General features: G+C 39.6%; 1 protein-coding gene across 1 annotated transcript; it reads right to left on the reverse strand.

The window, feature by feature from the left end:
- Positions 1–11,120: 11,120 nt before the first annotated feature.
- LOC145780976 (sarcosine dehydrogenase, mitochondrial-like) lies at positions 11,121–35,956 on the reverse strand. Its single transcript, XM_082592665.1, has 17 exons — positions 35,777–35,956; positions 35,128–35,402; positions 34,292–34,470; positions 25,867–26,046; positions 24,020–24,169; positions 23,131–23,310; positions 18,500–18,629; positions 18,127–18,304; positions 16,855–16,996; positions 16,215–16,427; positions 15,853–16,084; positions 15,628–15,775; positions 15,010–15,114; positions 14,498–14,646; positions 13,978–14,140; positions 13,339–13,446; positions 11,121–12,775 (listed from the first exon to the last, which is right to left on the reverse strand). The coding sequence occupies exons 1-17, from the start codon at positions 35,875–35,877 to the stop codon at positions 12,574–12,576; spliced, it is 2,835 nt and encodes a 944-aa protein (XP_082448791.1). The 5' UTR covers positions 35,878–35,956; the 3' UTR covers positions 11,121–12,573.
- Between the last annotated feature and the right edge of the window lie 34,369 nt (positions 35,957–70,325).

The raw sequence follows: 70,325 nt of genomic DNA on the forward strand, positions 1-70,325 counted from the left end.
AAAATGATATGATAAGAATTGAAAGAACACTGTCGTCACTCGTTCTGACGTCAAAAACTTGTGAAATTATTGTTATTCTGCAGCTTTCAATTATTGCAAGACCAAACTTCGACGCTCTAAGCGTTGTCAACGAGTGTTTATTCCATTACTTTGTATTACATTATGCGTTGTATAAGACAAAGAAAGCTTAATCGTTTTTCTTTGAGCCACAAGCTACCTTTTGTCATCGTTTTATTGTTTCCAAGCAATAGCAAAAACAAACGAATAGCGAAATATCTGTAGTAGGCTACAATAGGCTGTGTCCAGTGACATACATAATTTTTTGAAAGGGTGGCGTACCATAAGCTTGGCATTATTTTTAGAGCTTCTCGCCCTCTTAGACTACTTATGATAAAATAAATAATTAGTAAGCACATCATACTACATTAACGATATTTTTTTTGATGTCAAAGGGATGGGCGACTTCGAATAGAGTTTGTATTGCCAAGTAAAACCTGGTAACACTTTACATGTACAGAACACGGTCACATCTTGGATCATGGGTAACTACTTAATTTTTGTCTAATTTCGAACTTCCATCGCAGTACAATAAAGACTCCAATTACCATTCCTGTATGATTGAACCAGTCCTCTTCCGTCAACAGTTGAATGGGTTCAACCAGCGTTTCTCAGCTTTTTTGCAACCTAAAATCGCCTGATACAACGATTTACAAACACCTCTGCAACCCAAATAAGTTTTAGTAAACGCAAATTGAAACAACACAAAATAACATTTGATTTATTAACCTTTATTGATCAAATATGGTCCAAAGTGCAAACAGATAAAACTCAGTGTGGAATTGAAATTAATGCAATCTCTGATCACTTCTCAGTCATGCATTGTGCGAACATTGGAAACCATTTGCTTATGTGCGATTGTAGCAATAGTCGTTTATAGTGCATGTTGGCGTTGCATGCAAGTGAATTTGTTGAATTGTTTTCTTCGCTTCATATGGATCGCAAGGTCTGAAATAAACGTTTTAATAAAATCATTATTAACACAGTTAGCGCTTTGGTTTTCAAAGTGCTCTGCTTGCCGCCATAATATAATGTCGTTGTTTCTCAAACTATTTGATTGATTGTTCACGTATTCACACAAATGGTTCAAGAGCGATAAGTGAAACTACATGCTACTCACGAAGAGGCTTGTTTGTAAACGTTGTTGACTTCCCGAACAACCATCACGTTGGTTTAATACGAATAGAAATATTTCAGTTTAAGAAACGTCGTCATATTGCAACTTCTACTCAAGTTATTTAACCACTTTATATGTTTTAAAAAATCCCGGTTAGAAATTCAATGATGATGACTGTCTTCCATCTCACCATCCAAATCTTCCATCCCATCTTTGACATTTTCTATCGCTAAATATGCCTTTTATCCCATTGTCATAACACCTTGTAGCCTGCAGCATTGACTGATGGCCCTAACTTTACATGCTGCGACAAAGAGCCGGACCCATGAGCCAAACTTTTGGCGTCTAAAATTTATCTCAACGTTTATGCAATATGCATGTTTATCTACGTTGTCGTACTGTCTCCACACGAATTTTAACCAGTATCGACCGAAAGTTATTGGAGCGACAAATGTAGTGCCCTCATAATTAGTGGTTCACACGACCCGCAAGTGAGGATCCTGTAAGCCGCTTGAAAAAAAATTAGGCCTATGTACTTTTTTATTTCTTAGCCGCTTGATTTTGCGCTGTTGTTAGCCTATTCTACGAGTTTTTATACTACAAGAAATGTCAAGTGAAATCATTGAATACGTACGTTTTTCAGAAAATCTCTCTGTTCACGACAAAGAAGCGTAACTATTAAATAATGATTTATTTTCAGCATAAATGAACTAACCTCAACTCCATGCGTTGAAATGTTGGAACATGATTCCGGTTGGCTAACGAGGCTTTCGTGAAGCCAATAGGGTCTGTCACTATAACTAGTGGAAAACTAGGTTACTATTTATGAAACTTTGGTAGAGTTCGCTTAACAAACTAACAATGGGTTTAACTTGCGTTAAATTTATTGAAGTTGCTTTGTTTTAATTATGAAACAGAAAAATCTCAAGATCAAGCGACGTTATGAAACAGAAAAATCTCAAGATCAAGCGACGCTGGTTCGACTCTCGAGGTGTGCGCTTGAGCAACGCATTTCAGGACTGCTCTCCATTCAACGACACCAGGTGAATGGAATAATTTACAGACAACAACAATCAGAAACTTCATTCCGTTAATCTATAGAACAGGGCCGTGTCAGTGATATAAACTTTAAAGCCTCTACAAGTATGCGAAACTGGCGGGATTGAACTCTCAAAGCTTTCTCAGTCCGAGGATTTAAAAACAAACCAAACGTCATAAAACATATTATTTCATTGGTAGCCTGTTCCTCGTCGTCACGCCACTATTATGAGGCATGCGCATGAAAATCGTAAACGAAGTGCACAGACTGAATCTGGGCGATGAAAATAGTTGCCGGCTTTTATCTCAACCACTCTATCAGAAGCAAGGCCTATGAGAGAGAGGTACGGAGGGTACGGCATACCCTTGAGGGCCCAAGCCTGTGTTTGTTGGGGGGGGGGGGCGAAATTTTGGTTTTATAGTTTACGCGCAAAAATGTTTGGTTAAAACCATCCTAAATGACTGATTTCGAGCATAAAAGTTGTTATTCTTTAGTTTTGGGGGTGGCCGTAATCTAGTAAAAGGGCCCAGAAAGGTAATTGAGTGCTTTGCGAGCAAATTAGGGGCCCAAAGTGGTAATTTATTGCTTTACGTGCAAAAATGTACTGTTAAAAGCACCCTAAATTAAATCATAAAAGTTAGTTATTTTCCTGTCCTGGGGGGAGAGGGGCATAGTGTAGTAACACATCATCAAAGTGCATATCAATAGGTAACTATAATGGGGAAAGAATAATTTCTTCTTACGGTTTGTGACGTCAAATATTTGTATTGGGTGTTGCTCTATACTACGTTGTTCGCACAGACTCTCGAATTCAGTTGTAAGTTAGCTTCTTCTCTCGTGTTGTCCCTGTATGTCAGGGCATCCATTGGTTAGCCACTGCCTGGTGTCATCGTCGATAGAAACTAGGCCTTCCATACCATGAGGTGGTCTGTATAGCCGGCAATCCTTGATAATGTGGGCTGCCGTCTGCATTTCACCACACTCACAAGCAGCACTCTTTGCCAAGCCCCAGCGCAATATGTCTGCACCACAGCGTCCAACACCAGTGAGCAAACGGTTACTCCTTGATGAGGCAAGTCTAGATAGGCCATGGCCCAGCTGGTTCTCGGGCGGGGATCTGAATACTTGTCGAAGTGGGGATGTGCCGCTTGACCATTGCTCACACTATGCCGCGTGGAGCCACAATGTTGCGCTGTTGTTAGCTGCTAACTTATCTATGTGACGTCCTCACTATCCTGCACTACGACTAAAATTTTCTTGACTTATTTTTAAATGAAACGGAGAATTCTTTATCTTTCGAAAACACAACTTTTTGACTAGTTAAAATAATTACATCACTGCAATATTTGACAATAGCCTATTATAGGCTATTCACGGCTTTGCAACTGCAAAAACCACTGTTTTGAAATATTTTTGAAGTCACTGTTTTGAAATATTTATCTGCTACAATTTTTATTCAGGGCACCATGCAATTGATTTGTAATTTAGAGTATTAATCTTTGACTCTTGGTACTACAATGATTTAGTTTGCTGCAGCATCTGCAGGGTGAACGAAAAGTCCTTGGACCAACTTATAAACGATTTAATAAAAAAAATTGAATAAAATTTCATCAAAAAAGTATCACAGTAAGAGCTTACAATACTAGGAATAATTTTTTTCTTTATTTTCATTGTGGCCGCCCTTCGCTTAGACAACTCAATCAATTCCTTGTCAGAAGTTTCCGATCGAGGCACGTAGCTCCAGGGGTACTTTGGCCCATTTCTGCAGGAGTGATTGCTTCAGAGCATCAACACTTGGGTGAGTAACAGAACAGGCCTTTGCCTCCAAAAACGACTACACACAAAAGTCTATGAGATTCAAATCAGGCGATGAAGGAGGTCATATTTTCTTACTCCAGAAACTTGGAAATTAACGTGAGCAGCAGTCCTGAGTCTTTGTTGAGGTGTGAGATGGTGCACCATCTTGTTGGAATGTGAAGGGCTAATCTTTGTAGTGGTTCTTTATCTCTTCAAAGGCTGGAATCAAAATATCGTTGATGTAGCAATCTGAATTGATTTTAAAGTCTTGTTCCACGAAAATCATAGGAGACTTCCAAGTTTTGGAGATGGCAGCCCATACCATGACAGAAGACAGTTTTTAACGCGATAAACTGTTGAATCACAGAATCTTTAATATCTGCTGACGACTTTGCATAAATTCTATCATTCTGATTATTGAACTGAGCTTCAATTGTGAAAAACTTTTCGTTTGAAAAAATGATCTCTTACCATGCCATGCCTGCTTTCAGTTCTCTGAGAAGTATCTGTGTCCTTTCAAGTCTCTTTTGCTTTTGGAGAGGTGTAAGAAACTGCAGTTTTCTCATTTTGTAAGGAGACAACTAAAAATCCTTTTCCACATTGGTTCTTATTGAAGTGTTGCTCATATTCATGTCTTCGGTCATTTGACGGATGGATATGTTTGGGTAGCTCCTCATCCTTCCTCGGACAGCGTTAACCACTTTCATTGTTCAAGCGGTGCGAGGTCTTCCACAGTAGGACGATCTTCAAATGTACCAAGTTCCTTAAATCTGTTTACAACATGGTAGACCTAAACGGTGGACTTGGCAGCTTTTAAGAGCTTAATGATCTCAGAGTTGGTTTTCCCAGCGCGATGGAGCTAAACGATGGCTTCTCTTTGGCTCATTTTAAACCTTACAACTAATGCTTACAATTAGATTTAAATTTTAGAGAATTTAGCACGATTTTCAGCACATTAAAAGGCATGTCAACATGTTTAATCATAAAATGAAAAAAAGTTCAAGGACTTTCTGTTCACCCTGTATAGGCTAGGCCTACCTACCAATGCTTTGTGACAATTAACTACTTGCTCAAATTCACTAAACGGAAATAAGTGCCAATGTCATGTAGACGACTGTTTGCTCAAGAGAGCAGTAGACTACCTTTGTCTTGGGTAGGAGTCGAACTGAAATAGGAACAAGGAAATGGAATTTGAACCAAACACCAAACCTGTAGTCATTCGCATAACAGCGGCAGATAGCTCGCTGAAGGTTTAGCCACAATAAGTTTAATATCCACATTTGTTTAAAAAGGCAAAAAAGCTTCATATTTGCAGTAGGCTATAGTAGAAATGCAATTGATAAGGATAAAATTAATATGTTCCTCAATACGTATCTTTAAAACTTCAACGTAACTTCAAATATAAAGGTGTAGAAATTAGAAACTCAATCTCGTTGAAAATGAGAAAAAATTCACCGAACTCATTTAAAAATCATTATAAAAGTTTTCTATTATCATACAGTAGGCCTATTACTAATGAGAATGGCGTTGTATATATTTCTTATTGCTTATCTACGTAATACTATGCACGTATCTTTGTCAACATTCTAGTGGAACTATTCAGCTGAATCGCATTGTTTTCGTTCGTGCAATTATTGTAAACTTATGTTTCATTTTTGTCGTCTTTGTGTTAAATAGAATTTGATTGCGTTTCTCTTGCCTGGTCGCGGAACGAGTGCGGGAATATTTCATTATTATGCCTTTTTTTATCTTTAAATTGCTAACTTTTCTTTCATCAACATATGTGAGGGTGACTGCTTGACTCGAAGACCTCCCAGGTCACTTTTCAGCATCCCATTTTACAGAAAGAGAGAAGCCTTTTATACATAGCTACAACACCGATAATTCGGAACAGATTAGAGCAATATTATTTTGTCTTCATTAAGATCTACACTGCTCCTTCGAGGGAGTATCTTTTCGACTGACACTAAGACAATCAAGTTAATGTCAGCCCCTCAACTTTTTCTCAGTGGAGTTGGCAAACAAACATTTTTTAGCTAATTTGACAAAAAATAATCTAGATAGATTTTCAGAATAGAGAGTGAATAAGTATTTACGTATAATATCAAATAAGCTATAAGTAAATATCAAAACTCCAAACGTATATAAAAAAAAGTAGGCTGTAGCCTATATGTAGGGTCTATATACTGTATATAGTATGCAGGCCCGAATTTAGGGGTCAGAAGGTGCAAGTGCCCCGGGCCCCATTTTGAAGCCCCTCTTCCCCCCCCCCCCGATTGAAAAAAAATGTAATTTTGTGTTATTATATTTTTTCTTTCAGCCTTTGAAGTTTCTGCAAAATGCTGTGCAGTGCAATGCAGTACTGGATTAATGCTACTGTAGACGTAGAGATGGTTTTTCGCGCCGTCGGCGCAAGGACCCAGGGCCACAACAGGTTTTGTGGGCCCTGGGCAAGAAGTAATACGAAGGGGGCCCTATACAGACCGGTGTCGACAAATTAAAGTACGCAAACTCAAATAATCAAAAATCACAACATGATACAACAACAAACAGCGATGGTAAGCAAGAAAGGTGTATTTCATGCTGTGACATCTTCACATCACTCTGATGCTATGTTCTACCACCACACCCAGTGCCCTCCGAGTTCTACACCACCCATCTGCACCGCTTACACAAAATGCACCTTTCTAACTTTAATTGCGGCAAACCCTTTGATAAGAGAAGCATTGTCCAATGTTTTTTCCACGTTGTGCTCAATTGAAACAACAGCTGCTAATCCAACCAAGCGTTCTTGGCTCACTGTAGACTCGAGCGAAGGTAATTTTTTATCAACTTTAGTTTAGAAAATGATCTTTTCCCTTAAGTTGCAGTAACTGGCACAGTAAACCATGGTGGAAAAGTTTAAGTTAGCCTAGTGCTTAATGTAAATTTTATTTGTGCATATTTTGGATAAGCGCGGGCCCTGGGCGGTCGCCCAGTTTGCCCACCCCAAAGGCCACCACTGATCCATCCTGCAGCAGAAGCCTTACCTCACAGATAGGCCTCATCAATCATATTCGCACCCATGCACGCCAGTCACATACTAAAGCTTGACTCAAGCTTGTTTGCCATCTTCGGAAACGAAGGCATCGTAACCTACTGTTCTGATTGATACGAAACAACAGCCTGTTCTTCTCACCAACTGGTTGTCAAGGTGCAGTCGACAACAACAGTCGACAGACAACAGTCGACGACAGGTGCAGTCGTGCAGGGTGCAGTCGTGCAAGGTGCAGTCGACGACAACAGTCGACAAGAAGAAGAAGAACAACTAAAACTATTTAGGTCCTTTACTTCTCAAGCAACTGTTTATGGCAATCTTTGCACAGACAAGTTGATGAGAAAAATAAAATAATATGATAAAAATTCAACAAACCGTTGACATTGTGAAAATATCACTCATCTGTAGGCTAGCTATTAATCGCAATTATTGTTAGTTTAAACAATAAGACCAAACTTCCACACACAAAGCGTGGTCAACGATTGTTTTATTACGTTGTATACATAATGACATAGCAAACTTTTCGGATTTATGACCATTTTTATTTGAGTAACTTTTGTCATCCTTTCCATGCGAAGATAAAAGTTATCAGCAAATGTGGATGCCATAGTCCTTAATTTCCTTGTAAAGGTCGCGACGTGGCATGAAACTAGAAGTTGTTTGCTGCTTGTTGATTTTGAGTATGGCAATTACTAATTTGTTTTGACGTGTTAAACTTTTGCCAAAATTGATAGAATGTTCATTGAATGCACTGTCAATGGAGCGAATGCTGAAGGGTTAGTGAACGTTTCGTTTTATATCTGGCAACTTGAAATTTTTGGATTTGTTTCGGAGTTGACTATTAAAGGCCATTCGATGCAACTGTTCCATCCGTGTCTGAATAACCCAAAAAGTTAGTGATCATAGCCTAATCCACTACTTATGTCACTTGCTGAAGCAGTTTATTAAAACTAATGAGCTCTATACAAGTATCAGCGTTGAATCAAAATGACAGTCTATACCAGTGGTTCCCAACCGGGGTGCCGATTACAATGCTCAAGGGTGCCGCGAGATATTGCAATACTGCGGCCCTTTCTTTATTTTAACTTTAACCCGTTAAGTGCGGAATTTATTTATTTATTTTAACTCTAATTCGCGGTAAGCCTTTGTTTTCTCGCCTAGGAAATACAGCATAAAAATGATTTTGACTCGTTGCGGTTCTTTCCATAAAAACATTAGAAACGCATCAATATTGCCAGGTTGCATAATATTATTTTGCGTTTCACGGCGCAGAAAGTCAAATTGCCGTGATGGATTATTGAATTGTGTGACCCAGCACGACTATAAAATTGCACGATTGTTTGCGAAGTGCAAACCATTATAAAATTGGAAACTTTTGTTGGATAAAAATTTGACGAGTTTCTGGATAAAAATTCAAAATGAATAGAATATCCTTACGTTGGAAAGAAAGCTATTATGCTTTTGCTGCAGTGTTCCACGTCATACCTATGTGAGAGTGGATTTTCCGTATAAACGAACAAAAAACTAAAATACGAGAACGACCGCTTGTAGTCGAGGAAGAAATGCGGGTGGCTTTATCGAATAGTGCCTTCAAATATTAAGGGACTTTCTGCAAGAAGTCAAGCCCAAATTTCACACTGACTTTTGAATAAATACATTTATTTACGCTCGCTATACTGTAGAACTGATTTTGTGTTATTTGATACAAATATTTGAAATACAGAAACCTCATAAAATTGATCCAGTTTTGCCAGGGTGCCGCAAACTATTTATCTCTTTGATAGGGTGGCGCAAGGTTAAAAAGGTTAGGAACCACTGGTCTATACTGAAAAACAAATGAAGCAAATCTCTCGCTGCACTAGACCTACATTATATTTTCAAATGACAATAAAAAAAATATATTTCTGAGTCGTCATAGTACTTCTGGCTTCGGTGTCTTACTTTCCTAATAAGGGCCGGACCCAGTGGCGTAGCAGCCACCTGACGGTTCTGGCTCTGCGCCAGGGGCGGCAGGCTGCAAAGGGGCGGCAAAATGAGGCTGCACAGTGCACACAGCACGAGAAATAAAGTAATGCAAAAATAAATAAAAAGTAAAACAAGAAAATGATTTACAAAGAGACAGCTAGCACACCTTAAAACATTTAAGGATAGAACAACAGCTAAAAAGCTCGAGTTGCTTCTTGCGTGATGTTGGATAGCTGTAGCCTGTACTCCGTCTGTTGTTCAATTCTTAGTAACATTTATTACGTCATAAATCTAGAGGAGTTTCTCAAAGCTCAAAATGATAAAGTCGTTTTTACGTTCTACCATGAATGATGATCGGCCATCAGCTCTATCGATTCTTTCTATAGAAAGAGACTACGTTCAAAAACTTGATTTTGAAGATGTTATCGCTGATTTTGCTTCGGCGAAAGCTCGGAAAGTTCAATTTTGAGGCGGCTATTGATGTTTTATTTGCCTAATATATTTGTTGTCCGTTTTTTGTCTTTTGGCCTTAACGCTGAGATAGTAAGGCTTCCTTCTCAAGCAATATAGAACTTCTGAGACGCGGCACATTATTTGTAATTTTTTTTATTGAAAAGATTGCTTGAACATGAAACTTTCAAAATTTGCTGCAGTCTACTTAGGACGGCATTTTCAACGAAAGCCAGGGGTGGCAACATATGCTCCTACGCCACTGGCCGGACCTACCAGCCAATTTTTTGGTGTGTAGCGGTCGTCGAATTGTCTGGAGAATACGCCCATAGCCTACCTAGCTGTAACTGCTACAGCAACATCCCGAGTACCAGCTCGGGATGTTACTATATGTATGATCATGATCTGTGAGCACGATACCTTAGTTTTCTGCGAGTATGAGTTTATTGCAAAGAAAAAGAAAAACAAACTTCTAGATCGGAAACGTTGCAGCCAAATAATGCCAACTATTTAACTTGATTACAACCAGAATGAGATGAACTGAATCGAAATCATAATTCCAGAACATAAAAATTAAAATACGCCATAAAGTGGTTTAAACTTTACAGCCTTTAGAAGTATGTAAAACTACCGAAGAAGCTTTCCATTTAAACTCTCGAAGAAGCTTTCCCAGTCCGAGGATTTAAAAACAAATCAAACGTCAAAAGAAACATTATCCGTTGGTAGTCTGTTTCTCGTCGTCACCCCACTGTTATGACGCATGCGCATGGAAGTCATAAGACGTAAAAGAAGTGCACAGACCGAATCTGAGCGATGAAAACAGACAACAGTTGTCGGCTTTCATATCCACTCTACCTGGGGAGAAGATTAAACTGTAAACATCTCATAGCCTAAGGCCTACATGCAAAAACATCGATGGCAAACCAAGTTAAAAGTCAATTATTTTAAACCAACAGCAACCAATGGCAGTTTAACTATTTCGCTGTTGAAAAGAAATGGTGGCATTGGAATCATGAACTACAAGAGATTGAGTAATTCCGTTTCATCATACTGCAGCTATAACCAGGGCCTCCAAGAGCCCTGCTGGGCCCCGGTGCAGATGTTGCTGCCAGGCCCCCAGCGCGACATGTCGCGTGATATCTCACCAATCACAAGCAGAATTTCGGTGCGCGTTCTTACAAAGGATAAATTAGGTTAAAGTATTAACACTCCATTATTTCACAAACAATGTACTATTGTAAATATAACTTTAAATTCACAGATACACACTAGTTATACACAAAGATAAAATGCTAAAACACTACATAACTTAGTGTAAAAAGAGCCTCAATAGCGTTGTCAGATATGGAATTCTTCCCTAATTTGAGGAAAAGTTTATAGCTGTTGAAAACAAAAACTTGTATTTTAGATATTTCTTTTAGTCCTGGGAAAAGATTAAAACCCTAACCTTTCCTAACTCTAACCCTTCCTAACTCTGGCAACACCTGATTGTAACCATGGCGACAAGTGGGTAAAATCAGCCATTTCGAAGATAAAAATTGCAATACTATCCGACATGGCTGACATAGCATTGCATATGTGTGCTTACAGCTTTACATGAACATACAATACCATTTCTGACCTTGAAATCTGCAGAGACTAGGGCAGCAAACTTAGGATGAATGCATTGCTTTTGTTCATGACATTAAGAAATACCAACTTCAATATAAGAAATACCAACTTCATATAAGAAATACCAACTTCAAAATATTAAAAAAAATTTATGCAAAATTGACCTTAACACGCAAATTTAAACACTTTATTGGCCCCCTGAACGCAAAAAAATGAAAATATTGTTGTTCTAAAAAAGGGCATACCCATGAGGGAGCCCATTCAAAATACAAAACTAATATTCATATAAAAAACAATATTTTATGCAAAATCGACTTGAGCACGCAAATTTAAACATTTTGTCGGGCCCCCCTAAACTCAAAAAATTGAAAATTCTGTAATTTAAAAAAGGCATAGCCTAGGCTACCCATAAGGGGGGCCCATTCGACATACGGAACTAATATAAAAACAATATTTTACTCAAAATCGTTGAAATCAATCTTTTTATCGGTTAAATTTGGACATTTTGTCGGGCCCCCTTGAACTCACCGGGCCCCGGTGCAATGCACCGGTTGTCCCCCTCTCGTGGGCCCTGGCTATAACAACCAAACCAAGAACTTAATCATTGAATGTGAGTCTTGTGTCAACATCAATGTCATCATTGCATCACAGCGACACCTTCTGACCGCTTTTTTTTTTCAAAGACAAAAACATTGTTGTGGAGCAGGAGTCATGGCTGACAACCCGGATAAGCGGTTTATCAAAGTATATGCACCCGCTCATGTCAATAACGGAGCATAATGAACTTGCATGATATGATTTATTGAATATGAAAGTTTAGTCTGGGATAGTTGTCAGTGATAAACCTTGTGCGAAAATCAGGTCGACAACATATAAAATGTTCCGCACACACTTCCACAACAAAGACGTTCCCCACCAATAACATAAAGAAGATGCATGACGATACGAGCAGTGGCGTAGCTAGGGGGGGGGGGTGGAAAAAACGCATTTCATTTTCACATGCTTTTTCTTGAAGGGGCGGCAAAATCTGAATCCGCCCCGCCCCGGTTGCACATTCCCTAGCTACGCCACTGGATACGAGGCATAGAACGAGAGTGAAATAAATGTTCAACCCTCAGTTCTTATCTTTGGTGAAGCTACAAAAGCAAAATTATTGCCCAACCATTAAGAACTCAATATAAGCCAGGCAATGTGTAATTACTAACTAGTGCAAAGCTTATTGGATTGATTGGGAGGCGATAAAAGACAAACAAAGCATGATATTGGATATTGCACGAAAGTAACTAGTGATTGCAAAGTAACATGATAAGATGCGGATTACACAAAAGCGAAAGGATCTGGAATGATTGCAAAACTACATATAAATATTTGCCATACCAGAAAATGTGAAGCATTGGATAAAAACTGATAAAATTTGATTGAGCAAATCGCACAGAACCATCTAAGCAGCAGTGAACCGCTTTTTAAAGTGGCCAAGGCCCAAACCAGTTAGCGATCTCATTACAATACACTGAGCATTGATGCAAAACGGTCCTGATCGTTTTGTGAGTATCTTCCCATTATTCTGTTGAACTTGGGGTCAAATGGGCTGGCTGGGTAAATGTTAGCCCCATACTTCATTCCTCTGCATTCTATTGCGTAATCTCCTGTCTTTGTGACGTCATCACTCACAGCCGGGAGCGAGCCACGGAGCTTGACGTAACTGTGACGACACAAAACAAAAAGTAAATGTACTATGCCGTGAAAACAAATTTCCTCGTGGGAAAATTGGAAGGGCCAAAAAATACCTCAATCTGATGTCCATCTTACAACAAAAGAGCACATTGTACACTTGTGCACAGTGAACCTCCATAAGATCAGGAGCCATGGCTCTAGTCCCGGTTTATGGCCAAATAAAGAGAAAGCTGGAGTGGAGCTGAAATAGTCTCACTGGGAACGAGACAACTTTGCCTTCTTTTACTACCTTATGCAGAATGCGAACATTAAAAAGAACATTGTTGGAAATCGCTGAGCAGTTACCACCTACCACTAAAATCTGAGCTAAAGTCAATTTCGAATTGTGGCAAGCGGTCAGTGAAAGGGACTACAGCTTCAAAAGTATAATAAAAAGTAACATGGAGCAATGTTATATTTAAACTTGGACTAATATGGAAACAAAAGATTAATTTTGGCAACTTTGCAAATGGGCCATTTGACGTCATGGGACATTACCATACATGACGGAATTCGTCATAGGCAAACGTCTCAAGAAACTGGCCATCTCACCCAAAAGCTATTTCCTTATCCATGGCAAATGCGTGGCTAGCATTCCTTGTGTATCCAACTACCTCACCGTCTCTGTGTATGAGCTCGTGGCCGAATAATTGAACAGGTCTGGAATGACAAAGCAGTGGTTGCTATCAACTTGTAGCGATGACAAGTTTCGACGTCAAGCATTCAATAGTTTAGTGGCATGGTTACCACCAGCGGGTGATGCGTTTACATCAAGTTAACGACGAGAACTTTCCGCTGTCATTGCGCTCACATTGAGCTGGTAATTGACATGAAAGGACATAGCAATCAGTCACGTGACCGGAAACCACGTGTTCTATCAACCTCGATTTATATGAAGCCTGATCGTGCGAGACCTCAAGTGGAGGGACAAATGACTGCAGCAAAGTTGAAGTTTCACCAAGTGGATCACATTCATCTTGAATTGGTTTCTAGTTATCAACCGTTCGTGCCGTCAAAGCGAAGAAGCCAATGTGACGACAGCATTAGTGACGACAGCATTAGTGAAAAACGCCTATAAAATAATCAATTTTCTATTTGTTATCTAACGTTACAACAACGCTATTTCAACAAAAATGAACTAAAATCAACTGAGGTTTTACAATGTGAAAACAATTCAATCCGATAACTTACTCTTCCACAGTGAGACAGACTAAGATCTTCTTTGGATCCTCCATCCTCATCCTCCTAACCGCATCCGATCCCACATAAGAAGCGTCATCGTCACAAAGATGTAACAACCTTGCTTCCGAGGGGGAGTCATCGGGGCGTATGCTGTGCCCCCAGTGATGGAACCCTGAGTAGAGGTAAGGTCGTGTTTTACAACCAACCACCGTAACTTCAATTGTTAAGTTTTTATAATTCCCAGTTTTTCCAATTTACTTTCAAATATTCACTTTGCAAAATAAAAATAATTTTCAAGATGACTAGCAACAATCTTCACAGTTATTTCGTATGAAAATGTGGATTTAAAAAGTGGTGCATCCATGGCCAGTATCTTCGGACTTTATCAGGGGGGATCTTTCAACAAAAATGCTGTAAGAGAAGCACTTTAAATCATAAAGGCGATTTTTAAAATCACCAATAAACATTGTCAAGATTTATTTGGTCAAACGTTCAGGTCGATGTGACAAAGTAGTCGTGGATGTTTCACCTATCTCCGTGCTCAGACTCTCCATGGCTCTGTATCCAGCGTCGCATCCGCCCGCTCTTTCGGTTTCTTCCATTATGACGTCATAGATGCGGGGAGCGTCCTTGGACGAGCAGTGAACATCGTAACCAATTTCTCCAGTCGATGATAGTCTAAAAAAATTAAACTTCGCATCTCTATTATTGAAAAGATGCTAAAGTCATAGAAAGGATCAGGCACTAAGGCTATGGCTTCTATAAGGCTTCCTCTATTGGCGATCACAAATCTAGAACTTCAATGCTGTGTGGGAGATAGCTAGTCGTCGATGGTATAAAGATTGACTTCGAGCAAAAACTTTAGAGTTTTATGTCACTTCGCATCACTGAAACATGATAAATTGCCAGTTGAGACATGCTCATTGCTCAGGCTGGTTCTGTTCAGGCCGCCAGTTCATGATAAAAAATAGAAAATCAAAAAAATTTCAAGTGCTGTTTGAATGCTGAACAGTGAACAATCATTTCACAATAAACCAATACCTCATTATCGTGGCTGGCAACCCTGCTATCTCTCCTGCCATCCAGTGATTGTGGTTGAGCGGATGAATAGTTTGGTGGCTAATGGCTCTTTGCAAGATGTCGCGACTGTTTTCAAACAAAATTGATAATAAATAACAAATTCAATTAGCTCATAATACAAGTAATACATTCTGCAGCAGCTGCTCTTAGTTACAACATGGCAAATCTTCATCATTGCCAATGTTTTTAACGCTTCTTTGACCTCTTACAGTCGGCCTTGCTTAAACATTTATCATAACTCGAAATCTTGTATTTAAAAATCACCGCAAACAATATCACTACTTTCTATACTGGAAGATAAAAAAAAATTTAATGGTGGTGTTCCTAAAACAACCTTTTGATTACAAACTTATCAAACAACCTTAAAGTGCCCCTGACAGGTTGGATCCAAGTATAGTAACTTTTAAGTATAATATATTTTTAAGTATAGTAAATTTATTTACCTGTCAGAGGCACTTTAAGTTCTTTTGTCGTCAAATTATATGACGTGGCTCAGCGTTAGAGGTTTATGCGATTGACATAAGTTGAAAAGTCGCTAGAAAATATACTACAGAAACATGCCGTGGAGGACTGCATCACCTCTTGGGTCCTTGTACGCTAAGCAGACACATGTCCTCTGTCCTGTCCTCCACATTGCACTGGAGTCCTGAACATCTCAGACGGTCGCTTAGGTATCCCTTGCAATATTCAGTGGTGATCCCGCCCACGGTCATGTAAAACTCCGGTGCTGCAAAACATTATGTTTGATTTAACCAAATATCAATACCTCCACGACATACAAGCAGAGGATGATGAGACACCCACCTCCAGATTTATCCTCCATCTTGGCAACTATAAGATCGGATTCAATTCCCCCTCTCTCGTTCAGCATCAGCGTGTATGTGCACGGGTTCTTTTTGGCCTTCCCAGTGACGTCACGTGAGAATATGAGGCGGGCGGCCGCGGGGGCGTCGGGGCCGGTGATGAACAACTTTCCCATGTAGCTCGAATCGAACACACAAGCGGCAGTGCGGCACGTCAGAGCCTCGCGACCAATCTAAGCAGAACTCGATGTCAGTGAGTTGGAGAGGTCGTATAGGTGACGCCATCTCTTCATATCGAGGTCACAGGTCATTATTATAACAAGGTACCTAAGTAACAACTGTGGCAGACACATATCCACTCACTTGCTTATGCGTCACTCCGGGGTACTTGAAAGTATAATCGTGTTCTAAATAATCTCTGTAAGGATAATCCACGTGCTTCTCGTTGCCATAGTAACCATAGAAATCATAATCTTTCACGGGGACGGTTCTATTGAGACCACTAGAGGGCACAAAGTAGCCTGGCCTTTCCCAGCCGTGCTTCTCTTCAAAGTAACAACCCCGTTCTTGCAAGGTCTGAAAGTTACACATTAATATCATGTTGGTTGCCAATGAGAACATGATGCGCTTCTGCTAGGTGAGACATAAAACGTAGCGGATGCTTCCATAATAGCGGGAATCTAGTACCACAAGGGGGATCGCTGCACCACACTTCTCCACCTAATATGAATGTAAATCAATGATAACGGCGTGAAACAACAGCGGTATGACGTCAGCTTAGGACGGACTAGACGGCGAGTCTTTCTATCTCTATTGCGAGGACAAAACTTTTGGTCTCAAACTCAATTAAGGTCCATGCAAAGCTGAACAAATGATTGTTTGATGTTGTACGTTTCTGACAACATTGTATCCATCTATGAGCCTATCTCTTAAGGGGGTGAAACAACTATTGACTTTCATATTTAACATCGTATCGACTCTACCTATCCAAACAGTGGTTTACTTGATGTATTGAGTCCTTGCGGGCGTTCCTTCCAGCGAGGGGTTGGTCGTAGTGGAAGGCGATGCTGTAATGCTTTGCATAAGCCTCGTGGGATTTCTCTTTCAACCAACGATCGTTCGTGACCATGCTGGATGGAAAGCGTCTGGAAAGATGAGGAAGAATTAAAAAGATGAACTGGCTGCAAATGTGCAGATGAAGAAACAGAAAGATGCCTTTCTTTCTCACGGTGGGGGCGTATCAATGAAACGCCAAATGAAAGAACATGGCGTTCTACCTAAGACCAAGGATCTCAAACACGCGGGGCGCATGCGGCCCGCGCTGCATTTTTGAAATCTCAAATAGTTAGCAATTAAAATTCATTCTTATTCACTTAAGACGAAATTCACTCTAAATTTGCTCAAAAAATCTAAAAATGCCCATCAAACTATATCTGACTTTTAAGCGCTAGCCTACTGTCCGGCAATTTATTGCGTGCGAGAAAGCAATATTGTTACATCACAATCACATTGCCTAGTCACTTCTTGTGCCATCATCGCAATAGCAACCGTGGCAGCCTATTTGCGGCAGTCAGTTGTTCCAAAGTCGTTCTGTTCGCTTTTTTTTTTCTTTTCGATTTTACAATGCTTTTCTCTTTGTTCTTACTACTATTTCTTTTTATTGCGACCTTATGCGATCTTACTACAGTACCTCTTTCATTGCGTTCTTACCGTGTTATTTTGTTTATTGAACATTGATGAAGATGAGCTGTATTATTAGCATCGACAACGCACGGGCACAAGTAATTGACACGGCACGGCGAGACAAGCACAATAAACACAGGCAGGTTAGCGACTTCAAAGAATCTGCCTGGCACACTCGCGGTGGAGGGGAGCAGCATGTTTTTGGAGTGGCGTTAGATCTGGGGAGGAGGTCCACCAGCTTAGGTTGGAGGGGCCAGGTTGGTACCTGTCTAAGGAGAATGTGGATCGAAAGCTCTGTAGGACCCGTCGGAAAAATTGGAAAATCGGAACGGGCCATGGAGACAGGATTAACTTTCCGCAATGCAAAAAGGTATTGCGACCTCGGACTAATTATTATAAGTATTCATTTGGCCCTCAGAGCAATTTGAGTTTGAAACCCTTGGCCTGGACGAATCCAATATTTTGTATAAATGTAAAGCAGTAAGCTGAGAGGGGACATAAACTACTTGAAAATTGGTGTTTAGTCTTTTTGTCAGTCTGTCGAGAAATTCAACTAATTTGAAAAACGAAATAACGTGATTTTCCAACTCACCTGATATCCCAAGAGAACATGTCAATGCTTGGGCCCCCATTGATAACCCAGTTCGCAATCTCTCTCCCGGCCCCACCTCCAAGCATCATGCCCCCGCTGTTGAACCCGCTGCCGAAGAAAAAGCCTCGTACTTCCGGGGATTCTCCGATGAGAGGGTTGCCATCAGAGGTAAATGATTCTGAAGAAAACATGGTTCAATACACCAATCCCGGCAAACTTACTATCGGTTTATTTGAGGAAACAACCTATTGAATTCTAAATTTTCATACATCTCCAAAAACCAGTTAAAAAGTGGTTATAGCAGTGATCTGTAATGCAAGCAGCGCAGCCTGTGGTAGCACGGAAGTAGAATTTGTTCGATGATGATCATTACCTGGTCCGCATACGGTGGAGCGAATTCCAACTTCTGCTATTGGAGGGAATAACTCACAGGCGTTTTCCACACAACCACCAAATACATCCCAATCCAAATCGTACAAGCCGAACGCAAAGTCTTCCTCAAGCTGGTGGGGATGCAAAGAATTAGCAGGTAGTGTAAACACACGAACATTTTGACCAATTGTAAATAAACACAATTATAGCATTTGTCAAGATCAAGACATTAAACGAAGAGCTTCCAAGATTGATATTTCCAAACTATCAATATCTGTGGCCAACCTTGTCACCATAAGAATACGGTTATAGGTGAATTGTTCGTAAACAGTTGTTCGTAAAACAATTGTTCGTAAAATTAATTCTTCGTAAAGCAATTCTTCGTATACATCAATTCTTCGTAAGGTGAATTGTTCGTAAACAGGTGATAGGTCAATTGTTCGTGAACAATTTTTCGCAACAGCAAGGTTTGTCTTGCAATTTCCGATGAAGATGCATAATGCAAGTTTTCCTGAATAACCAAGTTACGACAACATAAACAAATAAGCACAATGAAAAAGCGCATTTTTTGTTATTTATTGGAATACAACAATTGTCTGTGTTTAGCAATTCTTTGCTTACACTACCAATACTACTTTAAGTAATTTCGTACAAATTGTCCACGAGCCAAGTTTAGTATGAAGTATTGTGTGCAATTCCACGCAAGTAATCACAAATTTCATCATCTTGAAAGTCTTGATGCCAAGTTCGGACGACTCTAGTTAGTCTTTCTGCACTGTCCTTGTACTTCTTCTTTGGAGGGGGCCCTGCCTGGCCACTGACATACTGTTCAATGCGAACCTCATTTAGGTTTTGCTCTCGCTTGATTGCAGATATGAACTTCCAAATATCTGGATGATTTGCAGATACCTGGAACATGAACCCTCTGTGCCATCCTTCAATGCTATTATTAGTTTTGGGAAGGCCACTGAGGACGCCATCATAGCAGTTCCACATTTGAATTGCAAACATTGGAGGACGGCGCCCTTGACGACGATCTGGGCGCCCAACCCAAGTGTCTTCAAAGTAGTCAATTACTGGCTGAGCAACATCTGGTAATACATTCCCATCAATGAGAATGTCAAAGGCCCGGCTGACTTCATCAATAGGCACAAAGGCCAGAGACGACAACATGCGCAGCCTCAGAGCCAACTCTGCACTTGTCTCGTACTGCTCCTTCAGGCCACTTGATTGCGTCTTTCTCCAAACGCACTGGCACAAATGGAAGAAACAGCCACGGTGAGTTGAAAGTGGGTACTCTCTGCTTACTGCATTGACCATGGCCATCTCAAAGTCAGTCATGATTGTCTCTGGAACAGCAACAGCAGGTAACAACTCCTTGATCTTTTGCAGCAGATGAATGTATGTCCCTCTCCTTTTGTCCCCCAGCAGGGCATACACCAGAGGCACTGAAGTGTTTTCCTTCAGTCCGTGTATTGTGTAAAGCTGTTCAAACAGTGAAGGCACTGTCTTGAAGGTGCCGTCAGCATACCAGTGCTTTGAACGGGCAAGGAGCTGCAGATTTCTTTCAGTGGCAAAGAGGACCATACGGTTATCTGCAGGCCCAGAATCATAGGCCAAGAATGTTACACCAGCAAACGTTTGCTTTTACTCTACTGGAAGCACAATGTCACGGAGAGAACATGGGATTGCTGGGCCTGCATTTTCCTTCAATCGCACTTTGGTGACTGCCCTTTTCGTGCTCTGCACACTTGGAAGTTTTGCTGCCGTGGCTTGACTGAGTCCAATAGTTTCTGCTGAGACGAGGTAACTTGGGGCATCACGACTGTCTTTTGCTGCACAACGAATATTTTCCATAACCTTTGCTGCTTCGACATGACCAGCATCTCCAGCATGATTGTGCTCACCTCTGGATTGTACAATGGCTGCCATAGCAGTTGTTACTCGTGCAGGACATTTCTTATGAAAATGCTCACATTTCCAATAAGTAGTTTCTTGCCCTTGTGCGTTAAGTGCAGGGTTGTCGGTATTTTACCCGACCCAAAAAAAACCTCCTAAAAACACCCAAAAAAAAACATAAAAAAAACCCAGAGCATCATATTTGTCCAGTTTTTATTAGAAAATTAAAAAAAATGAACAAAAACACTACAAGGCACTTAAAACAAACTTTAAATTAGGACTTAAGGATGTGATTGTGAAGTAAATTTCCAAGAATAAACTGAAAACGCAGTGGATATTGTACAGTACACAAAAATCAAGTAATGCCACTTTGTGTATACTACACTAAAACTCATTTATGCAAGAAGGCCTTATAGTTAAACTGGTGAAAGTACTACTCTACTGTAGTCTGTATATATGATGTTAAATGCAATTTAGGAGGCTATTTACCAATTACAGATTCTGGATTCTAACGCATGGCTGTTTCAGAGCATTTGCCTATATGGCCATTGGCCACGCAATCGGTCAATTGCTCATCCATTGCTATACATAATATATATATATAAATGATAAAAAATATTGAAACATGATGGCATAAATGCTCCTTGCCTTTAAATCTAAAGCAAATGATGCAATAATGTGATTTCTACCACGGTAGCATCAACTTGGTATAGAAATCAGTGGATGATGCAACATTCAAGCAACAACAACCCTAGTGCATTATTTTATTGAGTTATGCAAGCATGTACTGTGAGTGAAAGGCACTTCATTCGTAAAAAGTAGTTTTGAGGTGAAATAAGCATGAATCTACCTTTTTTTGCGTCTTTTTTAATAAAACCCAAAAAAACCCGAGTTTTTTTTTAAAAAACCGGGCGGGTTAGGCTTTTTTAAAAAAACCCGGATTTTTCTCAACCCTGGTTAAGTGCACTATAACCTTTGTAATAAAGCTGGCCACTATACAAAAGTTTTGGCTTTCCTTTTTCGCTGCTCACAAACTGTAATGCCATTCTGAATCAGGGACTCTACACTCTGTCTGCTCGTCTACACCAGTGATTCTCAACGTGGTCCAGGTGGACCACTGGTGGTCCACCAGGAATTTCTGGTGGTCCACAGAGAGTTCTATAAATCCTTTATAAAACGTTCTTCAAAATTGTATCATCTACTACAGTAAATTATGTAAGGACTGCATACAGGTGTAAGAAAATTATGTAGCAAGTATGATTGTATGTCAGCGTGATGTAAAAATCAATTAATCATGTTTACTTCGTGATTTTTGTTCGACTTTTCTGGAAGTGCTAGATAAGCATAAGCTCAGCAGTTTTTGAACTTATTTTACTAGTTGACGAGTAGGCTATTGAACTGTTCAAGGCTTAAGTGAAGAGCTGGCAGGCCTAATCAATAAATCATATGCTGCTGTAATTGTTGTGGTGTTGTCGGTGCACGAAGATTGCGCTTCTTCATGGTACAAAGTTTCTTTAAGGAGAGTAGAGCTATTCGCTGTTTCACTGAATGTTAATTAAATTATTTTATGAATGTCACATGCTATATTTTTTCAAACGCTAAATTAAGTAGCTTTCTGCAGTGCTTTCAAATTAACAAAATGTCAGAAGTTCCTGTTGCTGAGAAAGCAAAACTGACAACTGAGACATTACCCATAGCCATTTTATTGAAACAATGTGTGCAATTGTGCATGGTGTTTCGTTAGAATAAAATTTGAAATTAAATTTATGTGTATTCAGGTAGTTAAGTTTGAGTGTGCAAATTAAAAGGGTTTGCTTAATTAGTTAATTACGTATTATTTTATTAAGGACTAAGATTGAACACGCCCTTGAGTTTTCTGACCTATGTGTAAATGTGTAATAGACTACAGTTTCGACTAGTGGCGTTCATGAGGCGTCAACATATCAAAGTGGTACATCGGATTTTTTTTTTTAAATATGGTGAATGGGCCAAAAAAGGTTGAGAATCACTGGTGTACAGTCTACACTCTACAGGTACAGCACGTCTTTAAGCACAATTAGCACATCTCTAGCATATAGGCTACCCTAATTGATTGTTCGTAAACAATTGTAACGGTTTTTTTTTTTAAAGCTGTAGCCTAACTTTTATGAACATTTGTTTACGAACAATTAGTATTACGGTCAATTGCATGCCCGAAGAATTGCTTTACGAAGAATTGCTTTACGAAGAATTGCTTTACGAAGAATTGCTTTACGAAGAATTAATTTTACGAAGAACTGTTTACGAAGAAAACGTCGGGCACCAAGAATACACATCTTGGCTTGTCTCAAATAGAAATAATAATAACAATATTTATATAGCACCACATCCACAGTGCAAACTATGCTCCTGGGCGCTGTACAAGTGTACATGACAGTGGTGATAAATTAATACGGTACTTTCAGTCATAATGTTCAGTGAAATAGAACGTTTTCAAGCGAGTTTTGAATTCATTGAAATCATAAAAAGGTGAAGGGATACTGAGACATTAAACGAAGAGCTTCCAAGATTAATATTTTTCAAACTATCAATTTCTGTGTGGTCAGCCTGGACACTGGACGTCACACCATAAGAATAAACATTTTGGCTTGCGTCAAAACATTAAAAGTTGAAGAGATACTGATTAGTGCCATAACAAACTCACTTCCCCAATGCACAAAAAGTAACCGTTCAAATACCACAACTATCTGTCACCTTTCCACAGGGCACAGGATTAGATTCGTAGCCACCGATCTGTATCGTGTTTCCCTGTCGCCTCAAACAGACGGACGAGTCGTGGTCCCTGACACTGGGCACACCCTCGATGCCAGGTATAGACTCGGTGATGACGTAAGCATGCTTGAATGCGACCTGGGGAGTGTCTACTCCAACCATCTGTAAATTGGAAGCATTCAGAACAGAGTTGACAGCACGGAAATAAATTGAAGTTCTATTTGCTTTATAAGAAAGACCTTCTAGTTTTCTTTATGCATTAATTATTATATTTGATGGTGGCAAGGTTTCCAACTTATACGCACTGGTCCTATTATTGCTTCACAAAATAATGAAGAAACTCACGTGACAGGGTGGATGAGTTCTATGATGACACAGCAGCGTGTACAATGTGTACAAAGAATTCGAAACACAAACACTTTAAAACCTGGAGGGGCTAGCTAGGTTAAAGCGTGTTATTTTCCAATTTTTGAATTTTAGTAGAAAGATAAGTGACGTGGCCTATTATTACAGCAAAGCCACATGACTAAAGCAAACTTTATCTATGAAAAAATCTCAAACATTCAATCTCTGGCGGTATAATGTGACAGCCATTGGTAGATAAATGCACAAAGTCATCATAACCTACGAAAACAAATCATCAGAAGTGTGTAATTGTACGCTTATCAAGTTACGTAAACTGAAGATGAAGAGATGAAAAAACTAGCACAGAATAGATTATGAAATGACTTCATAAAATGACTTATCGGTATGCATTAAAACCACAAAATAACATTTAAACTTGTATTTTCGCACACCCATATACTTTATTTCTTTGCAGGTTTGCATTGACAGAAAAGCAACCCAAAAAAGTTAACCTATAGAAAGTAACCTTTCCAATGTGCGGCGCCCATACACCGGTGCAATTGACAACGTTGTTCGTCTTTATGGAGCCGAGTTCTGTTTCCACTGAATCGATTCGTCGGATTCCCATCGAGTCTTCTTTGGTTTTAATACTTTTCACTGCGCAGTCTTCAACGATCTGTTGAAAACATTCGCATTGGCAACGGGATCAATAACTTCAAAATAGCGCCGTGCAAATGCAAATGTAGGAAGCTGGTTCTCAATGAAGTGCCAATGCTGTACAAACACATTTTGTTACCGGTACAACTGTAGCAAAGCTGACTAGGTCAGAGGCTGCAGTGAATGTATGGGTCTTGTACTCACAATGGCTTCATCTCGCGCACCGAGTCCATCCCGTTAGCGAAACCGGTTATGCGTTCTACTTTGTAACGGAAGAAATGGCATTATCAGAAAACGCTGGTTCGACTCTCGGGGTGTGCACTAGGCCAAAGCATTGTAATAACAATTTACTATCCAAGGGCACCTGGTGGATAGAATAATTTACATATACAAAACTTTATTAAACGGAAACATTACTCTGTCAATCTTGGTGACCTTGTCTGCATCAGTGGTTCATAGCCTACACAAGCACGTGAAACTGTCAAGATTAAGCTTTTTAAGAGGCTTTTCCACTCCGAGGATAAAGATTCCCCCAATCAACACTCACTATCATCTTGGTGTATGAGGTGGTACAGTCACATTATTCCATCCAGGCACTGCAACCATTGGACTGTGTTGCTATGAAGCGCTGTGAGATTAGCATTACCATCTTGATGTCAGTAGATAGGGAAGTGATGGATGATGTGTGTGACGTACTACGGGGCAAGGAATTAAGACGCGAACTTCCAAAACTGCAATCGTGAGTTTATGATCCTGTACATCAAATGGACTGATTGATATCATTCATGCACAGCAGTTGGTCGAACCCGGGATAACAGGATATCTGACTACGTTCTGCTTTAGGGATCCAACCTCATTAAAAGTTAAACAATGTTTGTTTGCAAACAACCTTGTCACTGTAACAGTTTTTTTAAGAAGAATTACCGCATAAATAGAATTGGCTGCATACAAACGTGTTTGTTCAAGAATTGACAAGTTCGGAATAACTTTTTATTGACAAAAGCAACGCAGTGGAACATCATGTTGCCCAGTGTCCATGGTTGTGGCTCAAATAAGTGGTTGCGTTCAAATCATCAAAAGCCATTCATTTAAAATTATTTTCATGAAGTCGTTATTAAGAGAGTTGGTTAGCACATGACTTCGTGAACGAAGAAGCTTCAAGATCAAGCAGCGTAGGTTCGACTCTCGGGGTGTGTGCTTGAGCAACGCATTCTAAGGACTGCTCTCCATTCAACGGCACCTAATGGATGAAATAATTACCCGCCAACAACATTTCAACAATCGGAAACTTCACACTGCCAATCTCGATAACCGGCCCTGAGACAAAACCTTCTACAAGTATGCGAAACTACCAGAATAACGTATCAGGGCTTTGTCAATCCGAGAATAAAGATTCAGAAACCAAACTAAACTTGTCATTTCCAGTGGATTTGTCAGACCCATCATACCAGGGATGTGAGCTTGAGCAAGGCATGTTCCGCACTCCGTTCAGCGTGACCAACTGGTGGAATAATTCCAAAACAACAAGTCTAAACTTTACTCGATACATCTCGGTGACCAGGCCTGCGTCAGTGGTTCAAAGTCTCCACAGGTATGCAAACTACCAAGATTAAGCTCTCAAAGGCTTTGTCAGTCCAAGGATAAAGATTCTCACAACCAATGCAAAATCGGTAATACTATCGTTCTAACCCTAAATATGAGAGTCATAATTCCCACCTTTGCACCATGTCGTTTTGCCGCTCTGGTGTAGGAAATACAGGTGCCAGCAGGATCCATAGCGCCATCTAACGGACTGTGAATTCCACCTATCACTTTGGATAATTCCAGACCAGGGTAGATATCAGCAATGTCATATGGTTTAAGAACATTTGTTTCTATACCAAAGTACTTTCCCATCTGTGACACAATAGACAAGTATATAATTATATGTTGTCTTGCGAGTGACCTTACCAACCCTACATTGGAAAACAGAACATATTAAAAAGATAGTTTCGGGAGAGAGCTTGCTTTCTTGTACCAAAAACAGGCAAGACACAACAATACAACAGGGTTGAGCATTATAACAATATAATTTTACATATTTACAAATAGTTTTAACAGTCAAATGTTTTCGGCTTAACTTAAGCCCTCATCAGTAAGGCGATGTGAAATTTGAATGGACAAAATCGAATTATCACACAGAGTGACTACTGTTGTGTAGAGTATTTTTGTGAAGTTTTATGCAATAAAATCCAGTATCCGTAAACATGTAAGCGTTTTAAGGTTAGTATTTTCTAATTCTTGCAAGGTGATTCCACAAAAAATACTATCACAACGCATCAATCCACGTGATCCAGATAGCGAGCTCTGAATGGCTAGTTAGGGAAAACGCGTTGTGTGCCGCACACACGCGCGCGCGAGCAATTGCTGTCTGCTGCTGAGCAGTGCTCTCATTTTACGGGAATTTGTCCCTAAATCGGGACTTTTGACCACTTTTAGGGACAAGTTTGGGGAATTTGATGATTTAGGGATTTTTTGGGGATTTTAACAGTTTTGTCTTGTTCGCTTACAAAATGTATGGAAGTTTATTTGTAAAGTTTTCTTCCATATTTGAGTTCGTATTTAGCAAAGAGGAAATACGAAATTGAGAGAGTCCCACTTGATCATGTCTATGTGGATGTAGCCTCGACAGCTACTCTTTCTCAATGTTTTGAAAAAGATCCAGCTGGAGTTCGACAGGTGAGATCATCTTGCCTCAGTTTTATGCTGGAGCTAGTAGGCCAAATTAGGAAAAGGTTTATTTAATGATTCCAGGAATGACACTTTTAAATCTTTAGAGTTCTTAATTCTGTCCAATGCAGAGTGAAATACTTTCTACCAACATTGACAAAAGTATATACATCTTTCAAGTTTTGGCAAATGTAGCACCACTACAGTAGATTTGGTAGACATAGAGTGGAGGAAACAAGCGATTGAAGAGCCTCAACGATGGTCGCAACGATATGGTAGGGCAAAGTGGGGCGTGTTGTCACAATTTTTACAAATCAGCATATATCTCGTTCTGTACCAATGGTATCGAAATGCTAGATAGTGCAATTGAAAGAGGTATCATTCGGCTTCTTTTAGCTACAGTTAAAGTTTTTCTGGATTATTTCGTTTTTACATAAATGCATGTTTAATGCAAGTGAATGGACTGTGACAACACGCCCCACCCCGGGGCGTGTTGTCACAAAATTTCTGCACATGCTTTCTGACTAAAATATGACAGAAACCAACAAAAAATGGTTTTAATACAGGCTGAACGAATAAAAAATATGCAAAATGCAAAAAAATTTAATTTACAACATATTGGTAAAAATTTTATGCCCATTATCAAAAACAATAAAAATGTCATCTTGAGAATTATGTGTCACTATCGAATATATGTGTGTATCATTATCTAATATTAATTTTTATTTCCTAAAAAAGCGTTGTATTTTAACAAATACGCATATTACCTCGTTGTATAAGCACAAATAATTTTTTTATGTTTCTTAATATTAAAAATGCACACCTCGGGGCGTGTAGTCACAGCTGTGACAACACGCCCCGTGGTATGAAATCAGGTGGTTTCAACAACCATGTGTACATCTCTACTTGCATGTCTTATCTGTTTGGTAGGCTATGATGAAAAGAGCAGGCTTAAAGCTAACGAATGATATCTTTTCTGATCAGTTATGATCATACCTTAGTTTTCCAGACCATTTTTAGTTTAGTTATAAAACCTGATTTTGCCCAAAATTCAATGGCACTCCTCATAATTTCTGCTGTGGTGACAAATTTATTAATCTTCACTGCTTGTAGGAAAGAGAACTGAAAACTATGCCTTCCATTGAAAACTCGTGGTTGTACGCTTGGGTTATCACATGGAAATCGTGCTGTGACAACACGCCCCTGTGACAACACGCCCCACTTTGCCCTACATATGGAATTTTGGAAAGAGCAGTTATCTCAGAAAACAATTAGAGGTGAATTAAAGTACAAGCACCTGCGTCAACTTGTCACTTGCCTAATGTCCTTGCCATGTTCAAATGCCCCAGTTGAATGAGTTTTTAGTAGCTTGAAGGACATTAAAACTGACCACAGGAACAGTTTAAAGAGAGAAAGTTTAGTTGGTTAGATACACACCCAACAAGGTATGAAGTCAGCTGGCTTATCAGGTGACAAACTGGGTTTAAGTGATCGATCTAAATTGTTGAAGTTGGCAAGGGCTGCGAAGAGTTCAGCTACAGATGCTGAAGCACATGAACTAATTGCTAGTCGAATTAGCTCTGATGAATAAGTCGCTAGTCGTGCACACTGCACAGCTTATGTCATTTTTGGCATGTGATAAGCATTGGTAAATCTTCACTGTATCCCTGTAATGTTAAGCATCACTGTAAATTTGAAATACTGCTTTTACATTTTGCTTTAAGACTTAGCCCACTAACAACAAAGTCATGTAGAATGGTTTCGCTAGTGTTGTTGTTTAAACCGCTTACGGTAACTCTTGTTTTTTGTTTCAGAACATGAAACTGAATGTAATAATGATTTAGGGAATTTTGATGTAATCTAGGGATTTTTAGACGTGGCTTTGGGGACTTTCATGTTTTCGTTTATGAGAGCACTGCTGCTGAGAGATTTATACCTTGAGATGCTGAATTGCTGATTATTATTGAAGATAAGGCTGCAAAATTCAGATAAGAAGTTGTGTTCAGCCGAAATGTTTGCTATGATTTTATGCTTGGTTGTTAAATAATCATTCAGGCTTCGGTTCAAAGTTAGTTTAGGCTAGGTTTTCCAAATTGTGTAAAGTAGGCCTAAGAGGCAGCTGTTTGTAATTATCAGGTCTTCTGGAATAAGAACTGCTTATTCAGGTGAAGTTGCTGTTTGTGGTTCTGTATTTTTTATATGTAGCTTTGAGAATGACACTAATAAAGTTCATAGTATTACGGAAGGCTCAGACAACTAAGTTTACAGCACTTAAATTCTTAGTTCTGCGTACCGTACTGTAAGTGGGCTATGTTTTTTTTCTTCAAAAAATACATTAATCTCTTCACATATTATCTTTAGTTCATAAAGCTGACATTGTTGTGGGTAGCATTGTTAACTGTTAAATCATGCCTAAAAGTTCTAAAAAGAGAGTAAGAAGCATGGAAAGCTCTTCTGTCATTGGACCCTCCAAGGAGCTTCCCACCATACTCTTCAACTATCTTTTCAGTTAATAACGCTTAAATAATTGTGCTTCCTTTTGATGGAAGTGCTTCCTTTAAAGCAGTGGTCTCCAACCTGTGGGTCGCGACCCCAAGTGGGGTCGCCTTAACTTTTGCTGGGGTCGCCATAACTCACCATATTCAATTTATTACCAAAAAAAGGACTGATACTTTTTTGTTTTAGTTTACAACTTTTGCCTGTGTTTTGGAGTACCGCTTGCCACCTCATGTCACCTGTGGTCAGGGAGTCGAACCGTTTGATTTTTCCGGTTCGGGTCCGGTTCTGGTTCAAAGATTGTTTCAAAATTTGGTTCAGTTCCGGTTCAGGTTCGAAGAAACTTAAAACCGGTTTTATAAGTTCCGGTTCGGGTCCGGTAAAATTAGGCCTCGGCCTACTATTGCCCAACTACTAACTAGCCCAATTGGGCGTGAAAACCGCAAGGTTGGCAACACTGATCTCAACACTGCTTTGCTCAATTAACTTGCCCTTGTTGTTTGTTGCACAAGTTACAATCAAACTATATTGTCTATGATGTCACAGAACAGAAGTTATTTACCTCAAAAAATTCCTCTCCAAAGCATCGATGATAGTGGATCGTGTGTTACGGAATAGGCTATAATTCATCCGTACAATGTGGCCTCCAAGATAACAACATGCTACGTACAACTTCACTTACCACAATGCGAACAATGACGTAATGCTGGAGTGAACCGCTTTTTTCAACCGGTTCGGGTTCGGTTAGGGTTTAAGCTAACTCAAATTTTCGGTTCAGTTCCGGTTAAGGTTCAGACAAAATTGCACCAAAACCGGTTTACAAAAATCCGGTTCGGGTTCGGTTCGACTCCCTGCCTGTGGTGCAATAACCAAAAACCGAATAGTTGCGACAAGGCGGCGCAACACTTTACATTTGTAAGGTAAAAGTTTTGTAGTAGGCCTAGGACAGAGCAAAAGCATTCACGATGCTAGTTAAGACTAACTTTTTATTCAAGGTGACTCCAGAACGAGCGAATAGTTATTTATTTAAAACTCGTGGACAGTATGCATGCTCAACCATCGCATTAACAGTGCAAATTAAATGTTGAAACAAATTGACAATTTTGTGTTCGTGAAATTGAGTTCATGTGTTAATTGAAACTTCTTAAAAACAATCATTTTGGAATACTTTTGTGTAGCCACATTGGTCACAGCGGTAAACCATAATTTCTTCGTGGGAAAATTGTAACTTAAAGTTCCCGGATCCTTTCGTCTGCATATAATGACCGAAGAAACACACACTTGAACTTCTTTTCAAACAGTGTATTTCTGTAAAAATTAGCCCACGGCTACCAAAAACGAGGGGGTGCAACGCGTACACCACTGAAAACTGTCACTACAGAACAGATTACTTGGATAAAAGACGGAACTTTTGTCCAGCTAGCAAGCACTAAGCCAACAGTTAAATGTGCGGCCAATTTTCAAACAATCATTTTACGAATGACCAGAATAGATATCAATATCTCAAATTCACGTAGAAAGTAACTGTGACGCAATAAATGAAAGACAATTATGAAGTCATTCCAACAGGTGTTTAAGCTGATGTAATATTTCCTGTTTAAACAGGCCCAAACAGGTCCAAACAGGTCTTATGAACGATGGTGCAATTTTGGCACATGCTTTAGGAATTTCCATGACGTAATATTCAGTAGACTTGAACGGTTTTTATATGACGTTTGATTTGGTGAAAATTGTCGGGAACACACATTTCTCTGTAATTGCGTATACTTGCTCGTATTATTTAGTTTCAGCATTAGGCTACTTGAAATATTTTTCTTTGTTTTGTAAAGCAAAATGGGGTCGCATGTAAATGCTGATTTCATTTTCAATTAAATTGGGGTCGATTCTTAAAAAGGTTGGAGACCACTGCTTTAAAGGGCCGATCGGAAAAATTCTACCGCATGTTGAAGACCTTGAATGGGATGAAAAATTTCTGCCAATTGAAGGCCCAAAATTACAAGTACTACCTGAGATTATCTCTGATCTTTCCGCAGATCAAAGATATCTTCTTCTTTCACTGCTGATTTACCAACACTACGATATGTTCTTGCATTCTGTACTTTGTTAAAGGTGATACTCAAGTACTTTATTACTGCAAGTTTTTCTCTGACTGGTTTTAATTAAGCTTGGTAGTGACATAAAACATAGTGCGTTGAGCTCGCAGTCGAGAGCCTGCATGTTCGACTCCAGCCACTCGCACTTGCTGTTGTTTCTTTGGGCAAGAAACTTTACGATAATTGCCTCTACCCAGTGATCGATTTCGAGTAATGGGTAACTTACCAAATTTAAGCCATAAGTAGAGTAGACAACCGGAAACAGACATTGCAGTCGGCTGCAGCATGGGTCAGGTGTACGTCGGCAGGCGTACACCGATGCATAGCGCTCAAGTCCGCTTTCCCGCAATGCAGGATAAAGATAATAAAACAAACAAACAGACCAACTCGTATATCTTCGTATGGATGAAGGATAGTTGTTAAAAATACTAACATTTTAGCTTGCATGTATGAACAGTACACGTAGGCTACAATAACCAACTAGAAGACACTTTTCAAAACCTTAATGTGTTGAAATAATTAATTGCACGTTTACAGAGACAGAGCACTCATAAGGAATTAATTTTTCAGGAAGCTGGAAAAAAGCTAACTATTCTCTTTTCAAATGAAGATCGCATTCCTAAAACAATTGAGGTTTCTCCTCTCCCAACGTTATCGTAAAGTAGAAGCACCGTTATACCAAATTGGGCCTCTTGACAAAAGGACAATGAAAACGCTTCAAAAGAGAGTTAACAAAATGGTAAGTTCTTACATAATGGTATCTTTTCAAACTTTTTTGTCTAGTAATTTTCTATGAAATGTAAGGCTTTTATAAGTATATTCTTTGATAACAGGGTCATGCATAGACATGTCCCATGTTGTGTACTGGGGTTGGTCTGTTGTTGCCATTGACATGGCTATTCTAACAATATTTGTTGAATGGAGCCATATGAGAAGGAGAATGGGTTACTGCCAATTCTACAACCCCACTTCACCATTGCACATGTAGTTCAACCAACTCTAGATAGTAGGTGGTTTAAGGATTTTTCGATTTCCTAAAGCATTTCCTCGTGGGAAAGTGATTCAGATGTTTTGATTTCTATGTCTGTAAAGGCAGGCTTGTGCTTTCACTAAAGCTAGTCGTGCTATGGCGAGAAGATTTTTCTTGACTATCACTGATTTTTACTGCCATTTGTCCGTAAGAGTATTAATTGTTATGTTTGGCATATATTGTTTTTCGTTGTAACAGTCAGAAATAAAAACAAACTGAACTGATTTACATGGATTATTTTGTGTTCTTTACATTTATCAATCACACAAAAAACTTGTTTTTTAAGAGCCTCAAACAACAGCGAGGAGATGATTTCGCTGCAGCAAAGAATTCACAAGTGATAGAGGAAGAGAACTGGAAAAAAACAGCAGTTTTCTGCAGCAATTGATGAAGAAATTGACTCTCCTTTCGAACCAGCTGCACCTGGTACATCTGAATGTGACAATGCTCCGGTATTCAGTGATGATCCTGCTCTGCGATCTTTTTCTGTGAACATGTTAGAAAATATTCGCAAAGGCAGTAACTCTTGTGATGTTTCTGTCCGCACTTTTACCCAACCAAAATTAAATTTGGATGCCAACTCACTGTTCTCTTTGATTGGGACCATGCCACGCTTACTGAGTCTATCCTTACTTCACACTTGACCATGGATGAATTAAAGGGTTTGATAAACACAAAGTTTGAATACCCTCATTTTCCTGCCCATACTCAGGCTGTGCAGCGTCTCATTTGGGAAGTCACTAACGACTGTGGAAGTGTTGCTGGCCATCAACGACGGGATGGTTTCATTTGGGCGAGAATTGCTTCGCGTAGGGTCTTGCCGAAAGCAGACACGAAATCTGACTTTCTTTCATTGGCTGCAGTATGGTGTTTGGATATTCACCACTGTTTCTTGTTCATTGCCTTTATTCTTCATTCGTTTGTGCACGTTTTACAAGCACATATAAAGTTGGTTGGTTGATGTGTAAGCTACCATTGGAGAGTTGCAGTTACTATATCTGTCAAAAAACAAATGTAAATCGGCGAAAACAATCGAATATTAATGCAGTGCGTTGTGTGATTATGTTATACATATTACTACACAAAACCAAAGTGTCATCTTATGCACAGTGCATTCCTACTCTTGCCATAGAAGTGAAAAAGGCTTTAATATCATCAGTTTTTGCTGACCAAGCAAAAATAGGGTTGCCAGGTGATTGTTTAATATCTTACCGTACACCGCCAGACTTTACCTAAAAAGGCAACTAGCAGTCGCATCATATGTAATTGTAGTTGTGGTTGTTAAAGTTGGAAATTTTTACAATTTAAAAAAGATAAACAAAGTTTTTTCTTCAAAAAAATTGTACCTGGCAACTCTGTGCTGGCAACAAATGCCAAAGACAAAATCGACTACATGTTTAAGGTTGCTGAATATTTTTGCGTGAAATTTTACAGAAATACTCTACATAGCAATAGTCACCCTGTGTGATAATTCGATTTTTGATTTTTTAAAATTTTTTGATTTTCACATCGCCTTACTCATCAGGAATCTGAAAATATTTATAAAAATGCAATAAAATACTTTCAAGAAGTTGAAACTGTTAAAACTATATAATATTTGTAAATATGTAAAATATATTGTTAATGCTCAACCCTGTTGTATATATATTAATAAGAGTAAATAAATGTAAATGACTGCAGGACAATTTTTATTTTATTAAGTCAGACAGATACAGAGCAACAGTATATTAACTAAAATACAATTCCATATAATGCACCATAGTGAACCACAATACTGTACTTCCTCTAATCATCAGTGCTTCATGTAGCTTACAGTTCCCATGGCTTTGTATATGTCCATACGTTCTTCAGTGTAAGCTGTGAAAAGACCCCCTGTCTGGACCCAACCTGTTTCCTGGCCGCACTCTTCGGGAAGAATTTGAGTCATCAGTTTGAATGTGTGATCAATCATCTCCATCTCAAGACGATGAGCCGATAACCTCCAGAGGATTCCTAAGGTACAAAAGTTTTCATGATGAGTGACTTTAGGGCTGGTGCATTTAGCACGAAAGCATTAAACTTCATAAATAAAGACCTACCGATAATAAATGACCTGCTACTACTGGTAACCAAGATAATTATATCATTTTGTGCATTTTGCAACCTTTCTCAAGCACGTAATGAAAACAGTCATTTAATTTCTACCTTGGTAGAATATTGGAAGAGGCGTTGTTTTGTTCAACAAAAGCAGACAAAAACCAAGCAAAAATAAGGAATTTATCATGACATAAAACAAACATGGGAATGTTTTTGCTTGTTCACCAATGCCTTGTCACAATCATTCAACTGCAAATGAACTGATTTAATCTATAATGAAAAAAACTTCTACAAATAAATTAAATAACACAACGAATAAAATTACAATACTGTACATATCTTGCATTTGTTTAAATAAATACCACCTAAAACATAAGATGTACAATACATTGCATAGTCTATGAGATACAACTGCCCATAACGCTGTATACTACCAGATTTAATATACAAGATCTGTAAAACTTTTGGGTCAATTTTTCATGCTTGACATTGTCTAAATGCATACCTAGCTGAAAACAATCTACATTGACATTTTTTGCTGCAACTGACAAATTATACCAAAACAATACAAACCATTAGTATGCCATGTTGTTCCTGCAGTAAGTTTATGTTTTTCCAGTAACACAACTTTTCCAACTCCCATCTTAGCAAGATGGTAGGCTGTGCTGCATCCCACACTCCCTCCACCTATCACTATAACATCCGCTTCAGCAGGAACTGAACGAGCGGAAACATCCTTTCCCTGCTGGACATGCAACGATGACTCGTATGGGACTCCCTTGACATCAGTTATTAAACTGTCAGTGCTTTTACTTGTGCTTCGTAGAGATGATGTCCAAAGAAACCGCCTGTGTAAACAAAATTTTTAAACAAATCTTTTGGAATTATCATTAAACTGAAAAGGAAAATTTACATTAAATTTAAGTCAACTGTCCAATCTTTTTTTTTAACTTTCACAAACAAGACAATCAGATTCATTCAATATGAATTACAATCCATAATGAAGCAACAAAACAAAACAGATGGAAATTATGCAATAGATTGGGTTTCACTTTTAGCAGAACGATCGTTGTAGGCTAAAACAGGTCGTCAATATCTGCATTGTAAAGTAAGATGTTAATTAATAAAGCTTGAGAAGTATAAAAGTATCAACTTTAACACATTAGCATTCAAAATAATTTAAAAAAAATTGTATTATAATATATACAAAAAAGGTACCAACCTCACTGGAAGACTATGGCAAGATATCCGATATAAATGATTGAATGAATGTTGGCTAGTAGCCACATTACATGCTTGCAAAAACCTTCTTACATTTAACATATTACGCTTTATTCACTTTACTACACTCCACACTTTATTTACTATATTATCATATACAGGCTATAAACAAATAGTCTCATCCCTATGCTGCAACACGTAATTGGTATTTTCATTATATAATTGCAACATATTTGACACACGGTGAGTTGAAGTTGTGAGACCATCAAAATGAGGCTTCATTTTAGATTTTGAAATCAACTAAGTTACAGAATAGCACAACCTTAACCTAGATGAATACAACTTTTCTTACTATCTTACTTTGTATTATTTCAATCCAACCACTTGCCTATACTCTCACAATCATCTTTATTTGGAAGCTTTGACGTCTTTCCTGACTTTTAATGTAATTATCATAAATAAAATACAGCTTGGCGTAGCCACTTCAAAATAAGTAGGCTATTTCATTAAGATAGTAGGTTTGAGGAAGTAGATTTAAAACTAAGCAGTTTAAATATTTCAGCAAATGTGTAATTCAGCTTGAGAAACTTTCAACTAGCTTTGACTTTGGTTGGATTAAATCTTCATCCTCGGATTGAGAAAGCCTCTGAAAAGTTATTCCTGGCAGCTTCGCATATTTGTAGAAGGTTTGAACTACTGACACTGCAACAAAAATTGGTTGAGTGAAGATGCCATTTGTAAATGTGTTGGTGTCTGTGAACTATTCCATCTACTTTTGTAGATGTCACAGCACAGTCCTCAAACACATTCCATAACCACACACCCTAAAAGTCGAACCAGCACCAGTCAACCTTGAAGTCTCTTTTTTTATGAAATCGCCACTCAACCAACTGGGTTACAACTCTACATGGGCATTGGGCAAGCACAATAGCACATGTTAAGGACAAAGTCAACAAGTGACATTGCATCTCAAAAAAACTGTTGTATCAATGCTTACACCAAGTGGTTGAAGATTTAGATTAAGTGAACGGGAAGGCAAGGAAGACAATTTTTGTGTCCATCTTTAGGCATATCTTTAACTGTCCTGACAAAGGCACAACAGCATGCTCTTGAGCAGTGTCAAACTGGTGCCTTTCGAGTGCCAGTCCAGGGCTCTCACCACTTGGCTATGCAGCTACATCTCTGAAAATCAAATCAAATTTATTTGTTATTATAATGTAAAATTTAACAATCAAATTGTGAAATTTGACTGTTAAATTTAACAATCAAATTAGCCTTGGTTCTCTTTGTTTGTAACATTACATGATTGAGAAACAATATGGCAGTCTTAGTTTCTCAATGTACCCTACTAGTACTAGAAAACAACAACACACCCAGCAAGCTGGTGCTAGAGAGAAGCCTAATTACAGATCCATAGGATGCATTGTCTGGTTGCAATTTATTGTAACTGTCTCCGCCGCCAGTGTAGCCAAATCGTTTGACAGCCGCTGGCTTCGATCAGTCTTTCAACAAGGTTGATAGGATCTCCATTCTGTTTTGTCCTTTGCGATGTTTTGCAATCGATGGAGATGTGATTTGCTGAGCAGGGATCCCAGGCCAGCTTTTCTGATGTCAGATCTCAGCAGTTGTAATAAGTTGGTACGGTGACGTCCGGTTCGGCCTTGGTACTTTTTGCTGCCAATTATCACAAATTCAAGGGCTTTCTGGGGAGGTGAGTCCTGGTGAAGTCTCAGAAGATGTCCAAACATGTTCCATCTCATGATGGAGATCTTGCAAGATAATGGTTCACTGTTGCATATTTTGTAGAGGTTTTTGTTCGAGATACTGTTTGGCCAAGTATGACCAGTTATGACACGTAAATGTCTTCGATGACAGGCATCCAATCTTTCAAGACTTGCTTTGGTAACAGACCAGCTATTGCAGTTGTAGATCATAATTGGGATGCAGCACGTGCTGTACAATCTTAGTCGCAACTGCAATGGGATTCTTGATCTCTTGCTCCATAGTTTCCAGTATGATCTGAAAGCGACATTGCCTAAATTGCAGCGAGATTTGACATCGGCAGTGCTGCACAATGATGATCCCAAAAGTTTGTGTGTATGCCATTTTTCGTTTCCTCGAATCGGTAGGCTATCAGCATCAGTTTCATTTGTGTCTGCAAGAAATATGTGGGTGAATTCAATTTTAGTCTCATTCATGAAAAGATTGTTGAAGGAGGAAGATGCAAGGGACAGGGTGAAATGGAGAAGAGGGATAAAAACAATTGCTGCGCGGAAACAATCGGCCACCCCCACTAGTGGGGAACAAACCGACGATGGATTATGATGATGATTGTAGTTTTTCAGGTTCTTTGTAGCAATAGGTTGTAGCATGTCAAGTGGCTGTCTTTCCTCATCCAGAAACTCAACATCGTCTGCATACTCCATTTCCAAAGGCATGCATGTGTCAGATATAGGAGGGTTTGGTCTGGAGGACTGTTCTCGCACTGAGCTCAATGCTGCAGATAGGTAGCAAGTGAAGAGTATTGGGGAGAGGCTGTCTCCTTGAGGGGAACCGATGGTTGTCTCAAAGTTTGCGGATATTTCGTTGTTAATACGCACATAAAGTTTCGTGCCAGCCAGCAGGGTACGGGTTTGTCGCAGTTCATCTTCATCACATCCAGCTTGATCTAAAATTTAAAGGATTTTTTTACGTTTGATGGTGTCAAAGGCTTTGCACATATCTATTCCCATTTTGTGGAAGTCCCATTTTCTGGCCATTACTACTGAAACGAGCATACGTTGTGCCCAGACAATGTCAGCACAGCTTCTGCCACGTTTGAAACCGCTTTGGAAGGGTCCAGTGAAGCTGTCAATTTTGTCTCTAATCCGATGCAAAATGATGATGGAGAGGATTTTTCTGATGCTATTGAGGAGCACAATGGGTTGAAGATTAGCTGGTGGTCCTTTTGGTTTCTTGGGTTTTGGTATAGCAATTAGTATGCCTTCGCCGATGGTGTCTATTGGTTTGTGTTGTTTGAGAGATTCATGAATAGTCTGTGATATTAAACCGGAAACTATGTCTTTGGAGAATTTGAAGAGTTCGTTGTTGACGTTATCAAGGCCAGCAGCACGACGGTTTTTCAAGGAAGAAATTGCTGCAGACACTTCCTCGGTGGTTATTGGTGTTTGCAAGGATCTTGCTTCTCTGGTAAATGGTTGTATTGGTTCATCATCTGAATCTGTAAATTGTTGCTGAAACCATTTTCTTACAATCTCTACTTTGCTTTTGTCTGAGAGCACAAAACTGCCATTGACATCTTGAATCATGATGGGGGTAGGAGGCTTTCTCACTTTAAGTAGTTTTGCTGCTTGGAACATTTTACCGCTGTCTTCAGATGCAGATATTTCTTCTGCCAAAGAGTTGGCTTTCTCTATTGCAACCTCCTTTAATCTTTTGGATATGCTGTGTAGGATGTTTGTACGTTTCTTTCAGAGATTAGAGCGTTCCATGTTGTTTGTGCTTTGATAGATTTGTAGCCTGAAAGCTTTTTGCTGTTTGGACAGATCTACTACTTGTTGATCAAACGTATGTGGCGGTGAGTTGCTTCTGTCGATGCCGGCAGCTTTTATGGCTGAAACTTTCATGCAGTCAAGTAGGTGGTTTGTAGTTGTGTTTGGATCATCGTCGTTGTAGTCTAATTCGCTCAACATATTCTTCAGAGTTTTCCTGTATGTTTGCTGGGTCTTTCGATCATCTCTCAGACGATGGATGTTGATTCTCTGTTGCTTGGAGTTCTTTAGATAGCGTTTGTGAATTAAATGAATTTTATCAATTCTAAGTTTCGTGGAAACATGCTTGTGGTCAGAATTTAGGTCCATGCCTGCAAAAGACCTTGCGTTTTGTAGTAGAGGGCGTGCTTGCTGTTGACAAATGACGTAGTCAATTTGGTTGTAAACAGGCTTGCTTAAGTTGGGGTTGTTTGGATCTTTGATAAACCCCGTTGCAATATTCAAGAAAAATGTTCGACAAATCAAAATTACACTATTAATTAATTAAGTGTAATTTTGACTTGTCGTACATTTTCCTTAAATAGAGTTGTTGAAGTAGCCTATGTCTCATATCTTTTCAACTGTCATTTTATCAATAATGTTGGTCAAAAAATAAACTTTCTCTGAAACCCAGGGCTACAATATGATTCAACGCAAAGATAGACTTTGGTGTTTTGTAAACTTTTAAAGGGTTGCGACCATGTCCTATTTTAAACTGATTTTCTTGTTTTGGCAACGTCATAACATTCGCGTTTGGCCGATTCTACCTTTTTGTAGACCTCTTGTTTGTTTGGCATACAGGGTCCCACAGTTAAATAGGGGCTTTTGCATTTTATTCGTAATTCCCAATTTCAAGGATGAAAAAGGTAAAGTTACCATTTTAACTTTATTAATGTTATCCTTACAATCTATTTAACACAAATATTCAATATGATGGCCCTTTGCTGCGATAATTTTGGATATTCTCTGGTGAAACCGTAAACAATTTCTCTTCACTTCATCGTTATCGAGAATCTGGCATGCTCTTCGAACAGCTGCTTTAAGAGAGTTGAGGTTAGGGTGTGGAATTGCGTTAGATTGTCCTTCAATTATGCTGAATAGCCAATAGTTGTAAACGTTCAGATCTGAAAAGCTACCAGGCCAAATGTCTTTCGGGGCAAACATGGGAAGATTCTTCTTCAGACAAGTCTGGACTTTTTTGCTCCATGCGCTGGCACAGAGTCTTGAACAAGCATGACTTTGGCAGCATCGTAGTTTCTACAAATCCAGGGCACCAAAATATCATTCAGAATCTTCAGATACTTCATTGTGTTGATTCTCAGTCCAGCTTTGATGAAATGAAGAGGCATCACCTTGCCACAGCTGCAAAAACCACCACAAAAGCAGGATTTTTGCTTTGCATCAGATGAGAAACTTCTGAAGTCACAGGCAATAATCGTATGTTCTGACAATTTGTAACCTCATCCACAATGAACTTTGTCTGATCAACAAAAATGTCCTCCTTTGTTATTGAGATGAATGAGAAGATTGGACATCTTTCAACTATATATAGTGGTAGTTTCGTTTGGCATTTTCACACTTAAAGCTGAAATCTTGTTTTTCAGCCAGTTTTTAAATACGTTTCTGCATTGGTAAACTATGTTGAAACCACCGGGTAGTGCAGTCAATAGACAGTTTAAAATCAAATGATCAACAGTTTGCCTGCTTTTGTCGCAAATTGGACTGATTGCTGTATTTTGATAGCCCCATTGATGAAGAGTGGTAGCAGTTTAAGCATGACAAGATAAAATTCTATGATAACTGATCCATTCCTTGCTATTGAATGTCGAGCGGAGGGGTAACGTTGGATTGTCAATAATGTCTCCATCATATGGTTGACTTTTTGTCTTTTTTGTTTCAACCCTGACCAGGCAGTGAGCAGGTCGCGACGTGTTTTCACATAAGACTTCATTCCAAGGTCTTCATTGACTGCTCTACAGATGGTTCTGTGACTGGCATGGTGTCTTTTGACTAATTTTGTCATCGACTGTGTTGGGTCCGCCTTTATCAACGTTTTCAGCCTGCCAGAAAAGTTTTGTTCACTTTTGATGAGCTGTGGAGATTGCTTCAACTTTCCCCTCAACATCAAATTTGGCCACGATTCGATGAACTGTCATCTTTGAGTAGCCAATCCTCTTAATAATATCCGAAGGAGTATTCCCAGCACATCTTAGTTCGAATATGATTATCCATTTTGTTAATTCTGCTAAGTTTAATTTAAAGAAGTTAGTCTAAACATTACAATAGGCTACTATCTTTTAAAATACCTTTATGAGATTATCTGCAGAAAGTTTCATCTTGATTATAGAAATAAAAAACAAAGTTATGCAAAAATGAAAAGGTCCCAAGGAGCTTGTAGGTTTAAGCAGCCTTAAAACCTACCAACGCCACAAAACGTAGGCTTTAAGCGCCTTAAAACCCACAAGCGCCAGTCCCAATTTAGCTGCGGGACCCTGCATATTGTTTTTCTTGTGATGGTCAAAAATAAAAACAAACTCAACTAAAGTTTCTAAACAACATCAATATTCATTGGGTGAAGTCTCTGTGGTGACATCAGCAGGGGCCAATGCTGCCACAGAAAATTCGGAAAAAGCACAAGATATAAGAAAAAAAAGCACAAGATTTGAATACAAAAGCACAAGATTGCAAAATTGAACCTTTGTGACCCATTTTGTGCCAATTTGAAGAATAACATGACTCTGAAATCAACAGTTTAGAGAAGATACATGCTTCCTAATCACTGTTCTCTTTCTATTCGTGGTTTTTAATTTACCGGTAGTTCAGTTGTTTTTATTTTTGACCATCATATTAAAAATATCAAAAAATTTAATATCACATATCTCACAAAAGGCTACATATCGATCAATTTTGTCTTCATGTATCGAATTTTTAAAAGGCAGTGGCTATTTGACCGGCGCCGGTCTTTGAATCTGAAACACTATTTGACCGTCATTACGTCATTATCCAGTCACTTTTTTTCTTTTTCTCTTTCAAAGCAAAAGATGAGAAGCGCGGATATAAGTTCTGAATCCAACCATTTCATTCAACTCGTTATGTGGCGCGTGTTGTACGTCGCCGCTTCCAATTCTAGAGGGACTGAGTTCGATGCTACCCAGAAGCGTTCTTTTTTTTTAACTAAATTTTGACCCAAAGTGCATTTTGTTGAGAGCAAAAATGTACGGTATTGCTTCGTTCGGCAAACACGGTCACATCAATCAATCATTTTATTTTTCGTCATTAACGCGTCCGGGACGAAAAAGATACTAACTACAAAAATCGATACACATAGACTTCCCAGCACGTGAATGAACGGGAAGACGTGGCAAAACCTTGAAAAGTTTAAAACGTGCCTGAATTGAAAAATTATGTAGGCTTTTTTCCGTATCAGTATTTAGCACGGCCACAATCGGAAAATTACCCAGAGAAATTCTCAAATTCCAGCAAATTAAAAAAACTCTAACTTTATTACTCACATTTGAAAAGACATAAAAAATAATTAAAAACTGACTACAAAAATGCACTTCGTGTCAAAATTTAGTTAAAAAAAAATAAATAAAAAAAAAGAACGCTTCCGGGTAGTATCGAACTCAGTCCCTCTAGAGTCGGAGGCGGCGACGGATCGCATGCGCCACGTTACGAGTTGAGTGAGATGGTTGGATTTAGAACTTATATCCGCGCTTCTCATCTTTTGCTTTGAAAGAGAAAAAGAAAAAAGTGACTGTATAGTGACGTCATGACCGGTCAAATAGTGTTTCAGATTCAAAGACCGGCGCCGGTCAAATAGCCACTGCCTTTTTAAAATCAGGATAACTCAACCATTGACGATTGAAAGGCTGTTTATACCACTTTTTCATTTTGGGACTTGGTGAATGATTGTCATTATTTGATGCTGATTACTCTTTTCGCTGCTCTTGTTATCTAGTATCGAGCAACACAACCTCTGAGTCTGACGACAAGCACATACCATACTCTCTTCAGATCAAGTTTTTAGCTAATCTTGTCAGGCCTGATAACCCAATGAGTAAAATTGGTCAATATGCCTAAGTACCACATGGTACCGGAAACCTACGGTAATTACCAAAACCTTTTAGTTCTAGTCCTTAATTCTCTACCAAACACAAACCGTGGTAGCAACGGTTAATTTGACTTTTATCAAAAAGCACAAGATTTAGCCAAAAATCGATCGGAAAGCACAAGAACACAAGATCAAAAGTAAAAACACAAGATCTTGTGCTAAAACACAAGCCTTGGCACCACTGGCAGGGGCTACCATTGCCTCAAGCATGAACAGCTGTGGTGTTTGCATTTTGCAAATCTAACTAGAGTTGCCAAATTTCTTGCAGTTAAACTTGCAAATAGCTTTATTTGTGTCAATTGTCAAACTTTATTTTTGTCAACCTTTATCGCAAAAAAAGCATTCGTTCAATTGTGTTATGTGATTTTAAAATTGTTTTTAAAGCATCAAATAATCAGTTTCGAGCAGTTGTGTTTATTTCTAACTATCGTATCGAAAATAACACATGTCATCTAAGCAAAGGTCCAAAAAATCAGAAGCGACAAAACGTGACCATCGAGACGTGTTTAAAACCAATAAAGGTAAAAAAGTTGAACAGTTATGCAGGGTCATTGTTGGGTTAGTCTCGAATGACTACAAAAACCTCAGTCATCGCTCACGTAGCAGTCCTTGCGTCGCCCAACGGCAGGTACGCGCACAGTGCTGCGTAATTACCATTGCGTGGCGTCTCAGGGCATAACATGTGTTATGCCTTTACACTATACATCTCCGCCCAAGCATCGAGGTAGGCCTACTGTAAAAACATCATACAGAAACAGATGTGTCGCCTTTCCGGGTATGGATGGGTTGGGGTCACCAGCTTAGCCTTTTGCTAAGCGTCACACGGTCTACGAAACAACTGTGATGGAAGTCGCTTCGGCGACGCGACCGTGTAACTGTATAACAATAACTGCGTAGCCTACTTATTACCGTATTCACTGTTCACTGCGTCCAGTAGTTTATTCCACGTTACTGTACATCCAAAGGTTGAGGGTTGTATCTCCAATATATAATCATTACTTTGATACAAGATCCGAAATAAATCGATTATGCATTTAACCCTATTTCCTGTGGGGGGGGGGTCGGTTGGGACTTGGTACTTTTCAAAGCAATATCATTAAAGAACTACGCGATCCACAGCTTTGAAATTTCTTGACTTTTCCTAAAAATTATTCAAGTATTTATTCCACTTTAAATGACGTTGCTATTGTCTATAGTTTTAGAGATATGGCATGATTTTCATAACATACTCTGATATTTTAGCTAGCTACTAGCTAGCCCTTTTGTTTTCAAATTATACGGATTAATAGGATTACTGAGCGCCGCCGTGCGTGGAACTGCGACGCAGATATCTCATGATTTGGTTTTGTTGTAAAGCATTCAACCGTAATGATTCCGCCTTTTGTTTGCAAACTCGAGTTTTGAGTTGCTTTGATTAATCTTTTAATTACATCTGAGTTGCTTTGAAATTATCAGAGAGCATCCGATAAGCTATGTTGAAAAAAATGTAATTTTACGTTGTTTTCTATGGCGAATACATTTTGTTTCTAACTTATAACAAAAAACAGTAGGAAAGTTCTTGAGAAAACTCTGTTTATCTCATAAAACAAACATACTGATGTGGTAAGTTTCTTGATTTCTTGTCGGAAAGCAAGGAGTGCGTTCTTGACCCGCCAATAAACTTTTGCATGTACCTGTACACTTATATTCACATGAATATTTATGGATGTTGTGAAAATGTTTTATGAAAACGAGAGATTGAAGGATACTGAAAAGAACTTGACACAGACTATCTAAACTGCTTGGCTTTTGTGGAAAAACACACGCAGCTAAATTATTGTGCTTTGACAAGCATTGTGCATATTGTATCATCACTGAATCTTTACCTAAATGGTAATTTTGCAGTTGCTTGAGAGATTACAAAGTTATTTTTTTATACGAGGATTGAAAAGTTTTGATATATCTCAGCAGAAACACTATTAGGACCAACTCAATAATTTCAAACTTTTCATTCAAATGTTGGTCTACAAAAACTTATTTTCACAAAACGGTGTAGGCCTATATCTTTTTCTCCATAAATTTGGACGTTTGTGTCATTTGGAGCAAAGTTGTTTGTTGGGTTGAAAGAATCTGAAATCAATGCCTCGTTTTTGTAACGTATCGTAACGTAATCTATCAGTCAACGCTTTTGTGCCTTTTTGTTTTCGAATACATTTCCCTGACAAAAGATTGGCTTTTGTAATAACGCCACCAACCATAGAGTTGTATTCTCTGACTGCATCTCAAACGCTATACCATACTCAGCAATTTTTCTGAAGCATTGTTACACAAAATGCATATCTGACAAAATAAGGAAAATATGTTGAATTGAATTATATTTTATACGGATCGTTTTCCTTATCCTTGAAAAAAAGAAAGAACGATTTTTATCGTTTGGCATAAAAATATGTGTATTGAGGTTCACCTTGGTTTGCATAATGAAAATCACCCCAAAGAATTGCTTGAAGTGATTTTCGCAGCTATTTGATCCTTCGCGATGATATCAACTATAGTTTCTATCAGATGAAACCTGCTCAAACTATTTTTTTTTAAAACTATGGTTCATTCAAGAATATAACACTTTGTAAATATAGCTTACTTCATTTTTGTGTTTTTACTTCGATTTTTTCACAAGCAAGACCTTACACAAAACAAGTTATTTGCAACGTGAGTCGATTGACCAGAGTAGCCTAAATGGACCAGAAAGCGGTGGCCAAAACTTGATTACTTTTTATCAAAATGTTTGCACATTGGAAACAGCAATCACTTTGTTTCAAATCAGCAAATTACTTTTTGTCATTGGTTCAACGTCTGCAGACGTCTAAACTAATATACGACAAAATTGGTTTTCTGGGTCTTCGGTTCGGAAAAACATCATTATGATGTATTGTGACGTGGTCTATCAGCCAGCAGTAGTTTATGCGTCTTTTGTTTTTGGATGTGTGTCAATTACAAAAGATGGTTTTTGCAGTAACGCCATCAACTGCAAACTGCATCTAAAATGCTATTTCAAAATTTCAACAGAAAGAAATCTTCTCATGCGTAATAAATAACTTGACACAAAATGCATGTCCAACAAAATAGACAAAAAATGTAGAAAACGTTATTTTGCAAATCTAGTTAACAACATGAAAAAAAAAACACTTCAATCATTTTGACACAAACGTGCATTTTTAAAATATCAACAACCTTCAATTTTGCCCAAGGAAAAAGTCAACACTTTAGTGATTTTTTGTTTTTTTACGACAATAGCACTTGGCCTGAAAAAGATTTTTTTTTTCTATTTTTTGTATCGTTATGTCACGACTTTGAGTTTGTTACGCAGAACGGAGTTCCATTTAGCAAACGACCTCTTCTATAACCTACCAACACGATTTGACTAAACGATTATTATCACTACATTTTGTCACAACTGTTTGCAAAATTGTTTCATTCAAAGTGATCATTGTTGGTAAGTATTGAAACATATCACTTTGGAATGCATCGTGACATAGTTTATCAGTCAGGAGTTTTAGACGCTCTTTGTTTTTGGAGTGCATGATGGCCTAAAATGGAACAAGCTCCTATCGAAGGAAGTCACTACCTTTGGATAGGTTGTTGTTCAAATACCACGTGACACCATTAGGCTACCTTACTTTTCTGTATTCAATCGCTACCCAGACAGCAAATCAGACACTTTTTACATCGATTCAACCTCTTTAGACGTTGAAATAATGTTAAAAACGAATAAATAACTTCCTGAGATGTGCTGTGAAATGCAAAGTGTTTCTTGATCATACATAACCAAATTCGACAGTGAGAATGTGAAAAAAAATTTGCTTGATTTAGTTCCAATATCAAGAAATGACAGTACGTTTGAAAAAGTGTAGACTATAAACATGTGGCTCAAAAAGAACTTGAAATAGTTTTTTTTTGCGGTGATTATGTCTCATTCTCTGCAAATGTTGAAACAAAGCAAATTTTTTTTTGCAATGCCTCCGGCAAAACAACAAGCAAACGCGAGTCGGACGCCAATTACGATTTCATTGAAGCGTGGACGACGTCTCCGCGTAAGAGATTAAAATCTACACAATGGAATTAACCCGTCACACTCAATTATAAGTTAATTAAGAAACAATTTCTCAAGTCAAATAAAAAAATATGACCAACCATCAAATTATTTGATTTTTCAAGTTGCGCTGTTGAACAAATTGCAAAAGAGTTTCGATGTTATGTTGTCAGATAAATTATCTACACCATGTGAAAATTTGATTGATCTATCTTGCGTAGTTTTTGAGTTACACGAGCTCAAAGTGATAGTGTCGAACCGACCCCCCCGTCCGCAAGTCAACTGGCCAAAATACGTCACAGGATAAAGGGTTAAACATATATCCAGTGCTTGACTGTAATAAGCGACCGTTAAGCAGACGTCCAAAACGAACTAACTTTCTTTTTCAAGTATCAGAAATAAAAATGGCTTCTTACAAGAGAGGAGCGCATCTCTCATAACGAAGAAACAAACACTGCGCTCTCACTAAATCTAACGTCACATTCCAGAACTGTGGAAAAGAGGACCAATCACGTGCTACTACGAGCATGTCTGCCCAGTGATGCACAAAACACATTATTATTTGGGTTCCATGGAGGGGAGTACCGCGACATAGCTCCCCCTCTAAGTGGGTACGAAGTTATGCGAACACACGACAAGAATACAAAACGAAATGACAAAATTATTGGTAGTTCTGGGTGAATCGGCTGATGGTCGTTGTTACGGCATGAAGCAGGCGGAGAAGAATGATCGTTGTTCTTCTAGCATGACGGTCATTCCGAGTAGCAATCCGGATGTGATAAAAATCCTGCGGAACGGCCGCAGTATCGCGTGAGCGATCGACATGCAGAGTATCCCTGCTCGCGATGACATAATGTCCGTAATTGTCCAATCAGTCCTTAGATTTCTTCTGATCTTTCAAAGTTGTGTCACCCAGTCTACAGCAGTGTTGGAGGTGAATATCTACAAAGTATATACAAGGCAGTAAGAGTCCTTCATAAGGAAGGTGTCTAAAGTAAGTCAAAAATTTTGAATCACACTCATACTCAAAGATGTTCAAGACTCACCAGAGAAACGAAGGGACACGAACACAGAATCCCTAGACTCAAGGTAAGGTAAAAAAAAGGAACTGTGTACAGCAGAAAGGTACGGTAAAGGCAAGGGTTCATCACTTCCGGAAACGAGTAGGTAACCTGACTTCTCTGCCGGTACGTGTCACGTAGTGTGAAGCGGTCGATGAGACTGGGAGCTCATCGGAAACCCTAGGATCATCCTGGGAACGAACGTACTGCATAGAAGAAGTCGAAGAAGTTAAGAACGTATCGTCTCGAAACGGCAGTGACGTTTCGGCATGACTTGAAAAATCCTCATCAGGGGAAGTGTCCATATAAGCAGGTTTTAATCTGTCAATGGTAACTGTATCAGTGCGACCAGCGATGTCAACGGTAAAGTACTTCTCACAACGATCGATTACACGGTAAGGCCCGTCGTAAGGTGGACGTAACGGTCCCTTCACTGCATCATGTCGTATAAAAACGTGTGAGCATGTGTCAAGGTCAGCGTCCATATAAACAGAGCGTTTGCCATGACGCGGGCGTATGTAAGGAAAATTGTTGACAAAATCACGTAACTGACGCACGTAGTGGGAATTGACAGGACCTACAACGGGGTCTGCAAAAAAATCACCTGGTAAACGAAGGGTGGTGCCAAGTGTGGCTTCAGCAGAAGAAAAACCAAGATCTTCCTTTATCACTGCACGAGTGCCCAGGAGTGCCAATCCGAGGTGGGAGAACCAGTTGTTTGGGTTGGATTGAGCTCTGATGGCAGTTTTGAGTGTGCGATGCACCCTTTCAACTAATCCGTTGCAAGCAGGGTGGTAAGCAGTAGTTGTACGATGATCACACCCAAGGTATTGGCATAGCTCTTTCCACAGGAGAGAGGTGAATTGTCGACCACGGTCAGTGACCATGGTGACAGGGGCGCCAAAGCGTGATACCCAACCCCAGAGAAAGGCATCAGCACATGCACGTGCAGTAATGCTGGTCAACGGTAGGGCTTCGACCCAACGCGTGTGGCGGTCAATAACGGTGAGGAGATACGAATATCCGCTGGACTCAGGTAGTTCTCCAACGATATCAACATGGACATTCGCAAAACGTTTGTCAGGAGTAGGAAAATGAGTTAGAGGCGCCGAGACGTGCCGTTGAATTTTGGCGCGTTGACAAGAGACACATGTCTTAACCCAAGCTTTAATGTCAGCCTTCATGTCAGGCCAAACGTAGCGTTGAGCAATAAGGCGTTGTGTTGATTTGATTCCTCCGTGGTTGAGGTTGTGCAGTTTGTCAAAAACTGTTTGGCGATACGTCGTCGGCAACAGGACTCTAAAGCGTCCAGTTGAGGTATCCCCCTCGATGGAGATGCCGTGTTCAGGTAGGAGTCGTTTTTCCAACGTAAGAGAGGTAGGACTCATACGAAAGTCAGCTAAGGAGGTGTCATCGTGTTGAGCAATGGCCAGGTCACAAAAGTCGAAGTTGATACCATCTTCATAAATGGCATTGACTGCAGCGCGACTGAGACAGTCTGCGACCAAGTTTTCACTACCCTTTAAGTAGCGAACATCAGTGGAGAACTCACTGACGTAGGCCAAGTAACGTAACTGTCGTGCTGTGGCTTTCGCCATCGTTGCGCTGAAAGCTGCAGCTAGCGGACGGTGATCTGTAAAGATTGTGAAATCACGTGACTCAAGGAAGTAGGAGAAATGTCGGACGGCGAGGTACATGGCTGTAAGCTCTCTGTCAAAGACACTATACTTCTGTTGAGCTGTATTAAAGAAACGAGAAAAAAACATGAGCGGCTTGGCTTCGCCATCGATGAGTTGTTGAACAACAGCGCCAGCGGCAGTATCTGACGCGTCTGTGACTAGTTGGATGGGAGCACCATGAACGGGGTGAGAGAGTAACGTGACTTTCGCGAGGCTCTGTTTCGCAGTCTCAAAAGCATGCTTCATGATGTCAGTCCAGATCAGAGGTTTCTTTGACGACTTACCAGGCGGTAAGGAAGTGTACAGAGGTTGAAGGATTTCCGCACAGTGTGGTATGAACATGCGGTAGAAGTTGAGCATACCCAGGAAACATCGTAATTGTCTTACGGTGGTGGGTAGAGGAAAGTTCAGGATAGCTGAGACTTTGCCAGGAAGCGGCCGTATGCCGCTCGAGTCGAGCTGGTGTCCTAGGAACTTCAGTTCGGGTACCGCAAAGGAACATTTTTCCTTGTTGAGGATGAGACCGTAGTGGTCAAGACGTTTGAACACCTGAGATAGGTGGCGTTTGTGCTCCTCTAAGTCTCGAGAATGGACGAGGACGTCGTCAATGTAACAATAGACATAGGGAAGACCCCGCAGCACTTCATCCATGAAGCGCTGAAACGTCTGTGCGGCACCCGAGAGCCCCATAGCTGTACGTTTGAAGTTGTAACTCCCCATTGGAGTCACAAGGGTCGTCTTGTGACGATCCTGTTTTGCTATGGGTATCTGGTGGTAGCTCTTCACGAGATCCAGGCTGGAGAAGATAGTGGATCCAGAGAGGTGGTCTACAAAGTCGTGAAGATAGGGTATGCGGTAGGAGTCTTTCGTGGTTTGTTTGTTGAGCAAGCGAAAATCACCCGTGATTCTGTACCGCCCATTTGGCTTGGGTACAAGGTGTACTGGTGTACCGTATGGAGAGTTCGCCGGTTCTATAATGTCCAAGTCAAGGAGCGTCTGCAGTTCCTTGCGGAGACCCTCCAGCTTTTTTGGAGATAGTCGTCGTGCCCGTTGGCACACAGGTGGACCATTGGTAGGAATATAGTGTTCCGTTGTGTGGCGAACTGGACGGTTGAAGTTCTCCAGCTCAAAAACAGAAGGAAACTCTTCCTCTAGGAAAGCTAGTTCAGCAGGAATCTGTGCCGTGCTCGCAGAAGCTGAACAGGCATCAGAATAGAGTTGAACTTCAGAAGCATCAGTAGGTGAAGTAGACAAATCCGTATCAGGAGCAAAGTCAGTACTCGATACACAGGGATCGGCTGGGGTCGTCTGTAGGAGACGGCCGTTAACAACGTCAGGTGTTAAACAAAAATGGCGTAAGAAATCCAGTCCAAGAATGGGAAAATCTACGTCTGCAACGCGGAACGTCCACTCAAATGTGCGGTCAAAACCAAGCGACAAAGTCAATGGTCTTTCGCCAAAAATGTTAACCGCAGTGTGATTAGCTGCGCGTAGACTGGATTGCGGTTCGGAAACGTCGGTATAACAACGCGGCAACAACGAAAAGGTCGATCCTGTATCAACACAAAAGTTAATGTCAGTAAGAGTGTCAAGAATCATGAAAAGAGCGGAATGTGTCGTAGGTCCTGCGGAGCCGAGGCTGCCCACTCGTCCATCCCTCGGCGTTATTCGTTTTTTGGCTTGCCTCTTGGGACCCAAGAGCAAGGTTTTTCACAGCGATGTGCCATATTACCATATGTGAGGTGGTAATAGCATAAAACACGCCTTGAGTCATTGGACCTCGGTTTGGGTTTGAAGTCGGTGGAGTCCGTAATTTTCGGAGTAGAGGTACTCGGCTCCGAGCGCCTAAAATTCGCAGGCGAGCTCAGTGTAGACATCGAGGTTGTACATGAACGAGAGTCAGAAGAAGCAGTAATGGAGGTTTGGAGCTCCTCCAGGCGGTCCGCGAGTGAAGAAATGCGGTTCTCCAAGTGGAAGTTAATTTCTGGCTGTTTATTGGTATCTTGCGTGGGAGCAGAATTAGATGGCTCTCCCGCAGCAATGATGTCATCTGCTCGTTCGGCGAGCGTTTGAAGATCGTCACCCTTACAGATGGTTAAAAGTTGTCGCACTCCAGGAGGAAGACGGTCAAGAAAAACTATGCGAAGGAGAGGAAAAAAATTCTCAGGAACACGACCGTTTATAGCAACTAACTGACGTAAACGCTTTAAGAGCTCGGTCGGCTTAAGGCCTCGATCTTTGTTACCATGTAAGAACTCGTGAAGTCTCTCCGTAGAAGACTTCATATTCTCGGCAGTGATCAAAGTTTTAAAATTTTCATACGGTAAATCACAATGTACACAATTATCCAAAATTTCTGTCATATCAGCTAATTGCTTAGGATCAAATTTTTGTACGATGCAATCGAACTTATCACGTGAGCTCATGTCAGGGTGCTGCATGAACGCAGATTCACACAATGATAACCATAATTGCACATTGCTATGAGTAAACACAGGTAATTTAAGTTTTTTTGATACTGGTACGTTTGCCGACAAGTTCATAATATTTTGTGCAGCAGTGTGAAAAGCCTCTGTGGCGTTATTATTTGCCTTAGTATTAATGCTACGCACTACGAAATACAGTAATGTAGTTAAAAATGACGTCACAATAGCCAAAAGTGACACTACAATAACAATAAACTCCATGTTGGTTGAATTAGGCCAAGTTAAGTTACATAAAAAAATTGTTGCAACGTTCCAAATCCAATCACGTCGGGGTCACCAATGTCGCCTTTCCGGGTATGGATGGGTTGGGGTCACCAGCTTAGCCTTTTGCTAAGCGTCACACGGTCTACGAAACAACTGTGATGGAAGTCGCTTCGGCGACGCGACCGTGTAACTGTATAACAATAACTGCGTAGCCTACTTATTACCGTATTCACTGTTCACTGCGTCCAGTAGTTTATTCCACGTTACTGTACATCCAAAGGTTGAGGGTTGTATCTCCAATATATAATCATTACTTTGATACAAGATCCGAAATAAATCGATTATGCATTTAAACATATATCCAGTGCTTGACTGTAATAAGCGACCGTTAAGCAGACGTCCAAAACGAACTAACTTTCTTTTTCAAGTATCAGAAATAAAAATGGCTTCTTACAAGAGAGGAGCGCATCTCTCATAACGAAGAAACAAACACTGCGCTCTCACTAAATCTAACGTCACATTCCAGAACTGTGGAAAAGAGGACCAATCACGTGCTACTACGAGCATGTCTGCCCAGTGATGCACAAAACACATTATTATTTGGGTTCCATGGAGGGGAGTACCGCGACAGATGTATAACCACACATTGCAAATACAGTACAATAAACAGAATAAGTTTTCACACGGTTCATGGGAAGATAATAGGGTACGGTATTAAATAAGATCAGTTAAGCTTTTGTGAGCAAGTCTCATGTATGCAAGTTAAACAATCATGAAACTTCGCGGAACGTTGTCAACTTTCCTATCGTAAGACACTTTCAAGGAAATATGGTAAATCAAAACAATATGCACTAATAAGACACAACTATAGTCTTACATTATCTCCCCCCCAAAAATACAAGACGTAAGCAGTTAATATGCCAAGCGTTCAGGTGGTTTTGAGATCCTGCCGGATCTTGTTCTTGTAGATTGGACGTCGCTGGTCTCCGTATTTGCTTCGTTGTTAACTAAGTGATTGTCAATAGAATGAGAGATTTCACATTTCACGCTAGGCCTACTACTTATATCAAATTCACCAGCCTGTGGTATTTTTACCAATGCTATGCGGTTTCTACGAACTGATGTTCCTTGATTGGTGTCTATGATGTATGACCGTTTGGCGTCATACTCGTTTCTCACGACCCCCTTCTGCATGTCACTGCTGTCTCTAACAAACACCTCATCACCTGGATGGAGGGTGGGTAGCGGTCTCGCTCCATAGTGACGGTCAAAGTCTTTTTTTGTTTGATTTGATCCTCAAGGTCAAGTTTACGGACAAGTGCAAAATCTGGCCAATTTGGCAGCAAGTTGTCGGGAAAACATGGAAGTTTTGTCCGGAGCTTGCGGCCCATCATCAACTCTGATGGAGAAAATCCATTCCTCAATGACGTCGAACGATAAGCCAACATTGCCAAGTACGGATCTTTACATTTGTCAAGAAATGTCTTCATGGTTCTGACGGCTCTTTCGGCTTCGCCATTAGATTGTGGATATCTAGGACTAGACGTAACATGAGTTATGCTAAAATCTTCTACAAAGTTTGAAAAGTCTCGGCTCTTATACTGCGGGCCGTTGTCAGAAACTAGTATCTCGGGAATGCCATAACGAGAAAACATAGACTTCATGTGATTAATGATGGAAGGAGATGTTGTACTCGATAACAAGGATAATTCGATACATCTCGAAAAATAGTCTATCAGCAAAAGATACTTCTTACCTTTGAACTCAAATAGATCACTCGCTATTTTTTGCCATGGTCTGCTCCGGTCTCTCTACGGGCAGCATTGGTTCACACCGATTGCGGGAATGTTCCGCGCAACAAACACAACTCCTCACCATTTCCTCGACTTGTTTACTCATTCCTGGCCACCAAATTGAATCGCGAGCTCGTTGGCGACACTTGACGATTCCCATGTGGCCTTCGTGGATTTTCTCCAGGATATCCAATCGTAATGAAACGGGAATCACTAGTCTTGTTCCTCGAAGTAGCAATCCATTGTGTACGGACAATTCGCTTCTAAAGGGATAAAATACTTTTAGTTTTGGGCCTAACTTACTTAAGGTCGGCCATTCATTTGTGCAATAATGCATAATCTCACAGCACACTGAGTCATCAGCCAGACGTTCTTTGATTTGTTGTAAACGACTCTCCGTAGCTGGCAGCGATTCAACAAGAGAACAGACGAAAGCGTGGACCTGCTGACAGTCATCTTCGTCTGTTTTGGAAGGTGGCTCTACCGGAGCTCTGGAGAGTGCGTCTGCAAGGATTAGGTCTTTTCCTGGAATGTGCAAAACAGAATAAAAAAAACGCATTAGGCGAATCCGAAACCGTTGCAGTCGTGGCGTCAATTCTGCTAACGACTTTGCTCCTAAGATTGCAACTAATGGCTTGTGATCAGTTTGGACAACAAACTTCAGTCCTATGACGTAATCAGAAAACCTCTCACATGCCCAAGTGACACCTAGGGCCTCCTTTTCAATTTGAGCATAGTTCTGTTCTGTGGTACTCAAAGAACGCGAAGCAAAGCATACAGGGCGCCAATCACCATTCTGTTGTTTCTGAAGCAAAACTGCCCCTAATCCAAATGAACTAGCATCTGCTGAAACAATTGTTTCTCTTGTTGGATCGTAAAAACACAATACTTTTGTGGAACAGCACAACTGCTTCACTTTAACAAAGGACTTCTCTTGCTCCTCTGTCCAAGCCCACACAGAATTCTTAATTGATTGACCATACCGAGAAATCTTCGAACTTCGCTTACGTTCTTTGGAGCACCTATATCGCGTATGGCTTTCACCTTGTCTGGATCGGCACGGATTCCTTCGCTGTCGATGACGTGACCTAGAAACTTTATCGACGTTTTACAAAACTCGCATTTTTCGTTTAATGTTAATCCACACTTTTGTATTCTACTCATTGTTTTGCGCAGCCTGTCGTCATGTTCGTTCTTGGTGGTTCCAAAAACTAAAATATCGTCCATTTCACAAACCACTCCCTCAATATCTCCAACGATTTGGGACATTCGTCGTTGGATATACTCTGGGGCACTTGATATCCCGAATGGCAAACGATTAAAGCAGAATCGTCCGAACGGTGTAATAAACGTTGTCAACAGTTTTGACTGCGTTGATAGTTTGATTTGCCAGAAACCCGATTTTGCATCTAACTTAGAAAAATATTTTGCACCTGCCAGTTGGCCTAAAACTTGATCTACATAGGGCAACGGGTGTTTTTCACGTTTCACACATTTGTTGAGTTGAGTGTAATCGACACATATGCGTAGTTTGCCGTTTTTCTTTGGGACGACGACCATCCCTGAACACCAATCCGTTGGTTCATTAACTTCCGATATGACACCATCTTTTACCATTTGATCAATTTCACCTTTAACTTTTGGAAGTAGAGGGATAGCGACCCTTCTCGCTACGGACACTTGGTAAGGTTCGGCATTGTCACAAATTTTTATGTTGTACTCCCCCTCGAGATATCCCAATTTTCCGAACAAGTATGGGAATGCCTTTTTGTATTTATCTGACTCTAGGTCGAGATTATTCACAAATTTAACTACATTTAATTCCTCTATGGCAGGTTTTCCGAGCAAGGCTCTGCTACCTGAATATGTAACATAAATTTTTTGCCATGCCGCACGTTTTTTGTAGGATACGTAGTAGTCGAAGTATCCGACAATGTTCAATGTTTGTCCACCGGGTCCTTCTAACCCAGGGCCGAATTAAGGGTTTATGGGGCCCTGGGCTGAGCTGAAAGTGGGGGCCCTTATCAAGTGACATTTTTCGCTAAAAATTAATGGTGGAGTGGAGCTACGACACGGGCCCAGTTGCATGTATCTGTGGCACCGAGCCCCAAACAGCGGACCAGTAGCGTAGCCAGAAAAAAATTTGTGGGGGGGCCAAATATTTGATGAATTGAAGAGAACAACAAAGTGTTTGATTTTAAGCCACCGCCAGTTGATGTGCAGTGGCGTATCCTGGTGGGTTGAAGCAATAAAAGTGGTAGGGGGGTTAGAGTGTGCCGAAGGCACGCGTATTCTAGGGGAGTCCGGGGGCATGCTCCCCCGGAAAATTTTTGAAAAATTACACTCAAATAATGGATTATAGCGCTTTCTGAAAGCACTTTTAGGGTAATATTTGTATGAAATTTATTAGCAGATAAACAGCTATTAACTTATTAAAGATAGCTCTTACACACGAACGGGCAAAAACTGCGGCTAAAATTAGAGAACACTAAAAACTCAGCTACACAAAAACTCAATAACTACACAAAAACCCAACAGAGTAAGCCATTCTGAAATTGCTTCCACAAATTACAATAGTTCAAAGAAACGTAAATCGCGTAAATTTTGGGCGATTAACGATTTTCAAAATTTATTGGTGTCTTTCTGTGTGTCTAAAACAAGTCCTTGGGGGTGTTAATAGCCATAGATGTCTTGGAAAACGATATAAATTTCTACAAACTTTATTATATTTTCAACAATGGGCTCAACTTTGGAATCCAAACTTGGAAAATTTGGGGAGCATGGCCCCTTTCGCCCCCCCTCCCCCCCGGCTACGCCTATGCAGCGGATCACCTTCTTGTTTGCCCTCGGCTTGCCACCCGTTGCAGTAGGTGGGACCTGTCAGTGTATAACTCCGTTGCGGAAGAATGTGTCAATCTGTGGTGTACGGTATCAACGAACTTTAGAAGACTCGATAGAAGAAGAACTGCATCATATCTAACTGACCATCTTGTATCAGATAATGTCTTCAAAACAGGCAAACCATCTAGGAATTTTCGATGGACTTGCCAACGATGAGTAGACGAGACGAGCCATGAATAAAAGCTTTGCAATAATTCAACAAGCTCAGCGGCAGAGCGGCATGTTTCTACAGGACATTTAAGCTACCGATTAAATTAAGTGAATGTGCTGGGCAAGGGACATATTGAGCTACACTACATTTCTCGCACAGAAAACCTTGAAGACCGTTATACTTGCCACTCATATTGGCTGCATTATCATAACTTTGACCCGCAATCCGTACCATTTTCGGATATGAAAGTATCAAATAAATATGTTTTTTGTTAAAAAAACAAAGAAAAATTGAATAACTGGGATTGGGCAGGGGTGCTACAGCACCGCAGCACATATGGGTGAGCCGCCCTTGCTTGTTTGAGATACGAATTAAATCAGTAATCTCCAGCTGTGCAACTAAAAAAATTAGTAGATTTTTTTCTTTGAAGTGGGGGCCCCCAAAAGTGGGGCCCTGGGCTTCAGCCCAGTCCGCCCCCCCCCCCCCCCTTAATCCGGCACTGTTCTAACCTTTGGTCAGGTTTTACCAATTGAAGTTTTTGGAAATCTTTAATTAAGGTTTTTGGTATAACTGTAACATCCGCTCCTGTATCTACTTTAAAATCAATGACGTCGTTGTAAATTCTAATAGGCACGGTCCAATTAGGCTACTCGTTGAAGATTCATTTATTTCAGACGTCTTTTCCTCTTCGTAACTAGTTACGACTTTATCAGCTGATATCGACGAGACTTCCTGGTATTTATTGCTGCGGCATTGTCTTGCAAAGTGGCCTATCTTTGAACATTTAAAACAAGTAATGAATTCAGCTGGACATTTTTCGTTTTTGTAATGTTTATTTCTACCACATCGTTGGCAGCATTCTCGCCTCGGGAAGAACTTATTGCGACGTTTTCTTTCAACCCCGTCCACGTAGTCGAAATTTTTCTCCGCTCTACCTTGAAGTTCACCTTGTTGCTCTGCAATGCTTTCTGCGTGTCGTGCGGCGTCGATAGCTTTTTGTAAAGTTAACTCTGGGTCCATTTGCAAGCGTTCGGACAGCGACTTATTTGTAATTCCTACGACGAGTCTGTCTCGCAGTAGCTGATCAGACATAGCGCCATACTGACACTTTTCTATCATGCCATACAGAGAAGTAACATAGTCATTAAAGCGCTCGCTTGGCAGTTGATCTCGGCGGTTGAACACTGCTCTTTCGAAAATTACGTTATTGCGCAGTTTGAAATGGTTGTTGAAGCGTTCCTTGACTACGTCGTAGTTGATCGAATCGGCCTCTAATAACTTAAATGAAGAAAACAAATCCTCGCCTTTGCTTCCTAGCAAATAGACTAGAGAGTTGACTTGCACTTTTTCAGCTTTCAACGCTAATTGGGATGCTTGCCTATATCGTTCGAATCTTTTAATCCACTGCGCGCGAAGAAAAAAAAAAATTTAATCCACTGGCCCCACTCGTTATGTTGCCAGTTAAACGCATCTGGTAACATTATCTGATGCGACACTTTATCTCACTTCTGACACCATGTTGGGTTAGTCTCGAATGACCACAAAAACCTCAGTCATCGCTCACGTAGCAGTCCTTGCGTCGCCCAACGGCAGGTACGCGCACAGTGCTGCGTAATTACCATTGCGTGGCGTCTCAGGGCATAACATGTGTTATGCCTTTACACTACAGTCATAACTCGTAACACCTTCAAAAAATGTACGATTGGCAAGAAAACAAAAGAATTAGCGAAGAATTGTCGAAAATTGAAAATAAAATGTTTTCAAGGCTTGTATAAAAAGATATAATTTGCTGCGAAAATCATTTCTTGTGTTGCAAATTTTAATATTTTGGAAACAAAAGTTGTAGCATGTTTTAAAATATATTCAGCCTATTTTGTCATGCTTGCTCTCAACGAGCTTTTCTTGAATACAAGAAATTGACAAATTTGTTGGAAATTAAAGAATGATGGCAACACAGCAATCCGGTTTGCTAATCCATAATTGCCGAATGTTTTTCAGCCACTCCTGAGCTGCAGCTAACGGTAGCCACTTTAACAAGTCGAAATTCTGCCACTGAAATTGATTAGAATGCAACCGCCAACCAATCACAACATGTTATAAGAGGCTACCGTCCAATTGTGATCCTTCTCGCACTCATCCAGAGAGTTAATGCTTGTTTTTAACTTTATTTGCTAATTATAGAAGAAAAAGAGCAATAGCAGTAGTGGGAATCGAACCCGCGTCAATGAAATGACTACTTTCTAGCCCTAACCCTAACCCCTAAGCCAACCAGCTGACAAAAAATCCATCACTTAATTTGCTTTCTATGATCTTCTTTTCGTCATTTTTTACGTCACTTAAACCGTAGCTTGTGATTGGTTGGCGGTTTCATCCTAATCAATTTCAGTGGCAGAATTTCGACTTGTTAAAGTGGCTACCGCAGCTAACAGCCTGACACGACATCAAAGTGTTGCCGCATAGGAATTAGGAAATTCTGTTCCCAAATTTGATGCACTTTCAATGTCTTTGCAGACAAAAAAATGTAATTATTAAAATTTTAAACAAGTTCATAGATCACTTCAAAATTAACAGAAAAACATTCAACTTTCAGAAAGACTTGGTGAAATAAAATCGCAAATTTTATTCAAAAGCCGTGGGATAAGTCAGTCCATTTAAGCCTCTCACACCACCGTCATTCTGGCAGAATAATTTTGCGTGATCCGCCTAAAAAAATTATCCGTAAAAAATTGCGCGGTTAACAATGCGATGAAAGCAGCAACATTCGGAAGCTGATAAAATCACTTCTCCTTACCACATCAAAGCAAAGGTTATATTTTTTCCATAGCCAAATGAACAGTGAACACAAAAATTTAAATAAAAAACTCAACTTCTCAAAGATAAAGCAACTGCAATTGCGAAAAGTTATACATAAAATCGTATCTATTAAGACTGCGATATGTAATATGGCAAGAAAAGTAAGCATCACAAAAACGACTATAAAAATATTTTCCCGAAATATTTTTCGGAACTTTATTTTTGAATCGTGTTTAGAATTAAATTTTCTTTCCAGGGGTGTCAATTTCGTGGTGGGGCAGACGAAGGATACGCAAGCAGAATGGTTTAAAAATGGGGTAAATGTCTTACAAATTTAAAAATAAATAGAGATTTTAACGTTTATAGACGCCTTCAATTAGGCGTCTATAAAAATATTTTCCCGAAATATTTTTCGGAGTTTAATTTTTGAATCGTGTTCAGAATTAAATTTCCTTTCCAGGGATGGCAAGCTCGTGGTGGGGCAGACGAAGGAAACGCGAGAAGAATGGTTTAAAAATGGGGGAAATGTCTTACAAATTCAAAAATAAATAGAGTTCTTAACGTATGTACACGCCTTCAATTAAGCGTCTATAAAAATATTTTCCCGAAATATTTTTCGGAAATTTATTTTTGAATCGTGTTCAGAATTAAATTTCCTTTCCAGGGATGGCAAGCTCGTGGTGGGGCAGACGAAGGAAACGCGAGCAGAATGGTTTAAAAATGGGGGAAATGTCTTACGTATTTAAAAATAAATAGAGTTTTTAACGTTTATAGACGCCTTCAATTAGGCGCCTATAAAAATATTTTCCCGAAATATTTTTCGGAATTTTATTTTTGAATCGTGTTCAAAATTAAATTTCCTTTCCAGGGATGGCAAGCTTGTGGTGGGGCAGACGAAGGAAACGCGAGCAGAATGGTTTAAAAATGGGGGAAATGTCTTACGTATTTAAAAATAGAGATTTTAACGTTTATAGACGTCTTCAATTAGGCGTCTATAAAAATATTTTCCCGAAATATTTTTCGGAATTTTATTTTTGAATCGTGTTCAGAATTAAATTTCCTTTCCAGGGATGGCAAACTCGTGGTGGGACAGACGAAGGAAACGCAAGCAGAATGGTTTAAAAATGGGGGAAATGTCTTACGTATTTAAAAATAGAGATTTTAACGTTTATAGACGTCTTCAATTAGGCGTCTATAAAAATATTTTCCCGAAATATTTTTCAGAATTTTATTTTTGAATCATGTTCAAAATTAAATTTCCTTTCCAGGGATGGCAAGCTCGTGGTGGGGCAGACGAAGAAAACGCGAGCAGAATGGTTTAAAAATGGGGGAAATGTCTTACAAATTTTAAAATAAATAGAGATTTTAACGTTTATAGACGCCTTCAATTAGGCGCCTATAAAAATATTTTCCCGAAATATTTTTCGGAATTTTATTTTTGAATCGTGTTCAGAATTAAATTTCCTTTCCAGGGATGGCAAGCTCGTGGTGGGGCAGACGAAGGAAACGCAAGCAGAATGGTTTAAAAATGGGGGAAATGTCTTACGTATTTAAAAATAAATAGAGATTTTAACGTTTATAGACGTCTTCAATTAGGCGTCTATAAAAATATTTTCCCGAAATATTTTTTGAAATTTTATTTTTGAATCGTGTTCAGAATTAAATTTCCTTTCCAGGGATGGCAAGCTCGTGGTGGGGCAGACGAAGGAAACGCGAGCAGAATGGTTTAAAAATGGGGGAAATGTCTTACGTATTTAAAAATAAATAGAGTTTTTAACGTTTATAGACGCCTTCAATTAGGCGCCTATAAAAATATTTTCCCGAAATATTTTTCGGAATTTTATTTTTGAATCGTGTTCAGAATTAAATTTCCTTTCCAGGGATGGCAAGCTCGTGGTGGGGCAGACGAAGGAAACGCGAGCAGAATGGTTTAAAAATGGGGTAAATGTCTTACAAATTTTAAAATAAATAGAGATTTTAACGTTGATAAACGCCTTCAATTAGGCGTCTATAAAAATATTTTCCCGAAATATTTTTCGGAAATTTATTTTTGAATCGTGTTCAGAATTAAATTTCCTTTCCAGGGATGGCAAGCTCGTGGTGGGGCAGACGAAGGAAACGTGAGCAGAATGGTTTAAAAATGGGGGAAATGTCTTACGTATTTAAAAATGAATAGAGATTTTAACGTTTATAGATGCCTTCAATTAGGCGTCTATAAAAATATTTTCCCGAAATATTTTTCGGAATTTTATTTTTGAATCGTGTTCAAAATTAACTTTCCTTTCCAGGGATGGCAAGCTCGTAGTGGGGCAGACGAAGGAAACGCGAGCAGAATGGTTTAAAAATGGGGGAAATGTCTTACGTATTTACGAGTGTTGCCTGTTCTGATGCTATGAAGTCTAATGCAGGGTCGAGTGGTGCCGGTCTTGTTGTTGTGAGGTCTGCTAAAAGGACGAGTAGTGCCGGTCCTGTTGTTGTGAGGTCTGGTACAGGGTCGAGTGGTGCCTGTTCTGGTGCTGTGATGTCTGCTTCCGGTACGAGTGGTGCCTGCTCTGGTGCTATGAAGTCTAATACAGGCTCGAGTTGTGCCGGTCCTGTTGTTGTGAGTACTGGTACAGGGTCGAGTGGTGCCTGTTCTGGTGCTTTGATGTCTGCTTCCGGTACGAGTGGTGCCTGCTCTGGTGCTATGAAGTCTAATACAGGGTCGAGTGGTGCCGGTCCTGTTGTTGTGAGGTCTGCTAAAAGGACGAGTAGTGCCGGTCCTGTTGTTGTGAGGTCTGGTACAGAGACGAGTGGTGCCTGTTCTGGTGGTATGAAATCTGACACATGTACGAGTGGTGCCGGTCCTGTTGTTGTGAGGTCTGCTAACAGGACGAGTAGTGCCGGTCCTGTTGTTGTGAGGTCTGGTACAGGGTCGAGTGGTGCCTGTTCTGCTGCTGTGATGTCTGCTTCCGGTACGAGTGGTGCCTGTTCTCGTGCTATGAAGTCTAATACAGGGTCGAGTGGTGCCGGTCCTGTTGTTGTGAGTACTGGTACAGGGTCGAGTGGTGCCTGTTCTGGTGCTTTGATGTCTGCTTCCGGTACGAGTGGTGCCTGCTCTGGTGCTATGAAGTTTAATACAGGCTCGAGTGGTGCCGGTCCTGTTGTTGTGAGGTCTGCTACCAAGACGAGTGATGTCGGTCCTGGTGCTGTGATGTCTGCTTCCGGTACGAGTGGTGCCTGCTCTGGTGCTATGAAGTCTAATACAGGCTCGAGTGGTGCCGGTCCTGTTGTTGTGAGGTCTGCTACCAAGACGAGTGATGTCGGTCCTGGTGCTGTGATGTCAGCTTCCGCTACGAGTGGTGCCTATTCTGGTGCTGTTTTGAAGTCTGACACATGTACGAGTGGTGCTGGTCCTGTTGTTGTGAGGTCTGCTAATAGCATGAGTGGTGCCGGTCATGGTGTTGGTGTTGGTGTAAGTTGGTGTAAGCTTGTTGGTGTAAGCAACAAACCCATTCAACATTTAAATGTCTTACCTCCAGTTTTCCAGCAGAAATCTGATTTGCTTTGTAACGTAAGTAAATCTGCCTCTCCAACTAATTCTGATGATTTACAATTGTCTGATAATAGATCAAACTTACTTCTATCTAACTGCGACAACAATTTGGTAAAGACCGAAACTAATCACCTAAAAACCGAAACTGACAAAATAATCGAAATTGATGATCTAAAAGCAAAAGTTAATAATAATAAAAAAAAATTTATTGATGTAAAAGTCAAAGTTGATGAAACCTTAAATGAAATAGATAATAATTTAAAACCTGATGACAAAGCTGAAGATGATGTAGGCCTAAAAGTTGATCGCCAAAAAATATTTACTGATGTAAAAAACAAAAATAATGACCCAAACGGAGTAAATGATAATGAAGGTAGCATTTTTGGATGCTCCCAAAATCAGAAACCTTGGATTTCTGATGAAACATTGAAGGAGTTAGGGGATTTTAAAGAGCCAGTATCGCAAAAGCGTGAACGACGTTGTGAATTGGTTAACATAGATAGTAAGTCGTTATTCCTCACGTTAGATGAATGGAAAGAAATGACTCCCAGTCGCACTGCGCATAGATTTTCATCTGGTTTATATCGCGATATTATATGCAAAAAAGTTAGAAAAATTTATGACAGATGTGTTTTTTGTTTCAGAAATCATTATTTGGTAGAACCAGCAGCAGTTGAATCTCTAAGTAGCGGCGATACAAAATTTTACAATGGCCATGCTAACATGTATTGCAAGCACTCGCGTTGTTGTGAATGCTCAGTAAAGGGGACCATTCGTATATTTTCGTACGTTGATAAAGTTGAAATAGTCGTAAGTGTGAAGGGGAAGCGTAGCTATGAATCGCATTGCGTTAAACGAAGGCCGGTCGCAGGAGAACAACGTAAATTACTTATGGAACAATTACAATGTAAACATCCTAGCGAAGTTGGCCGAAAGTTGGTAGATGACTTAACTGAAGATGAACTATTTTACGGAGCGTATAACTTTGCTCCTGCCTCGTCTGTTTTGAGAAATATAAAAAGTGAAGGTAAGCTTTGCAATAGATACTCAATATTGGATGTATAACATCAATCGCCTGAGATACGAGTTTGAAAAGAAAAATCGAACCTTTATAAGACAAATAACTACACATCCACCAGGAGTTATAATGTATTCAAATGCACAAGTGAAACTTTATCGGGATTTACGCCCCATTGATGCAGTTTATTTCGACGCAACTGGAAGTATAGTCAGAAAACAAGAAGGTGAAAAAGACTTTCAAATTTATTCGCTTTTAGTGAGAAGCCCATACACCGAGGGTCCAGCGCTCCCGGTGGCAACAAACATCGCAACAACTCATAATTCTGAGAGTATACGGAGTTTTCTGGGAAAATTTTTAATGGACACTGTAAAAATTTGCGAAAAAGTAAAAAAGCCGGCATTGATGATGATTGACAGTTCCATGGCTATGTGGAATGCTGTATTAAGTGCTATGTGCAATGAGACAAGGTTAGATTATTACAACAGATGCTGGAGAGTAGTTACAGGCGAGGCAATAACGTACGACTTAGAAAAAACGTTCGTTCACAATTGCTTGAGTCATGCCATGCGTGCAGCTAAAGTTATGGCAAAAAAACATTACAAACATAAACAACACAGATTGACTGCAATGCATTGGATTTCGTTGTTATTTGCATGTACAACCCTGCGTGAACTGGACGAAATAATGGAAAGCATTATTTGGGTAACCAATTGCGAACGAACGTCTTTTCAAGTGGACTATCATTTTAGCAGACTGCATCAAGGCGTTAAACCTTACGAAACTAAATCAAAAGTAACAAATGAAATTGAAGAAACCGATGTAAACAACCTGACTGACCATTTTCATACCAGCACGCGTGAGGATCAAAAACAAGAATTGAAATCTCCATTTTACTTACGCTACCATAACCGACTTGTCGCTTTTTTAGATTCTAATAACTTTTCGTATCACCTTAACCATTGCAATTCAAAGCTAAAGCACGAAAATGTTTATATGGACAAAACCTTTTGTTCCCAACTCATTCGAATTGTTTTAAGTCGAATTAGTACAACTTCGCAGCTAATTCTGGGAGACTTATCCCGGCATTCGTCTCATCATCAATGCCCAAATGATCAACTCTACTTTCGGTATTCCTCTTGGTTTAAAAATGTTATTTCTTCCGAATTAAGAAATATTTCTCGGGATAACTTAACTCAAGGAATCATTGAGCAGCATTTTTGGGATTTGAAACAAGTTTATTTAAAAGGAAAGCGAGTTGTAAGTATCGATAATTTTGTGGAACAATATGAAAATGAAATCAGAACTAGTGAAAAAATATACTCTGCACATTATATCCACCAAGGTTACAGAAAACCTCACATTTCTTCCAAAAACAAAAGCGACCAAACATTGAAAGATCAGTCAAACCATTGCACTAGTCTGGTAGTTTCTAAATTTAGAAAACCAAAAAAACGACGTTCAACTGGGTTTTACACTAACAATGAATCAAAAAAGCATATTCGATACGGCAATGTCATAAGTGACTCCATGTCCACATCGGCTGTTTATAAAAACACTGCTTTTGCAACCTCTATGTGTGATGACAAACGGATAAATGACTTTTGGACTGCTATAAAAAAAGATTTCGAGTACATGAAGGAATTTTTAACAAAGGTGTGGCACGGTTTGGCAATAAATCGTAACTGTTTATCTGATACCGCTCTCGTAATAGACAAAAACCACGAAGTGTCTTGGCTAGACTTACTTACGGCGTGTAATAACCCCTGTAGGAAAATCAAGAGCGAATTGGAAAAGCACTATACAAATCCATCGGCCGTTGGTTGGCTAAGCAAACGTCTGGTAGACGCTTACATTTTGCTAAAAGTCAATGAACCGAGCAACATTAATGCCATAGGAGCTTTAGACTGCGATTCCACAAGCAAGCTTCTTCAAGGAACACCCGTAAAGTCAATAAAATTTTTCAAAACGGCCATGATAGAAAACGAGGACAAACTGCGACCCGTCGTTCTTCTGCCTTTCTTGTGCAATGGTCATTTTCGTTTGTTACATTTTTCCATCCAAAAGGAGTTGTTACATTGCTATGATTCATTAAACAATGGCATGTCCAGTGATGTTTCAAAGTTCTTTCGTGACGGCGTAGATTGTTTATTAAATGTCTTGGTTGATTACGGGCTATGTAAGGACGATTGTGCCGTAGACACTAAACACATCTTGATGCAACCAGACAACAATACTTGTGGAGTGGCCGTTTGCATGACAGCGGATATTCTTTGCAACAACAGCAATGAAAAGCTTAACCAAAGAAATTTGGATGTTGATTTTTTCACAACCTATCGACATTGGATGATATATTACATCGTTACAAACGCTATCAAACGCTATACAAACGCAAACGCTATCTGGAACTCCTAATAGCAATCTTCCTCCTGGCTTAGTAAATGTAGGTAACTTATAATGCATAATCTTATTGTTAACAGAAACGTAGAAGAAAAACTACTTAAAAACACGTTGAATGATATAAGAAGTAAATTTCCACTGGATTTGCAACATGACCCTGCCGAATTTTTTAGCGAATCGTCATTGCCATTGTTATTAGAGCGGTCTGATATAACATTGGCACTGGAATACGTCACGTATCACCAGTGTATTGAATGCGGTTCAAAAAGTGAGCTTCATAGAAATAACGAAAAAGTATTATTTCTACCAATGTACCAGTGGATTTCAGAAAATAATCTTTTATCCTTATATCTAAAGAACTTGCTCGTTGACAACGAAATGTCACCATGTTGTAAATGTACAAGTGTGAACTGCACTACGAGTAAACAAATATTTAGTTTCCCCAAAGTTTTGGTTCTGTCTTTAGGTAGAAATACTGGTGTAATCAAATCCAAAAGATGTGTCACAGCAGATGAAACTTTTACTCTTGAGGATGCAAATGGCGTTGAATGTAATTACAAATTCGTAAGTGCCATTGCACATTTTGGTGAAGGGAAGGAAAACGGCCATTACATTTGTTATTGTCTAGAAGGAGCCAATGTAGTTTGGGAATTTAATGACAAAAAAGTTCGATGTATTTCGTTCTACGAAATGACAAAGGTAATACAGGATCGCGGATATTTGTTTTTCTACGTAAAAGCTAAAGACTGAATACAGCAAAAGAATCCGCAGCATTCTACTCAGTGGTGCCGAAGTTAGTTGAGGATTGGGGGGGATAAATCAAAATTTTATCAAATTTTAGACAATTTTGAACATTGGGGAGGATGCATACTTTTATACACAATTTTAGTGGTTGTGGTAGGCCTATTAGGTTTATTAAACAATCACCGGACCTCGGTAAGTTAGCTGCTAACAGCATAATACACAGACAAGAAATAGTGGAGATAAAAGCGCTACCTGTGCTCTTGTGAATGACTGCTGCAAGATTAAGAAACAAGCAAAGAAAAATTGGTACCTCCAGCTGGATTCGAAGCTATGACCTTCCAATGAATACTTAGTTTTTCCAAAAAAAACAACAGAAGTTATAGGCTACTTTTCTTTTTACCCTCTCCTTCACTAGAATCACTACACTTAGTGCGCTATAGGACAAAGTCACTAGTCAGGAGACTGAAAACAATCGAAGCTACAGAAGAACATTTGCAAATTTATGACAAAAATGCTAACTTTCAAACACATCACAAGAACTTGTTACAACCAAATTGCGTTTTACGGTAGTGCTCATTGAAAATACATTAGCACTGTCATTTATGCTGATGTCATTAAGAATATTTTGGTCAATGTTGCAAACAATGCTAGCATTTAACCTTTCCTGTCCCAAAGTATTTCTCAGTCAGGTTTTCAATCTACGAAGATTGGAAAACGACCTCTCACAAGCAGCAAAGCTTACCGGGCAAAAAGAGGTTCTTAATCAGCTGGAGTATTTGAGAATAGAGAGGTTTTTTTCAACTCGGACAATGCCTGGTAAGCTCTTTTGGCATCGTACAGAGATTTTGGTGCTGTTGCCTTGCTGAATGAATCAATTTGATAACTCATCGATTGTCTATTCAGCTCTGGATAATTTTTGACCATTTCAGGAACTAAGCCGGTCTTGAAAATTCGTGCAAGTTCTTTATACTTTGCCAAATCAGAATTCAGGCTACTTTCAAACCTCTCGGTCAGTTCAGACATAACTCTGTCCATGAACTGATTGTAAAGTATTTTATAACTTAATGCAGTTGAGTGTCTGCAGTAGCTGCCATCGAGCCTCCACCCAATCTTTCAGGGACTCTTCTTTGCAGTGGTGCTTGCAAATAAAATTAGCAGCAAATTTTTCCGGAATACCTTCAATGAAGGTCCTTCATTGTCTAGCGTCAAATCCAAGACAATTAGAACTGTGATTAAACATCAATAAAAGAAAAACAACAGCAATTCGAGATGCTTACAAACAACTAAATCGAAGTACAACTTCATAGCAACTAATTTTTTCTGAATTATTGGGGGGGATGCTGCCAAAATATTGGGGGGGATATATCCCCCCCATCCCCCCCTACTTCGGCACCACTGATCATACTCGATTTGCTGAACAAATGTTTAGAAGTTTATGTTGTGCTCAGAGAATACAAATTATTCTTCATTAACTGATACCTACTACATAGCCGAGTGGTGAGGTCGGCTGCATAGCCGAGTGGTGAGAACTTGGAAAGGCAATCGAAAGAGCACCGGGTTCGACACCGTTCAAGAGCATGCGGGTGTGTCTTTGGCAGGACACTTAAAGGCATGCCTGAAAGTGGACACGAAGATTCGCTTCATTGCTTTTGTGTCCACTTAATCCAAATCTTCAACCACCAGGTGTAAGTCTGGATACGACAAACAAACCTAGTGATTTCTAAATCAAATCATTGTAGATGCAGTAATCTATTAAAACTTTAAAAAATACCCATTCGAAATGTATAGCCTATAATCGCTTTCTAGAGAAATTTAAGTTTTCAAATTAGGATCTCTTCAATTTACACATCATTTTGTCAAATTCTGAAAAGTTCAATATTGATAAGGCATTAACTATTCTGTACAATTTTTTTGCACTACTCAAGATGTGCTGTATAAGCAGGTGTAATATGGCTACTGGCGACAGGTCCTGCGTTAAGAAAAAACCTAACGACCGTATAAGGTTGCCTCAAAGGTGCGGTGGGAAAACCTTACAACAATACAGAACTTAATAAACAAATCTAACACAAGGAATT

Source organism: Aplidium turbinatum, chromosome 12, assembly GCF_918807975.1.
Source record: "Aplidium turbinatum chromosome 12, kaAplTurb1.1, whole genome shotgun sequence".
Taxonomy (NCBI): domain Eukaryota; kingdom Metazoa; phylum Chordata; class Ascidiacea; order Aplousobranchia; family Polyclinidae; genus Aplidium; species Aplidium turbinatum.

Coding starts and splice junctions, on each gene's coding strand:
- LOC145780976 (XM_082592665.1), bottom strand. CDS start 35,877: ATGTTAAATGTAAGAAGGTTTTTGCAAGCATGTAATGTGGCTACTAGC. Junction 35,403..35,776: donor TGCCATAGTCTTCCAGTGAG/GTTGGTACCTTT, acceptor TTGTTTACACAG/GCGGTTTCTTTGGACATCAT. Junction 16,085..16,214: donor CCGGAGTGACGCATAAGCAA/GTGAGTGGATAT, acceptor AGTTCTGCTTAG/ATTGGTCGCGAGGCTCTGAC.